This window comes from Gymnoscopelus braueri (assembly GCF_963280865.1).
Source record: "Gymnoscopelus braueri genome assembly, chromosome: 10".
In the NCBI taxonomy this organism is placed as follows: domain Eukaryota; kingdom Metazoa; phylum Chordata; class Actinopteri; order Myctophiformes; family Myctophidae; genus Gymnoscopelus; species Gymnoscopelus braueri.
The window spans coordinates 29,476,572-29,548,660 of record NC_137611.1 but is presented as its reverse complement, the minus strand read 5'-3'; the positions used below and the strand labels follow the sequence as shown (position 1 = coordinate 29,548,660).

At 41.7% G+C, this 72,089-nt stretch overlaps 4 protein-coding genes across 7 annotated transcripts in view; 2 read left to right on the top strand and 2 right to left on the bottom strand.

Annotated features, from left to right (window-relative positions):
- Nucleotides 1–10,271: 10,271 nt before the first annotated feature.
- On the top strand, nucleotides 10,272–11,279 carry LOC308094063 (dehydrodolichyl diphosphate synthase complex subunit Dhdds-like; the record flags this gene model as incomplete). Its single annotated transcript, XM_080440513.1, has 1 exon — nucleotides 10,272–11,279. The coding sequence occupies one exon, from the start codon at nucleotides 10,272–10,274 to the stop codon at nucleotides 11,277–11,279; it is 1,008 nt and encodes a 335-aa protein (XP_080296639.1).
- A 2,197-nt stretch (nucleotides 11,280–13,476) lies between these two features.
- Nucleotides 13,477–14,190, bottom strand: LOC308094261 (proteasome subunit beta type-1-like; the record flags this gene model as incomplete). Its single annotated transcript, XM_080440802.1, has 1 exon — nucleotides 13,477–14,190. The coding sequence occupies one exon, from the start codon at nucleotides 14,188–14,190 to the stop codon at nucleotides 13,477–13,479; it is 714 nt and encodes a 237-aa protein (XP_080296928.1).
- A 625-nt stretch (nucleotides 14,191–14,815) lies between these two features.
- Nucleotides 14,816–36,387, bottom strand: rnf31 (ring finger protein 31). Of its 3 annotated transcripts, none has more exons than XM_080441184.1 (24): nucleotides 36,197–36,387; nucleotides 34,072–34,270; nucleotides 33,461–33,607; nucleotides 32,768–32,923; nucleotides 31,787–31,843; nucleotides 30,843–31,116; nucleotides 30,299–30,467; nucleotides 29,999–30,135; nucleotides 28,959–29,131; nucleotides 28,428–28,661; nucleotides 27,034–27,222; nucleotides 24,561–24,716; nucleotides 24,069–24,254; nucleotides 23,521–23,727; nucleotides 22,866–23,039; nucleotides 22,026–22,124; nucleotides 21,731–21,820; nucleotides 21,121–21,235; nucleotides 20,685–20,797; nucleotides 20,104–20,214; nucleotides 19,668–19,716; nucleotides 19,259–19,355; nucleotides 17,298–17,463; nucleotides 14,816–16,631 (listed from the first exon to the last, which is right to left on the bottom strand). In XM_080441184.1, exons 2-24 carry the CDS (start codon nucleotides 34,267–34,269, stop codon nucleotides 16,581–16,583), a joined length of 3,348 nt encoding a protein of 1,115 aa, XP_080297310.1. In that variant the 5' UTR covers nucleotide 34,270; nucleotides 36,197–36,387; the 3' UTR covers nucleotides 14,816–16,580. The 3 variants fall into 3 exon arrangements, with proteins under 3 accessions (XP_080297310.1, XP_080297311.1, XP_080297312.1); XM_080441185.1 differs by having other exon boundaries at nucleotides 29,999–30,132; XM_080441186.1 differs by lacking the exons at nucleotides 14,816–16,631; nucleotides 17,298–17,463 and having other exon boundaries at nucleotides 19,258–19,355; nucleotides 20,104–20,204.
- Nucleotides 36,388–70,751: 34,364 nt separating this feature from the next.
- The window catches only part of LOC308094101 (uncharacterized protein), a 5,515-nt gene continuing 4,177 nt past the window's right edge, over nucleotides 70,752–72,089 (top strand). The window contains exon 1 of one of the 2 annotated variants that reach the window (XM_080440560.1): nucleotides 70,752–70,853. The gene's annotated coding sequence lies outside the window, so the exon portion shown is untranslated. Of the gene's footprint in view, nucleotides 70,854–70,944; nucleotides 71,039–72,089 lie in introns of those variants that run through there. The other variant, XM_080440561.1, reaches the window with a different exon arrangement.

The window sequence follows — 72,089 nt, the reverse complement described above, 5'->3', positions numbered from 1 at the left end:
CACACATGTACGTCAAGTTGACGCTATAGGGTCGCAAGCCCTTGTTCCGGTTCCGGCCAATTTTGGCCGTTACTCAATTAAAACCGGAACCCGGATATGCTTTTCAGACGGACGTCGGGACGAAACTTCCGGTTTAAACTTAACATGGGAGTGGATGGGACTTCCGACTTCCATACGACAACTTAAGTTGACGTACATGTGTGGATGCACCCTTAGTGCCTGTGTTTCAGCTCCATGGTTACTTCCTGTGCTTCAGTTCCATGGTTACTTCCTGTGCTTCAGCTCCATGGTTAGTTCCTGTGTTTCAGCTCTATGGTTAGTTCCTGTGTTTCAGCTCCATGGTTAGTTCCTGTGTTTCAGCTCCATGGTTAGTTCCTGTGTTTCAGCTCCATGGTTAGTTCCTGTGTTTCAGCACCATGGCCAGTACCGAAAGCATCGAAAGTCAAGTGGATGGTAGGCTATATATTGTGTCGTACGACGGTGTCACTGATCTACAAGCCACTGTAACAACGTGTCACCAGGCAATAGGATGGAAAGAGACACTGTGTGTGTCAAGTTGTGTATGAGGATGTAGCTACTTGTGTCGCACGTGAGCAGTGACCTTTTCTGACGTTGCGGTCCTTTGCAATCAAACCCCCAGGACCAGATATAATAAAGCTCAATGTTTGAAATATCAAGCATGTGTTTAGAGGAAGAGTATAGACCCCATAGCCTGGAGGGACGGTCGGATGTGTTCTAATTGATTGATTGCACACAGTTTTAACACCCTTTGATTAAGCTAGAGTTAACCCCTCATTTGAAAGATCTCCCAGGGAAATACTGTCTTGTCTAGACAGACTAGTTTGTTACATCTGTCATTAGGTGTTTCTGTCAGCCTTATAGGCTAGCCTATATGATTAGCCCACACATTTGGACAGCTTTGTCTTCTGGAAATGTTTGATCTATGCATCAGCGTCATTTATATTAATATCAAATTGTTCTGTCATATTTTACTTTAGGTTGCCAACCCATTAAGGAATCACAGCGAGACCATCCCCCGGGCCCTAGGATCAGGATACAGCCTACCATTTGACAGGCAGGCCTTTACAAAGCCACTCTCCTCTGGACACGCCCTCCTCTCCTACTGCCTACACACACACAGACATGCATTTGCACACATTGTGTATTTGTGCATGTGTATTTACGGCATGCACAAATGCGTGCGTGGCAATGTGTCTGTAAGGTATAACTATTGATGAAGGTATAGATTGACAGACAGACAGACAGACAGACAGACAGACAGACAATGGTGTTGATGTACTTTTTATGTTTAATTTAATTGTTGATGATTATCATATAGTCTATGAAACAACACTATTTCTGATACAATAGCTATTGACAGAGAATTTCCCCTTCTGTCTATTTCTGCTGTTCACTGAAATCCTACAATTAAGATAAGAATCAGCGTGGTCCTGTATACACAGTATATGGCCACCATTACATCAACCTGATTGATATTTTCTGAAGTCGAGATCTCTGTTTTGCTGTAAGCAAGGACAATGTCACAACAACCCTTGGCAGCAGCTAAAGACCAACAAAAAATGTGTTTTTGAATAGAAATCTATTTTGACCCATCTGTATGGTATATTTTAATGCAATATAGCTAAAAGGATTGCAGTGGTTGTGGTTGGTCCAGCTGCTCTTCTATTGAGAAAAGTATATATTGTGGTCATGTAGGAGATCGACCATTACCAGTGGTGGAAAGTAATTAAGTGCATTCAATCAAGTACTGCACTTAAGTACAATTTCTAGGTATTTCTTTACTTTCCTGGAGTATTTCCAATTTTCAATAACTGTACTTCTCCACTTCATCTCAAAGGTAAATATTGTACTTTTACTCAACTATAATTATTTGAAAACTTTAGTTACTAGATTATTATTACAAAACCACTTCAGACCTATGCAGTATATATATAATATGGAAATTTGAAAATAGCCGATCTACAAGCTCACAACGCATCGCTTTGCAATGAGTTGTGAGCTTGTAGATCTGCTATTTTCAGATTATTATTGATTATTATTGATTATTATTATGTTATCATAGCAGTGCAGTACCCACTAGTACGACTGATCAACTAATATGGAGACACAGGGATCCCGATGACATCAGAAACTGCTCACGTTATGTTGATGACCTACATGGACATAAATGGGAGGCAAACAGACCTGCAGACAGACAGAGACCCCCCCCACCCCCCCCCCCACACACACACACACACACACACACACACACACACACACACACACACACACACACACACACACACACACACACACACACACACAAGAGATTCACATCCCCAGGTCATCGGCGACACACATGAGTTTGAAGTCTGTGTGTGTGTGTTCTTGCTGAATAAGGCTCTATATATTTCTTCTTATTTCACTATACCTCTCAACTCTCTGGCCATCTATTTACACCCCCCCCCCGCCACCCCTCTCTCTCTCCAGGCTCCAGTGCTTTCTCCATCTGTCCCTGTCTATTCAGCCCAGACGTCACAGAGCTGTGGTAAATACCTTGGCACCACACACATATGCCGCACGTGCACTCACAAAGATTAACACATACGTCCCACATACAGTACCTGCGCTCGCTCACTCGCACACACACGCACGCACGCACACACGCACGCACGCACGCACGCACGCACACACGCACACACGCACACACACACACACACACACACACACACATTGTACGCACATGCACGCGCACACACGTTTGTTTGTACATACATTCACTCATTCTTTCAAACACATTGGCATGCATTCTCCGAAAATTCACATGCATGCACAGATTCACAATAAGTAACCACATGCATGCATGAACCGACACCTATCACAGGAATAAACATATATTTAGGCATATGCACATAGATTCAAGCGCTTACTATAGACTAGTAGGTGTATGTGCACACAGGCACACACAAAAGGGGATGGTTAAATAGCTTACTGTGACAGATAGGGCTTCTCTTCAGCAGCAGAGCTGCTATGGAGTCCAGTAGTGCCATGAGATGGCTATAGTGGCCACTGTCAGATTATTTTCAGGGTGGGGAGAAAGTAAAAAAGCAACCCAAAAAACCTTGGTTATTCATTATGAAATGTGAAATATTGAAAAGTTGTATATCTCTGAAAGATGTTTTCTTTTCTATATTGTACCAGGTATTCTACAGGTAGAAGAGCAGTTAGAAATCTCCAGGCAGACATGTTTGTGTTTCAAGATGGAGAAGAAAGAGGACATGGAACAGAAAGATAGAGAGAGAGGCAGAAGACATAAGAAAAAGAGGGAGAGAAGAGAGAGAAGAATAATTATAATAATAATAATAATAACTATTTGTAAAGCATTTTTTAACAAGGATACAAAATGCTTTAAATAAAACTGAAGAAACAAAATAAGTCAGCAGCAGAATAGACACAGCCTCAGTAGAATTATGCAAAGCGCAGAAAAATAGACGCTCCATATCTGGGCAAGGCTAGTTTGTTTCTCAGTCTATATTGAGTGAAGTGAGGAGACTGACTTGGGTGGGCTTTGGAAACATCCTTAGAACAGAGGTGGAAAAACAACATGGATGTCCAACACAGTAACACTGGTCAGTAATATCCCAATGAAACCCTTAAACCCTAATGCAGCTTTAAATATGCTAGCCAGAACTTATTTCAAAGAATACAACGCTAATTGAACCAATCTGTATGGTATCTTAATACAATATAGCTAGCACATCTGCAATGGTGTTAAATAGGGCTCAAGTGGTTAATTCATAATGTATTTTTTTTTTTGTTTGGGTCCAAATTTTTCTTTTGGGTCTTGCCTCTGAGCTAAAAATGTTAGAAACACCAATAGATCTTTGAGAGATTGTGGACCCTCCACAACTTCACCCCAGGCTCAGAGCTGCTAAATCCATAACCCTGTACCCAGGTATAAAAATGCTGCTAAATGCATTTAACCACTTAAACGTAGTTGACTGTATTCCCACGGGCCCTCTTCTGTTTTCGCTCTACACTAAAATACCTTTACCAGAAAAATGCCGATCTAACAGATCTGTTACTTTTGCTGAATGTTAGCCACTGAATAGCAATGCTAGGGACTAGACTGTCACCAAGTGCAATATAAATTTCTGCTAATTGCAATTACTGTTGGTATATTATTGTTAATGTTAAGGTATGATTTCATTTTATTTGTCTGAGTATTATGATCACTTTTATATTTGTAATATATATTTGTATACACATATTTCCCTCTTTTATCATTTTGTTTATGCTTTTATGCTGCTAAGTGGAGTGGATTGCTGCTGAACTAAGTTTCGTTGTGCTTTATTATGCAATAAAACTCAACACGTCTAATGTAATCTAATCCATCTGTTAGTAGATGAGGCTGCTAAATTGTCACCAAATGAGAGAATTAATGATTCAGTAAGATCCTGTCGCTTTCTGCCAAAGCCCTTTACGCACACACGCACGCACGCACGCACGCACACACGCATGCACGCACACAGAAAATCTATGTGGGTATCAGTCATATGATTGTATACATGACCGTGTGTCATGACTCATGTCTTGTTTTTTTACGGAATGGGTTCCAAAATTGGTCTGTAACGGACCCTAATTCACAGTCAGGATTTTAGTAAACAGTCACTGTTAATGTTTCTACTGTTTGCCGTTTTGACAGATGATCCCCATCAGAGGCCTTACATGGCAGCTAAAACTCTTTAAATGCACCGAGGATCAACAGTTTGAAATGCCACGTACAGGTTTTTGTCAGATACATTCCCTCCTGACAGGAAATGTATTGCACATATCGGCTGCTTGTTGAGGAGGTGCCAATCAAATACATAACTGCTCAGCATGAAGTGAGTTCATGCGTGCGTGCGTGCGTGCGTGCGTGCGTGCGTGCGTGCGTGCGTGCGTGCGTGCGTGCGTGCTGCGTGCGTGTTTACAGGACAAGTCAGGACAAAACTTTTTCAGTTTCCCAATCACCCCTACCCATCCACCTCACCCCTCGCACACACACACGTGCACATGCACACACACACACACACACACACACACACACACACACACACACACACACACACACACACACACACACACACACACACACACACACACACACACACACACACACACACGCAAGAGAGCTTGGGCCTTAACCTAGATTACATATCCATTTCGATTGCATTTGAGAATATTGACCTGGCAGCTCCTTATGTATTTTCAACCTTCACTGTGCTGTCAATCAATATTATTTTTCAAGTTCGCTTGTTGACCTTCATGTTCTATCTGGATGCTGTTCTTCCTAATTGGTGCCAGAGCCATGGTTTATATCGTTGCTGTCTAGGCAGAAACCTTGTATCTCCATATTTCAACTTTTATGTTTTTTCATAAAATTAAAAAAAATAAAATTTGGTAAAAAAAAATACTTTTATGCAACACTATTGTATGGTGTCGAATAAAAGTTTTTTTTTTAATAATATAAAAAAGGAACGTTTTTTGGACAAGGTTTCCACCCGACAGCGACAATGATTGCAGACTGGCAAACATTCCCAACAGCTTTGCAGGAAGAAAAAAACAGACAGACAGATGGACAGGCTCAGGCGGGCAGCCAGCCCGATTATACTTCATCGTACGACGTGCGACGCCAAAAGCGCCCCACAAATCGGGACAGAAAGAGAGAGACAGACAGGTTGGCAGGGGGCCAGACATACGGGCACACAGTGAAAATGACAGACAGACAGAGAGAAATACAGGCAGATCGACTCTGAGAAATAGGCAGACAAGTAGGCAACCAGAGAGACAGACTAAAAGGAGGACATGAAAACAGACAGACAGACAGACAGACAGACAGACAGACAAAAAAGCAGGTAAAAAGTGATCTGTCACAGACAGACAGGCATTCACAGGCAGACTGGTAGACAGAGGCAAGCAGACCGCCAGAAAGAGACAGGCTGCCATGTTTGTTAGTTTTAATGGTGTTTTTTAAAAGTTGCTGGGGCTGGTTAGTCACCACACAGAATTAAAATATGGCTGGGTGTGACAGTGCAGGAACGTGGGTTTGGTCAAATAGACCAGGACTGTCACTATACCTACTTCTATAGTTTCTTTTAATGAGGGCATGCTATGTTTGAGAGAAGATGCAGCCCTTAATGACTAAAGCCCTATACGATCACAACATCATTTTGAATTCTTCTGAATTACACAACATGGTAGTAGTACTACTACAATCTTTGATAATACCTTACCCAAACTATCACAGCACTATGGCCACAATGAAGTTTCCATTCTCCCACTAATCACAGTAAATGTATCTTCCCCTCTCTCTCTCTCTCTCTCTCTCTCTCTCTCTCTCTCTCTCTCTCTCTCTCTCTCTCTCTCTCTCTCTCTCTCTCTCTCTCTCTCTCTCGTCTGTCTGTCAGTCTCTGGACACAGTCTTTGTCTCTCTCTGTGTCTCAGTGCGGTCCCATGGTTCCTCTCAACATGGCAGGGCCCATTTGGACGGGTCTCTGGAGGTCAGCTGTCATCATCCATTAGCCAAGTTGCTGCCAGCAAAGCCACTATCTCTGTCCATGGAGGAAGAGAGAGAGAAGGGGGGATTGTTGGGAAGCACATTTAAAGAGAGAAAGACATTAGAGACAGAGGGAAAAAATGATAGAAGGAATGACGTGGAGGGTCTGAGTGAGGGAGAGATGTACAGTAACAAGAGGAGAAATAATGAAGAGAAGTGTACTGTCCTCTAATATGATTCCTCTGATAAACTTTATTTTACCACAACTTAGACTGAAGACAGTTGCTCGTTTGTCCAATACTGTAGGTCCAAAGGGTGAAAGTGAAGGCAGCAAAACAACAATCAACTGCCTTGACGTTCACAAAATGAATGTTAAAATGGACCATTAATGTACACGCATGGCATATGTTAAATACATACAGACAATGCCTATTCCAAAGGAGTAAAATATGCAGATCTACACAGATGGCAAACAACTTGAGTCAGCCGTCTCACAGGGCACACCGGTGGCTCACCTGCTAGAGTGTATACCATTAAGGTTCAGTCCTCCTTGCACAGCTGGCCTCGGGTTGGAATCCAATTTGAGGCCCTTTGCTAGATGACCTTCCCAATCTCTGTCTCTCCAGCCATTTTCTGCCTATCTTGCTATCAAATAAAGCCTTGAAAATGCCCACCCCAAGAAAAGGGGGAAAAAGGGAAAAGAATGAAGTCTCTCAAAGGACACTGTCTCCATGGTGAACACTCTCCCAGTATCCATAACCACACAAAACCCATGCCTAAATGTAACCTTATCAACCGATACAAATTTGGCAAAGTCAGGGAATTACCAGATTTCAGCTTTAATTATAGTACGAAGAACAAGAAGAGAGCAAGGGGAACAGGGGAGCTTTGAATTGCTTCATTATAGTCAGTCATATTGAACTGAATGGGGAGGGCAGGGTGGCTACAGACAGAGATGGGTGAAAATATGGTCCTGAAAAAAAAGTATTTTGGTACAAATTACAAATAAAGGTTTGAGAAATGTATTTGAGGTACAAATAAGTATTTTGAAAATACATAAAAAATGATTAAAAAATGATTAGTCAATTCATATCAGATTGATTGCCAAATGTTAAATTAGCCTAATTGCTTATGTCAGAATGTCTAAGAACAAATGTATCATACAAGCATATGAGTGTTTTTCATGGTGTTTCTGGCAGATTCTGTTCTTCAACTAATAGGTGTTCTTTCTCAAGAAATTTTGTTAAGCAAAGTCGAGTATAGGTTATTATAAACCATACTCAATAGACTCTGTAGGGTAGGCTACTATGGGCTAGTGTGTGTGTGTGTGTGTGTGTGTGTGTGTGTGTGTGTGTGTGTGTGTGTGTGTGTGCGTGTGCGTGTGCGTGTGTGTGTGTGTGTGTGCATGCGCGTGCGCGTGCGTGCGTGGGGTGCTAGAGGTGAGGGGGAGTGACAGAGGGGAGAGTAGAAGTACACAGCTGTCTAAGGAGAGACAGACAAGGAAGAAGGGAAAAGAGGGGATAAGCAGATAAACAGTAAGGCTGACAGGTCTGCTCAGGAGAGGAGTGCGAGAGAGAAAAAGAGGAGAAAGAAAGAGAGGAGAGCAAGCAGAAGAAAGCAACAGTTTAAGGTGGTTGAAGTACTGATACTGTAGCTCCTGCATTGTAAGAAAAATTGAAATCAAATACCTTGGCATTGTTATACTATGGACCCGACTGATATAGAGTAATAGAGAACATTTACATTTAGGCAATTAGGTTAGATAAGAAAACAAAAAATCATTGGCATTACAAAGATTTGCATATTTGGGGTTGTATTCTATTCCAAAACAGGATTAATGAGAGTCACTTTCTTTCTACTTATGTACACTATGAAGATACATTTAACAAATCACACTAGCCTACTAGAGAGGTCTGCAAATTATTTAAGATTACAAAGAATTTGATTCACCAATACACTCAAGGGTGTTTATATTCAAATGGTTGAAATAATGTGTATTGCATCTAGATTGATTATGGTATGACATAAACATTTTTATTCAGGTTGGATACTTTTTTGTTACATGTGAATGGCAAGATATTTATACACAATTAATGCCACCTTGTGGAATAAAATAGATATTACATCACTGCTTAATTTATGTTGGATCTTAATTGATGTTGGAATGCAAAAGTATTTTTGAAAATAGCCGATCTACAAGCTCACGCTTGTGAGCTTGTAGATCGGCTATTTTCAAATAGCCAAAGTTTAAATAGGGCTGAAGTGGTAAATGTATGTTTTGTAATAATAATCAAAATCTACAAATTAACTAGTAACTAAAGTACAATATTTGCCTCTGAGATGTAGTGGGGTAAAAGTATTGAAAAATGGAAATACTCCAGTATAGTAAAAAAAAATCCTAAAATTTGTACTTAAGTACAGTACTTGAATAAATGTACTTGGTTACTTTCCACCACTGCTTAGGCCTACTGTAGATTTGGACCACCTTATTATCTGGAGGATTTGACAAAAGTTCATGTTGCTCTGTGGGGCGCAAATCCATTTTTTTTCTCTCTTCACTTTCACTCAATTTAGACAGATACTGTTAGACCCTCATAGTCTAAGTATATGTTTACATGTCCTGAAATTCTTCTCTTTCATAACTAAATCATGCAACCCTTTTCAATTAGCATAAAATGCAAAAAATGACGCGAGGCCGATTTACCTGTCATCCTTCAATTCCACCACTGGTCAGCCAGCTTGTGCTGCAAAACCTTTCCTGCACTGTGGCACATCTTCACTCTTCCGCAAGCTGTGGCAGAAGGAGGTCGACTGGTGCCAGTCATAATATGGGCTCCCCCAGCCCCAGCCACCATTACACGTCATCAAATGTGGCATGCATTTCACACTGTTCTTGTAGGTGTCAGAATTTCAACTCCTGAGATGTGCCTCAGTGCCTGTTGGAGCAGATGAAGAGGTGTGTGGAAACGTCAGCCAGGGGGACATCTGGTGGGCATTGATGATGACGAGGAAGATGGAGATCCTTGGTTACGAAACTACTGTATGTCATGGATAATGCTGGGATTTTGGTGCCATAAGACTAGTTTCATTAGTGTTTATTTTGTTTGTATGTTGATAGTGTTGGGCCTTGCACAAAGTGGGAGAAGTTAGAACACACAATGTGTCTGTATTTTAACATGACCATATATGCTTGTTAATTGTTAGTTAATTGTCTGTTTAGCCTCCTCAATGCCATCATTGATTCTGTCTTGATTTTGTTATCTACACCAGGCTATTTTTTGTGTGGATATTTTTCACCTTTTGTGAATTCATATATTGATATTCATATATTGATATGATATTTTGATGTCAATATGACATCTTAAATCACTGATGATGACACAAAATTCCCTGATTGAGACTCTGAGTGCACCTTTCTAGTTAGTAGGCTCGATATCCATATTTGGAGAGAGCCCAGTCATATTCTTCTCACGGTTATTTATTTGTTCTCAAAAACCTTTGCTCAGTTCTAGCTCCGTCATACCTTTTCATTTAAACTTTTAAATATTGTATACTTCACGTTTTAAAACTTACATTTTATGGAGGACAACATTGGAGAGCCGTATAACTCCATATTTGGAGGTCATTATGATGTCACAGTGAGCCCACACAGTTTCTTCTGGAACGCTACATCATCACTTAAATCAGGATTTGGATGTCATCATAAAAGCTGTGAGTAGCTGGAAGGTTGAAGATGTCCTGGATTAGGGAAGGTGAGCTGAACCTTATTGAGAAACTTGCAACCAACATCCTTAAGGCTGGTCCAATACCTAAGCATGTGGCCTTTATCATGGATGGCAACCGACGCTTTGCCCGTAAGAAACACGTGGAACGCCAGGAGGGGCACATGCAGGGCTTCAATAAACTAGCAGAGACACTACGTTGGTGTTTGCATCTGAGCATTCGAGAGGTCACAGTTTATGCCTTCAGCATTGAGAACTTCAAGAGGGCCCAAGATGAGGTGGATGGGTTGATGGAGCTCGCCAAGCAGAAGTTTGTCAGGCTGTTAGAAGAGCAAGAGAATCTGGAGAAGCACGGTGTTTGCATCCGGGTATTAGGAGACTTGACACTGCTGCCGCTGGACCTTCAGCGACATATCGCCAAAGCTGTGGTCACAACCAGAGCCCATACCAAATGCTTCCTGAATTTATGCTTTGCCTACACCTCAAGACATGAAATCACCAATGCAGTCAGGGAAATGGCTTGGGGAGTGGAGCAGGGGCTTATCAAGTCAAGTGACGTGTCCGAGGCCCTGCTGAGTGAGTGTCTATACAGCAACAACTCTCCCAACCCAGACCTTCTCATCCGGACCTCAGGAGAAGTGCGTCTCAGTGACTTCCTCCTTTGGCAGACCTCTCACTCATGCATAGTGTTCCAGTCAGTTTTATGGCCAGAGTACTCATTCTGGAATTTGTGTGGAGCTATCCTTCAATATCAGTTCAATTACAGATCGATTCAGAAAGCCAGGGAGCTCCACAGAGAGGAGCAGGCACGACTGCAGCTAGAGGCAGATTGTGCCTGTATAGCGGAGTTCCTGCAGCATCATGGGAATGGGAAGCTGGCTGATGCCCATAGGAGACAGGAAGTACTGTTAAACTACACTACCCATCGGGTGGAACGGACTCAGGACTTCCTAGGAGCACTGGCGCATAAGAGGGACACTTTCTTCATTGATTTATCCAGCCAAACTGCCATGGCATAGATAAGCTACAAAGAAAGACTCCGTTGGGCGGACGGACGTCTCTCTGAATGCAGCTACGCCCCAAATATGGAGTGTATTGTCTAACCTCAATGTGTCGTCATGGCATCAGCCGCAAACAAATCAGTCAGATAGGCAGACGAAAGACAGACAGAAACAGACAGCGCCACATACAGTATGGGCACAAAAGGGACTCAGACATATTGGTCGGATCGGCAGTGCGATGTAGGTGTGAGGGCCGCGTAGCGGCCTGAACTCTAGATGTGAGGGCCGCATAGCATAGCCAAACAAGTGTTGAAATAGGGCCTTCCTCATCACCACGGTGCATTCGGATTTTTCGAGTGTCTTTACGAACACAACTGGCCCATGATTGGGAGAGGAAAGCCGGGCGGGGAGGGTGATGTCACTGCACATACTGCTGGGGCGGCACCTGACAGCAGGGAGTGTTGGGTGAGTGGGGGCTCCTCACTGGCAGGTGAGCAAGTAGGGTACAACAGCAGTGACAAGACACAGTAGTGTGCGGGGAGGAATTAATTGGCATGACTAAACTGAAGAAAAAAGGGGAAGGAATAATTGCCATGCGTAACAATGAATGGAAAAAGCAGCAATGAATTTGCTTGCACTTGCTGCAATTAATTAATACGCAAATTAATACGTAACATGACTTCCGTCAAATGGACCCTCACGGGTCCATTTGGTTCCATTTTTAAACTGTCAGTTATGGGGGTCCGTATCCCTAATGCATACCAATCTGGGGGTCTTGAAATTAAAATGTTTGAGAACCACAGGCTGGCAGTGTGCACAAGATCCTTGGTGCTGATTACAGACCCTCTGAGCCTCAGACAGCTACAGTATGAGTATTCAGAGGTACTCTAAAAATTGTATTGTGTAATAAAAAAACTAAACATTCAAGCAATATTCACAGTTAAAACTGGCACACACAAAATTGGAAGATACATTTTAAATCCAACCAAAATAGGCTAGTTGTATACAGTATATGAAATAAATTGACAAAGACGAAAATTAAAGACAATATTATTTTCTCTATGACACACAATACTAGTTTCAGTTAACTTTTTAGTTTAGTTTTTGTAAATACCTCAGTTTTTCTTTCTCAGTTAACTAAAATGTTTTTTTTCACATGTAGGTTTTGTCAATTAGTTTTGGTTAAGTAATATCTGTACTGTCATCTTGCTCTTTTTGTAAGAAAGGGACATTAAAGCGGCACTATGTATATGTTACTACATAACTTTAGATCGTGTCAAAGGTCATGTCTCACCTAGACACAGGATCGGAAATTTTGACCTGATGGTCAAGATAAAATGTCTCCCCTGAGTAGGCAGGCAGGCTCTATTAGCTCAATGGTAAAAATGTCAGCTCTGGAAACCGAGTACAAATCCGGGGTAGAACCTGTTACTATTTACTAGTATATATTCTAGTTATATTCTGACAAAACACACAAAATTATGTGGATCCCGAGAGCCACGCGTGGCTTCATGTTGATCTCGGATAACGTCCATGACGTATCTATGACGTATGACTCCAACTTTAAGCATTTCAGTCAATTACATTTAAATATTTCCAAAAAAATATAAAGCATGTAGGGTAAAAAAAAATGCACGAGGTACTTATTTGATCCACTGTCAGTGTACACATGAAATGTGGTGCTGATTGGTCCAGCAGGTTGCCCGATTAGCTCTGCACAAACACACCCTCTTATGTATGCCTAGCCTACAGAGCTATGGCATAAATACAAGACTGGTATCTGATGACAGCATGGCTCCCATGTGGATCTCTGAGTTCATGTGGCCAGTCTGTAACGTCAGTCATGCATGATGTACCTGTATGTAAGTAAGGCATATTACTCCAAAGTTGGTCAAGGTTTCAGCCCGATCCGAGGCCCATTGACCATTATAAAATGATAAAAGTAAAACATATGTAAAAAGAAAATGTGTGGCAGTACTACTACTGGCATGTGCACAATACACACTCGTCAGTCCAGCAGTAAAAAAAAAAAAATCACAATATGTGGAAAATATTCAGGGATTTACTTCCTTGGTCTAAGGGCAGGGTCCACAGGACATTTGGTGCTGATCAGCCCAGTTGGTTTGTGGGATTAGCGATGGACAGACACGAATGGACGGACAGATGGACGCAAGAATGCACATTAAGCACCACAGAAAGAACAAATAGTCTTTCCTCAATCCTTCCTCAGTGGGACAGTGTCCTCCTTGATGCCCTCCTTGGTGACGATAGAGATCCTAAGAGCATCTCCAGTGTAGACGTCTCTCTCTGCGGCTGAAATGAATACATCCTTGACTAACTGGATTGCCTTGTCCAGGGTCAGAGGAACATGCTGCACACCCTCCATATTCTTAAAGCCAATCTGGTTGTCCAGTAGTGGCTGTAGCATAGCACTGGCTGACCCTGCAGCCTTGTAGGTGTCTCGCTGGTAGGAGCCCACTGGGTCAAAGCTATAGATTGCTCCCTTGCCCTCCTCGTCCAGGCCTCCGATGATGTTGTACACATAGTAGGGGAAGAACCTCCTGCCATACAGGATGGTGGACAGCATGGCTGCTATGGCCCCACTGGTCATCGTCTTGTTGTTCGAGTGCTTGTACAACTGTAACCGGGCTTCGATGATCTTAGTCAGAGTCAGGCAGTCACCGTGGAACCCGGTGCAGGCAATGACAGTAGAGGGTGTTAACTTGTAGCTTTTTGGAGAGTCACGACTATGAATTGAATAGCCTTCGCTAAGTCGGGTGTCTGAAGCAACGATGGAGAAGTCTTCTCCGGCAAGAGCAAGCACAGTACCTCCATTGAAAGTATATGGAGAAAAGTGATGTTGTACTGGACCTGTGTAATGATAATCTTTCATTTTTCCACTATCTCCAAACCCTTGTGTGAAATTCATAGCTGCTATCAACACTAAGCACTACAACACCTGTCTACTCCTTTAATAACCCCAGCACTAGAATTATTTCGCATCATACTGACGTGTCGGTCAAATTGCCTAAATATGGAGATGACCGATGTCATAGCACTGACATCACATTAAGCCACACCCTTATTAGACCCCATCTTGTATTGGAAATAAATAAATTAATTAAGTGGTTATGCATGCCTTGTATAAGCCCTTTGGGCCTCTTCCCTCCTCCTGGCACTTTTCTTTTTTATATTTGTGTACAGTTTTTTGTAAAGCTTTTTTATATTTGGTGCTAAATAAATCAAATTAATCAGAAGCCACAGCGTTACCCAGTTATAACTGCCCTGAAAAAATACTTTAAACTAGTTAAATTAATGAAATTATTATTATAAGTTGACATAATTTCTTTTTAACTAACTTAAATGTTACATTTTACCTATAATCAAATTGTGTGGAACCAGTTGACATAGTAAATCTGTTTTTGCTTTTGCCCAAAGCCATCCCAGGGGTGTCTGTTTTACACTTATGAGGGAGTAATGAAGATAATCCACCGACAGTAAATGCATCTCGTACATCATCAACAAAATAATCTTTAATCATGTGATTTGTCTGACTGAAATCAAATAAAGAGCATAAAACATGGACAAGTTTCATGAAAGTCCACCCATCAGTTCCTGATTCTGACCATAACCTTGGATATTTTCAACCAAAAAGTTAATCATCTCTTTGAGAAACCTTTTGCTTCAAATAGTTCGGAGCGGAAAATGCAGAGAACAAATGTCACGTATGTGCAAATGTACAATGACACAAAATACCCCAAAGGAGTGATAATTTCCCACTAAGTTTCACTTAAGTCCCCCCATCTGTTCTCAAGTTATTTTGTTCACAGACAGACACAAACACACACATACAATACCCTGCCTCGCATGCATGTGGGCAGGGTAACAATAAAGTGATTTTCAGGGTGAATACTGCAATACTCACTTTGCATTTCTTGCTAAAGCCTTGTATGCCTTAATACATTATAATTGCCCTCTGTAACTCAAATAAAAAATGCAAAACACCTTAAATATTTTATTTATTTTAGAAATAGTTGATCTTTCACTCAAAATAGATAAAATATTTAAGCTGTTTTTAGTTATAGGGGGCAATTATAACGTATTAAGGCATATAAGGCTCATTAGCCAGGGATCCTTTGGGCTAATGTATACCTTGTTGCATGACCATGTAACTCAACTTAAAGCAGCACTATGTAGTTTGGGGTATCAGTGGCCACTTTGGACACAAATAACATGGCAGCCAACGTCTTTGACTTCATTACACAAGAGTCTCTGCAAGCATGTCCGGCGAGGACACGCTGTGAATCTTCGCTTTGACTGGCAGTTCTGCCTTGGCAAATTGTTATTTGCTTAAACATGCAATTTTATAATTTTGTGGTACATAATATGCTATATACCGTAGTTGTTAAAATTTACATAGTGATGCGTTAAGTAACTGATTGTCAGTTAGCGACATGGCCATACACTGAAGTACAGTATGATTTAGGCTTCAAGGAAGTGTTTTTCATTGATGGGCCAATCTGCAAATCCATTATAATGTCATTGATTTGAAAAAGGCATTTTCTTTCCACTCTAATTTATTGTCTGAGCTTTTTATCCAAGATTCCAGAGACTGACATTGGTTGAGAGATCAAAGGTTTTACATTTGCAAGGTCTGTGTAAACACTACAGTGTGACAGGTCTGTATTTTCAATTATGATGGACAAGGAAGTTTTCAAAAGCATATTTTAAATCTCCAAGTCAACACCTGAAACATATGCAACCATTAAGTCCCGTCTTTCCACAGTAAAGTTAATGGCACCTGCACCAACATGCACTCACACGCACGCGTCACGCACGCACGCACGCACGCACGCACACACACACACACACACACACACACACACACACACACACACACACACACACACACACACACACACACACACACACACACAAATTGCACATATTATGCCACCATCACATGAATAAAGACAATGGTAGCCATACGTAGAATAGAAGAAAGTTATGATGAGGTGGAACAGTGCTTCTTCCTGAAAGCAATAACCACTGACTGTTTCATATCATCACTTTGAAGATGTGGGATCCTTGAGCAGAACTTTGCAAAAGTTTGTACCAACGTGAATACAGAATGCAAGATGCCAGGATCATGAGTGTAATTCAACCACCCATCAGTCTGAAGTAAGTTTCTGAGCTCACAGTAATCAGCTAGATTGACATATATTGGTAGATGGCAATTTTTCTCGAAAGATGCTGGCTGTTTAAAATAAAAACATCAAGAGAAGATGTGTGTGTGGGGGGGGGGGGGGGGTGTTGTCTTTATTTCTTGCGTGGGACCTTGTCGCCTAGCGGAACCTCGTTCATCAATTTCTGAGAAAAGAGAGACAGTAACACACAGTCTTAGTGCTGAATACTATGATATTACATAATAATATTAATATGTATGCAATATACAGTGTGTGTGTGTGTGTGTGTGTGTGTGTGTGTGTGTGTGTGTGTGTGTGTGTGTGTGTGTGCGTGTGTGTATACATATTCAGTTTCTGTATGCTTGGGCTTATTGGGCTGATTGCCTGGCCATCTTTACAAGACAGCCAATAGACAATTTGTACGCCGTTTGCCCCCCCCCCTCTTTCTCGCACGTGCGTGCACATGCACATGCACATGCACATGCACATGCGCACACACACACACACACACACACACACACACACACACACACACACACACACACACACACACACACACACACACACACACACACACACACACACACACACACACACACACACACACACACGATGTTAACCACTTAAAACCTACATATACTTATAGCGTAGCGGTGCAACGCATAGTGAGCTTGTCAATCAAGAACGCACACACCATTGAAAGTAACAGGGCGACGGAAAAGAACATGGCGGCCGCGTCCATTGAAGTGGCGTCATGTTATATTCGGTTCCTCAAGCTCAATATGCTATTTCTGCCAAATGTTCACCCCAGAATAGAGATGCTAGGGTTCACTTCATGGGGTTAATGTACCTCTAGCATTCTGCTGTAGAAGGTGAAGTCATCCTCTGTGTTAACTCTTGCGTCATCCACTTGGTATCTCCTGCAGGCCAGTACCAACTCGTTGGCATTGAAGAGGGGTGCTGGGTCAATGGAGTGTCCGTTGATCAGACTCACCAGGTACTCCCGGTAGTGCTTCCTAGATTACCAACATATTTACAAATTACATGATTACAATATCAAATGCTAGTCTGACAATCTAATGTTATGCTTATACAAATAAGAAATATGATAAATAATAAACTAAAATATTGAACCAATGAAAAGTATTAAAAAGCACTTCTGACAAAACCAGGTAACTCCATAGGATCCTCAAACTGTCTGCTAAACCAGCTAACTCCACCAAAGGGGGGTGGAGAGTTAGCTTGTTTTGCTCCAGGCTCCACGCCCTTTTGACCTCTAACCTCATTGTGAGCTTGGAGGTCCATTCAGCTGTTCTTATCAATGATGGACAAAACCTCTTAACTCCACTTTTTGTTTTGTTTTTTCATTTCCTGAAAAATTTAGTTAGCTGGTTTCTGCCCGACAGCAGAGATATATTCTTTCAAGGAACTGGTGACCCCTTGGTCAGTAGAAAACTGTATTCTTTCTATATTGAAGAAAAACCGTTTCCACCTTAGGGCAGTGTCCACTGAAGACCTGTAAAAGAAAGCGCTGGAACTGTTTCATCATTACTTTCCTATGGAGGTAGTGCTTTCAGCAGTCAAGACCCAGGTACCTGACCTCTTTTCAGTGCCTTGTGCCAGACTGAAACAATTCACATTTCTTTCAAGTGCAGGACGGCACAGTGAAGCAGAGGCAGGACCAGAGAGCAGCAGAGTAGTAACTGCTAGTCTAGCAAGCAATCTGGAACAACGTAATGCTAGGGCTGTCACAATCACGAAATTGTAGTTGACGATTAATTCTCATACAAATAATTGCGACTAACGATTTAAATGTGTTTTTGGCATTGAATATTGGAACGTATAAATAAAAATGACATTTCTGTTTGACCTTTAGGCTTTTTAAAGGATCTACACCATGAATTTAAAAAAAATATATATATTTAATATCATATTGTTAATGTCCCTCAAACGTTTTTCAAAAGGATTGAGCCTAAATCAAGCCTCAGACATACTCATTCCAACTAACTTCTCTCTGGCTTATAAAGCACTTTCACCTGCAATACCACATTGTCCTGTTTGGCACGGGGCGCTATTGAGCCAGTTTGTATGCATGTTATCTCCTAGTTCTGTGTGGAAAGTAAAAAGTAAAGTTTTTATTTTTTTGCTGTGAAAGCCTGAGTGTTCAAACTGGGGTGTTTTTTGGGATAGAAGAGAGGTAGCCCCTACCTCTATTAGACCAAAAACACACAAAAAAGAAGAAAAAGTAAAAAATCATGGTGTAGTCCCTTTAAACAAAATTGGCACAGGGCAGATATGAAAATTGGCACAGGGCAGATATGGAAATTGGCACAGGGCAGATATGGCAAATAAGTTAAATATACATAGGACTTACTGAGAATGACTGGTACCAATATAATAATCAAAATAACTATGATGTACTATGATCAGATAGGCCATATTTAATCATTTTATACTTAAAAAAAAAGTGGTGAGCTTGTAGATCTGCTATTTCCGCTATTTAAAAAAAATATTTCAACATTTATGAAACATTTTCAACAGATTGATTTATAGAGATAAATGGAAACGATTCTGACGATGCAAAATAATTGTGATTATCTCAAATAATTGCGATCAGACAATTATGTGATAATTGTGACAGGCCTAGGTTGATGCGTCTTCACTTGACAACAACAACAATCAAAAGAGGTTTGACACACAGTTTAAAGTGATGTTTTCTTTCTCAAATGAAAATCATAACGTAAAAACCCCTGCTTGCATGGAAACATAATTTTTCAGATGTAACTAAACAAGTTGTGGATGAAGGCATACTCGCAGAGCCCAGCGTGTCCAGGCTGAGTGTGAGCCCCACAGGCTGAATCTGACTGTTGTCCTCCCTCATCCTTCTGTTCCAGAACTCCACAAAGACCTGCCGGTGGAGGGATGGATGAGAGGGAGGGAGAGAGAGAGAGAGAGAGAGAGAGAGAGAGAGAGAGAGAGAGAGAGAGAGAGAGAGAGAGAGAGAGAGAGGACAGAGAATTGGAGATAATAAGAGGGAGTATTTTTTTTCAATCTCCTTAAATTAATTAACTAACTTTAATCCCTATTTGATTTATCTTTTATCTGTGTTGGTCTTATCTGTCTGTTCTAATCTTTTAGTTTTATGGTGTGTGTGGTGCGTGCGTGCGTGCGTGCGTGCGTGCGTGCGTGCGTGCGTGCGTGCGTGCGTGCGCAGCCCTACCTGTCTGTGTTCCAGGTGGAGGGTCCGTATTGAAGGTCACTGCGTTATTCTATACAAACACACAAAATAAACACGGCTTTGGTCAGGCTTTGGTTTATAGTCGTCTACCATTTTTCAGCCACTTTAGCTGCTTTGGTCCAATAAAGAATTGGTATTTTAAACATGGAGCAGTAGCCATGCCTACTAATTCAATATAGATTTGTGCAATCGACTGCGCTTCATTTGTCACAGTCGGCAATTAGTTGAGGTTCGATTATTTATTTCACAGCCATAGAAGGAACTCGCCACAAACACGGACAAAACAAATGTTGCTCTTGTTGTGTGGAAATAAGTAAGAAATAAGAAATGAATAATAAAACGATGCATTAGAATTAGAAATGCAATCTAATCAAATAAAACAGCCATAATGTTTGTGCATGTGAGCGCACGTGTGTACCTGCAGTAAAGCCTGCAGTCTTCCAGGCTCCCAGTCTCTGAGATAGAAGAGGCAGTCCCTGGGGTGATGGGCATGCAACCCTGACACACTGCACTGGTCCACTGCACATGTCTGCACAGGAGAGGAGAGGAGAGGAGAGGAGAGGAGAGGAGAGGAGAGGAGAGGAGAGGAGAGGAGAGGAGAGGAGAGGAGAGGAGAGGAGAGGAGAGGAGAGGAGAGGAGAGGAGCATGAGAGAGGAAGGACAGCAGAAAAGGAGAAGATGCAGAGACAAAACAGGAAGGGACAGATTGACAAAGTAGTCAAGTAGAAAAAGTAGAGGGAGAGGTAAGGTTGTAGAAGAGGAGAGAAGGAGGGAGGGAAAAAACAGGAGATGGAAGGAAAATATACAACTTCAAATTCACCATTGAATTTTAGAGTCTTTGCACTGCCTCTATTGACTGGTAATCAAAATAGGGCCCAGTTCATCGAGTATAATCAATTACCCCCATACCCACAAAAATAACTAATGTCTCAGTACAATTATTCAGACAATATGACCAGGTATGCAGACCAGTACACAGAGTAACAGAGTCACCCTCACCGTGTGGAAGGGGTTGTTACAGCCACTGCAGAACTGGTAGCGACACTGGGAGCAGCAGAAATGCATACAGCCTCCTTTAGACAAGGCATACTGGAAACGACAATTAGGACACGCTATGAGGGAGAGAGAGAGAGAGAGAGAGAGAGAGAGAGAGATGAGAGAGAGAAGAGAGAGATGATGTTAGCATCATCATAAGGGAGGGAAGTGACAGACACAGAGGAACAGAAAGAAGAAAGGGAAGAAGGAAGGTGATATGAGGGAGCAAGGAAGAGCAGAGGGGAAGAAAGTAAGACATATGTCATTGAAACCTTCGTTCAGTCAGCAATGCAATAGTACAATGTTTAATGTTAGTGGGTTGTAAAGGAAGGTAGTTGATGGATAGTGTGTGTGTGCGCGCACACGTGCACAAGTGTGCGTGTGTTTGTGTGCGACTGACTGATTCCATTGTCGCGCAGGTAGCCGGCCAGGCCTTGTCGTTGGTATTCTGGATCGTTTTCTCTCTTCCATGACTGATACTGTTCACAAGAAAGACCTGCATGCTGAGACTCCCACTAACACACACACACACACACACACACACACACACACACACACACACACACACACACACACACACACACACACACACACACACACACACACACACACACACACACACACACACACACACACACACACACACACACACACACACACGTTGAGATTGAGAGGGGTGTGGTGGTGGTGGCTTGTCATGAAAAGGCCTATAAGTTCAGAAACTTTGTACAACAGCTGGTCATGGAGCAAGGAAGAACGTGTTCACTTTGCACATCCATTGCCAAATAGCGGGTGTGGCGGTGGCCGGTGGATCTACAAGCTCACAACGCGTCGCAGCACAACTTGTTGTGAGCTTGTACATCTGCTATTTACCGGCACTATATAGTTATAGTGCTTGATGCGGACAGCGTATTACAGTTGAATAAACTCAGTTTGTTTCTCTGCGCATCACTGAGGCATAATTTCCTCTTTCCAGTTACAGTACCTCAGAGTCCTAACAGTGTACTTACAGGTTTTTTGCACTGAGCACAGAAACTGTTGCGACACTGAAAGCATGTGACCTTGAGCTGGTCTCCATCGTAGATGAACCCATATGAACACTGGAGGAGAGGAGAGGACATTTATTTATTTAGTTAGTTAGTTATTTAGTCTTGACATAATTGAAATGCTACATCATTTTAACCTAGCGACTAGGGTTAGAGTTAGAGTTAGAGGTTTGAAGCTCATTGTCTACTTTTCATGTAAATACTAAACATTTCATCTTAATTATGCCCGTCAAAATAAATGCTGAGCAGATGTACTTACATGACTACACCAAAGGAACTTGGGGTCCTTGATGAGAGCTTGTTCAGTAAGCTTCTTATGAAAAAGTTCATAGACTTCTGGCTCCAGGCACTCTCGCAACTGTAAGTGAAATTCAATTCAATTCAAGTTAGTACCCGAGCCTTCAAGAGCGATTACAGACCACAGTCTCAATTGCGTGGGCCTCACAATGCATGTGTGTTCACGATTTTTCCCAAAATAGCAGATCTTCAAACTCATAGCGCGGCACGAAGCGCTATGAGCTTGTATATCTGCTATTTTTGAATAGCCAAAGTCTAAAATAATAGTTAAAGTGGTTAAAATCTAAAATCTAAAATGACACTTTCCTGGTTTTAATGGGTTAAGGTGTCTATGTGTGAATGTATCCCGTTGACAATATAATTGTGCGAAGTGTCATCAAAAGATAAGATTTCTCTGTTCACTCCTCTGTTGCCCTCCTTCCCTGGATTGCAAAAAGGTATTTATGCCACTTAGAATAGAGACGCACGATGCATTGTGAGAACAGCCAGAGACAAGAGGAGCCAACCTACTGTAAGTTCGAGAGTAATGTATTGTATAAGAGCAATGGTTGTGTTTAGGCATTATGTTACAGATGGTTACCCATAAGGGTTCATTTGGTTCCATTTGTACGCTCTCACAGTTACTGACCTGTAAGGGTCCATTTGGTTACTAACGATCAATAATTTAGCTGTGGACCTCCTGGAAACTAGGGTTCCCTGCCTGGACCCCATGTTGAGTTTTTCATGAACTTCACAGAACTTGCGTTGCTCATTCAAGAGTACACATGGAACAACGTTAAGGACGGAGGCCCTTAGGCTTTACCTGAATGTCTAATGTGGAGAAGTAACTGTTGAGGTGCTCGGGGTCATTTATGTCCGGCTCCCAGCACACGGGACACACCATGTCCCTGATGTGTTTGTCCCTCACGGCAATGGTGAAGTGCTGCTGGAAACAGCCACAGCACACTGAACACTGGCATGATGTCAGAGACTGCATCTGAGGAGAGACCGTGAGACATGGGGAAGAACGAGAAGGAGGGAGTAAAGAAGAGGAGAAAGAAAGAGGGAGGGAGACAAGAAGACGGGATACAAAGATGGAGGGAGAAAGAAGAGGAGAAAGAAAGAGGAAGGGAGAGAGGCAGAGGTTTTACTATGCATAAGGGTATAAGGGTATAGCCCTAGAACTAAACCCTACAATGTACGAGATATATCTTTTATCAACACAAACAATTGTCCCTTCCTTGTAAGAGGGCCAGCAACATGTTTTTACCACGTGGGCAGGTTTACCTAATGTTTCTATTTCTATGAGATTTGGTCCTCACAAGGTGCAAATAAAGAATATTGAACAAAAGAGAGGTGAAACAACATACAGTATGGGGTTAATGAAATGAATGCATATTTTAGCACACACACGCACGCACGCACACGCACACACACACACACACACACACACACACACACACACACAGAGAGAGTACCTTATTATGTGGGAAGACAGAAAGGCAGATTGGACATTCTTTGGCCAGCACCCTCTTGATGAACTCCCGGTCGTGAGATTCACGCACAGCCTGCACTACATCCTCCAGGGAGTAGGTGGCACTGCGTTCCAGGAGCAGGGACAGCGCCAGCTCACAGCGGCCCCAGCTCGGCAGGTCGTACACAGCAAGTAATCTCCTACATATACGCTGAAGGATGACATAGGGAGAAGGCAAAATACACTATTGAAGGCAAAAATAGAGAATACATAGAAGGCAAAATACACTATGCAGTGCAGTATTTTCTGTTTACTTATGTGCTGGAGAGATGAGGACACCCCTGTTACTGAACAAACACTCTATAGTGTGTATATATACATTACAACATGTATGTATTGTATTGTTCGTTAATATGCACTGTCCCGTCCAAATAAACAAATAAAGTAAAGTATAGCAATTGCTACCAACATATAGAGCTATAGAACACTTATTTTAACAAAAGAAAATCACTTACGGCACCTTTAATAAAGACCAAACATCTTTCTTCGCACCTGTTTGTCAGGATGATAGATGTCAATAGGCGGTTCAGGTTCTTCGCTCCACATGCGCTGGTGGAAGGGCTCCAGCAGGGATCTCTGCAGTAAGGCCAAGGCACCGCGCACCTCACCTCCACTCTGCCTCAACACCTCATGACAGCGAGGAATATCATCAAAGCCTAAAGAACACAACTCCTTGACCTGAGGGGAAGGGACAGAGAGATACAATAGCCTTGCTTCTATAGTTTTATAACAGTGGTTCTTTAATTTCGAGGACCCCCCAGTTTGTTATGTATTAAGCCATGGACCCACATAACTCTGAGAGTGGTCAAATGTAACCAAACTGACCTGTAAGGGCCCATTTGGACTAACTATGAATCACTTCGCTGGGGACCCCCTGGAACCCCTTCGAGGACCCCTGGGGGTCCCCGGACCCCCCTTTTAGAACCACTGTTTTATCAAAATTCAACAGGACTTGATGTGTTTACAGAGAGGGATATGCCATACCTTGGCGTCTCTGTCACGGAGAGCCTGTCTGGCAGCTCTCTCAGTGTCACCCCCTGCTGTAAGCCAGGCCTGTTTGGCCTCTGCTCTGGACAACTGGACCACACCTGGCTCCCCCTGCTTCCCATCATCCTCGGCACTGGGGTTAAACACGCCATTCTATGGTAGGATGCAATGAGTTAAAGTCCGGACTAAAATAACATATACTGTGGGAGTTTTTTCCTACTTATATTGATCCCAAACGCCTGGCCATGGGGTCCATTTGCAGAATTGCCCCTGTCGTCCAGTTTCCCCATCAGTCCCCAGCAGCCCTCATAGCATAGAGCAGATCCCATAAGCATATCGCTACTTACGCTATTTGTTGCGGTCAAAAGTATTTTTTTTTCATGAATATGTTATTAGTTGTCATTACACACGCATCCATGCCTTGGTTGTCCCGCGCTGTAGTCTGCTAAACAGGTGTTATGCTGTTATGTGTTTTGTCCCGGAAAAGACACGCCGTGATTGGCCAGTACAGTCAATTTGATTGGCAGTTGTGCCGAACACTCACCCCAAAACATGATTTACGAGACTGTGGCGGCTCGTGTGGGACAACCAACGCATGGATGCATGTGTAATGACGTGTAATGTCACTAATAACTCTTCTCATTCAGGAAGAAAAAAAATGTAGCGCAACAAATAGTTTTGATTTGTTTTGTAAAGCGACTTTGGGTACTAAGAAAAGCGCTATGTAAGTCTGATGTATTATTATTATTATTATTATTGACTGCATAATTGCCAATACTGATGTAATAAAAAAATATTTATAATGACTGATGTATGTCGGTCTGGCCGATGTATCGGTCAGGCTCTAACTCCATTACCATTGTGCCATAGCTCCTACAATCCAGCCTCTCCCAGCAGACTGTGCCTCCTGAACCCCTGTGCCCTGCATCACAAACTTCCTGATGGGCAGGAAGCAGCATGCGAGGCTGGGAAAGCACATCCCAAGCCCACTGACCCTGAGCACAGGGGCACTGCCAGGCTGCGTGCTCTCCCCTCTATTCTACTTCTCTTTACACCGAAGACTGCACCTCTGCGCACACCTCTGTCACGCTTCTCAAGCTTGCCGATGACACAAACCTGATCGGACTGATCCCGAATCTCCGTACAGACAGGAGGTGGCACCGCTGGCATTCTGGTGCAGTCGCAACAACCTGGAGCGCAATACTCTCAAGAGACAAAGTAGATTGTAGATGCGGGAGAGTGCCCCATCCCCATCCCCGCTCCCCCCCACTCACCATTAACAGCACACACGACAGTCATAGCTGAGACATTCAACAGCTGAAAGGAACAAAATAAAAGCTCTTCCTGTCTATACTAACCTTACCTGGCAAACGCAATATACAACACAGACTCACACAAGTTAAGAACTAAACATACACAAAACGAACAAAGTCAACCCTAACCACATGAACCCTAGCGTCCTTATTCTGAGACTAATCTGAGACTAATCTGAGACTATCTGAAAAGATATTAATGTAGAGGGGGAAAATGGAGGGGGCCTAGTATAGATCCCTACGGGACTCCAGGCAACTGAGTATGTCTGGTTCAAGTGGTTTGTTTACAAACACACAGTTAACAGGGAGAGGCACAGAGACGCCTTAATTTGCTTTTATTGTCAGAATGACGGATAGGATCAGATGGGACCAGAGATGGTGGAAGACTGGGACGCTGGTACAGGTGGGTGGTCCGAAGGGGTTGACCTGAAGGAGTTCCCTCTGACACGGCAGGTGATGTTTTCACCGTAATTAATAGACATTGGACCGGACTGCACCCTATGACAAAGAGCTATTATTCATGGCACTGTGTGTGCCCATGTGCCTCTGAAACCTTGCACAGCAGTTGGACTCACAAGATCAATTCCGTTCTTCTCCGCTATATGGCTGTGTCAGGTTAGGGTTGCTGCACTCACATGACACACAATGTTATGATCGATTCCCAGAAGAATCTTTGCCAGAGCAGTAGATTTGCTATTTGTCATGCATACCTTTAATCTATATGTGTCTGGCATTTTGTTTTATAATGCAATTTTGGGTCATGGGTGGGATCGCCGTCTTGGAAGGATTGCTTTTATATGTGCACACATTCTAAAATATTAAAAAGTACACAAGTAGGGACTAGGCATTCGCCTAATAAAATGTAATTGTTGAACAGTACATAGTACTGTACAATACAAGACAACCACTCGCCTATGATTGGGCATGGAACCTACTATATATTTTACTGTGTACTATTTAGCTTTACATTTTACTGCAGCCGCCATGTTTGTTTATGGCATACAGTATATACTGCACCTCCCTCGTAGCATAATGAATATTAGAAAAAATACACAACCTAAAAATAAAAACTAATAAATTAATAAAGAATAGAAGATAATGAACAATGGCAATGCAATAGTTCCAATAATGTAATAAATGTAAGTAATGGAACTTACTGTGTACTCATTTATATTGTCACTGTTAGTTCCAGAGAAGGCTGGGGATGATGCTACCAGAGCGCAGATCTGCTCCAATAACAGAGGCAGCTCGGCTTTCAGCCAATCACAAGGTAAGATACTGGCATCGCCGGCTACACGCATGCCTGTGTACACCTCTTCAGGACTCACTCCTCTCTTCTCTCCATCCTGAAGGAGAAATGAGAGGTGGAGAACGACAAAGACTGTAAACATACAATTATAACCGTCTGTCTCTCCTACAACGTGCCCATCTCGGCTTCCCTACCGTCTGTCTCTCCTGCAGTCTTCTTCTGATCTTCGCTATTGTCTGTCTCTCCTACACTGTCTTCCTCTCAGCTTTTCTACCATCTGTCTCTCCTACACTGTCTTCCTCTCAGCTTCCCTACCGTCTGTCTCTCCTACACTGTCTTCCTCTCAGCTTCCCTACCGTCTGTCTCTCCTACACTAATCTCTCAAGAACAGATTCTGCTCTGCGTTGGAATCTGTCGTGAAGGTTTGTCATAACGTGTACACACTGGGCTACAAGTGGGCGTGCCTTCAGATCAGGAAGCAGGCCGCGCTTTACCCAATCAAATGTAGTGGGCGGGATTTACGTGTCCGCCGATCCTTCCCCACTCGAAACCAACCAAAACTAATTTAACAATAGCGTCCGCGGAGCAGACAAAACCACGAAAAGATATTCACATTTTAACTTGCTCTTTCATCATAGAAACAAGTGGGCTTATAACCAAAACGATCCATGTTCTCTGGGAGAAGTGGTGTTAGTGTTCCGTGTAGAAATATTGTTAGTGGGAATGAAAACATAGTCGCACCACCGGAAGTGAAAGGCTGAAGGCAGACCAAAACCCTGGTTTCCTTGCGCACGGGTGCTACGTCGTCATTGTCCCAGAGCCAAGTGAGATAGTACAAACAGCAGAGGGCGCTGTTTTTCCTTCTCATTTGGTTCTGGGTTCCCAGATTGCTCCTACACTGTCTCCCTCTCAGCTTTCTTACAGTCTGGCAATCTTTCTTCTTTTGTCTTTAGTACAATTGATGAGGATGAGGATATAAGGGCATTAAATATACATTTGTGGCTAGTTGGTGTTGATAGGGATTACTAGTGTACATGTACATTTATGCCGGTTTTACAGTACTCAATATTTCTGGAGTCCAATGTTTTTCATCATTTGACTGTCTGCTGACTTTTAGTACCATGGACAGGGATAGGTGTTTATAAGGTGTAAATGGGGCTTTGGCTGACGCTCTTATGCAAAGCGAATTACAAAAAATGTAATACATCTGTAATGTTGGCATACAGTTCCAACTACACCAATAGTGCATGCACCCAATAGTAAGGAGTAAAATCATAATGAGCGGTTAATCTATAAGGTTACCCTAATCAGCTGAATCAACTTCAACCCCTCCTCCTCCATTAGCCTTTGTCTCCGCAAATCAGGATCTTCAGAGGGCGGGTCTTTGGGCTTGACTGGCAGTGCTGGGACACGTCTGACGGGGGATGGGGGTCGGAGCTTGACTGGCATGGGGGCGGGCTCAGGACGGGCCAGGTCACACATCTCACACAGAGTGGCTGGAGAGTAGTTCAAGTAGGTACAGAACTGACACACCCACTGGAGAGAGAGAGAGAGGGAGAGGAGAGAGAGAGAGAGAGAGAGAGAGAGAGAGAGAGAGAGAGAGAGAGAGAGAGAGAGAGAGAGAGAGAGAGAGAGAGAGAGAGAGAGAGAGAGAGAGGGAATGAGACAGAGGAAGAAAAAGAAAAAAGGGCAGGGGTTAGGGGAGAAAAACAGAGACAAAAAAGTAGAACAAAGGAAGTCAGAGAATGGTAGAGATGGAGGGAGACAGAGAGAGAGAGATAGATACTGTAGATAGAGAGAGTACTCACACACACGCAATAGTTCAGAACCTACTTGGCTGTCAGGGTCACCAGGCATGCCCAGTACAGGTGCAGGGGGTCTGGGTGGTGTGACCCCAGGGTGTGTTGGGGTGACCGGAGGTCTGGTGGCCAGACGAGGACGTTCACACACCTCACACAAGATGCTGCTGGCCGCATTCACCACAGTGCAGCTCTTACACTGCCACTCTGGAGCAGAAAAAAATTACACAACACACACACACACACACACACACACACACACACACACACACACACACACACACACACACACACACACACACACACACACACACACACACACACACACACACACATTACATTGTGAGGATATCACAATTTTGGGACAGCAATATTATAAATGCCAATTTTTTTAAACTGACCTTGTTTCGAAAAGTAATTATGTTGCTTTATCACTGCATAATATTCCGTGTGGATGTAATCATGACATACTGCATACATACAGCAGTTCAAATTAATGCAAACTAATCACACAGAATAAACGTTCCCGGTGTGTACTTCATCCCTAAAGCCTGAGTTATACTTAGTTGTGCTTGGGTGTCATGCACCAAAATAGTAAATACTGATAGAACAAGTAAAGTATACAAATTATGTGTTGAGTTCTCCTGGGTTATGTCCAGATTAAAATTAGGAACCACAGGGCGACCCGATAGCCGAGTGGTACCACATGGGCTCTAATGCCTGACAGCGAGTCGCCAGTTCAATTCCCAGCAGGCCTGACCATTTGCTGCATATCCCTCCCCTTCTCTCTATGCATGTTCACGGTCTCTCTCCACTGTGACTATCACTTAAAAATAAAGATTTTGGAACTACAGCAGAACCGGCACACTAGGGTTTCTTCAATAAACATCCACCAGGGATTGAAAAGCTGTGATCTGATCAATAAATAAAGTCTAAATTAGGCTATACCTCAGTGAGCAGGCTCTACTCGGTAAACAATATGATACGATAGTATGCACACACACACACACACACACACACACACACACACACACACACACACACACACACACACACACCCACCCACCCACCCACCAGTGGTGGTGACAGGCTGAGAGTCGTCTGCTGTAGATCCAGCTGAGGCCAAGCGGGGGCGCTCACATGTCTCACACAGCACATCTTGGATGGAGTTGACTTTACTGCAGTGAATACAACGCCATGATGATGAACTACTGACAGAGACAGAGAGAGAGGATGGGGCAGTGAGAGGGAAAGGGAAAAGGCAAGAGGAGGAAGAGAAATGGTGGGAGAGAAAAACAGAGCGTGAAACAAGAGGCCACAATAATGTTGCCGTTCCTTTTCTGTGACTTCAACCACTTATTCTACCCTGCACACCTGTGGCTCTTCCTGCTTCTAGATGACGACGATGACGTCACTGTCGTTCGATGATGATTGGCTCGTTCAGGGTAGGAGTGGTACAGTCTGTCGCATTCAATGCACAGACACTGGACACATGTGGGGCAGTGAGTGGCGACAGCAAATATTCCGCAGATAGTGCAGTTTTCTGGAGAAATTAAAGAGAAGTCATTATAATGATAAACACCATAATCAACTGTGCTGTCTCTGGCGACTCAATTTCCCCCATAGGATCAATAAAGGTCTGTGTCTGTCTGTCGGTCTGTATGTGCTAAGTATGTTTATGTTTACAATAGTATGTCATTTAGACAGATACATGGTTTTATGTCTACCTGCTAACCTAGTTACTTGTAGCACTTAATTGTTTTCCTGGCACTCTATTTACTTGATCACTAACCCTGTTGTTTAGTTGACTAGAGCTCATGCCACTCATGTCTGATCTTTGATGAATGCCAAAGGTGTTGTAGATTAATTAATTAATATATGTGAAGTAATGCAAAAGCAATTCAGATTTGTGTCTGACCTGGGTGCTTGTTGGAAGATGAGTTGTTGGTATTGGTGGAGGTGGATGCATTGGCTGTAGTGGTGCGCCATGGCCCAAAGCTCTGGATAGACCTGGGACTGTTGTGGGCTAGGGACAGTGAACGCCCCTGACTGCTCTCCCGAGAGGAGTGCTGGTGATGGGAGGAGGCCAGAGATTTTGGATGGCCCTCCCGATGGCCCGAGGAGGAGGAGGAGGAGGAAGATGATGAGGAGGAAGAGGGATAGACCACAGCATCCGTGTTGAGGCCGACATCCTAAATGAGATATGAGTCAATCAGACACGGCAGGAAGTGTCGGTGAGTGAATTAGAAACCTTAGAATTCGAAAAAAAACATAACATTATACTGAATACGATTCTGGAAATGACAAGGAATCATGGCTCTGTATTTATTACTTTGAACGTCAGTATGCTTGGCTCAAACTTGATGAATATAACGTCAATTTTGTCCAAAGAGATGCCTGCAAACAGCTTGAAATGGAAAGCATCCATTCACCAATCCACATTTCATGAGTTAAAGCACAATTAAACTTTGGTAGAATAAACTGGATGCTGCTAATGTACAGTATAAAAGTTTTATTTAAATTTTAATGTCTGTTCACAATGATTAATAAAGGTACTATCGTTGTTTCCTACAGTATTGTGATACTTTAACATTTGATTTCTCATCTTCAGGTTAACATGGCAGGAATGTAATGACATTTATATCTACAGTAATTGCAGTTCTGAAGGCAAAGCATGTTTTGTGCATGGGACAAGTTAGTTATCTAAATACAACATAATTATTGCAGTCAGTGTCCACATTACTGAATTGTAAATGGATCGCACAAAAGTGTATTATTAGTTCAATGAAATTAGTATATTGGTTCAAATGAAGCTTGAATTGAAGTGATCTTGGATAAAATGGAAGTTTATCAATTTCCTACCTTGTGTCTTAGTGCTGGAATGATTCTTTCATAGAACTCAGGATGGGGATGAGCCTCCTGAAACACATTAAGATGATGCTATGCTTATCAACTCACTCTGCATAAGAGCTAGCAACATTCCTACTATAAGTATAAGTTCAGGCATGGGATCAATTGGATCAATTGGATCAACAAATATGTCAGACAATCGTGCAAAAATGTTGCTCTACAAAAATACCTTAAAAATAACTTATCTTTGTCACCAAAGCATAAATCAGGCCTGTGACAACAAGCTGTGCTGGTGGTTTGGCTGATCTTGCACACAACAAGGGGGATCTAAATCCCACCCTGCTACATCAGCACAATGCTTCAGAGTTTGATTTGGTTCACTTCACTCCACCAGCAGTTTATCAACATTACACACACAGACACAAACACACTAAAGACACACATGCGCGCGCGCACGCACACACACACACACACGCACACACATGCAGTTTGTTTAAAATATTAGGGGTTGAACGATTGTCAATCCAGACGATTATTTTTGAAAAAAGTTATGCATGCGCTCCTCTGACACAGCGAACACTCTCTGAAAGGTACAGTTTAGTAATCTGTCTCAATGTCCCGCCCACAACATTATTGGATTGGTTGAAATGTGGACAATGATGAGCACAAGACAGGCTTTAACTAAACACAAAGTATTTTGTGCCTAGTGCAGTTGACCTGTTCATCAAAACCAGAAGATAAGCACTAGAAGTTCTAGAACTGTATCAAATGCAATCTGCGAATGTCATGTATTGTACAGTTGCAGATGGATGCTACTGTATTGTCTTGTGCAAAATGTTTAATCATATTGCTGTTTTAAATAGTCTCATTGTGCCTTGGGTAAGGCCAACGATACTCCTTCTGCTTGAGATTCAATACGTTTATGTCTTGCGACTCAATGACCTGGCATGAGCCGATCTGCAAAGCCGCACACTCACTCACGCACACACACACCTTAACAAGCATGTCCAGTTCCATCCTCAAGCTCATCACTTCCAGTGTTACCGTGGCAACCTGGCACACATCAGGCTCCATGACCTCATCAGGGAAGCTGAGGCCATCTGGCTGCTGATTGGAGTAACCATAGAGACACAGTACCGCCCTCCCTCCCTGAGAAAAGGAAGATGAAGAAATTAAAGAGGGAAAGAGTTTGCATTTGACACAAAACCCTGAAAAGCTGAAATAGAAGAAATCTGACAAAAGCAACTGACTCCAAAATGTTCAATAGGATGTTGCTGAAGTTTATTTGTAAAATAAATAAATAGATAAAGATCTTACTTAAATGTGAAAATAATCTCAAACAAGTAAAAGAAGAAACACACTTACAAACTGTACCATGTCAACGTATGACTTATGTTAACAAACTAATTAACTTACCATAAACTATTATTTGGTAGTTGAACATCATAGATTATCACTAACAATTTTTAAAACGATATTACTCATTCAGACTGAGCAACGAACTACATATATACATACAGTATACTGAAGAAAACTCCATAATTGGCAAAAATCGAAAAGCCCATAGGGTATCCGTGTTGTAAACCTTTCCTTTAATTGAGTGCACACACAGTTTCTTCTTAAGATGTTAACCAAACAGGAGGTGTGGTCATTGGTCAGATTTCTTACAGTGTGAATATGTGGTACCTGTATAGCATCAACTGTTGCCCTGAACACTGGGTTGTTGTGTTTGACTGTCCTCCAGTACTTTGGCCTGTTGGGGTTGGTGAGGTTACAGCCATACTTTTCAAGGATGTTCAATGCTGTAGACAATCTCTGAAGAGAAGCCAAGGTCTGGGGGAGAGGAGTGGGGAGGAGAGGGTAAGAGAAGAGAGAAGAGGAGTATATTTATTTGCCAGATATAGAAGAATGGAGTGTTTCACGCCCAACGCCCATTATATTGAATGTAAGCTTTTATACCGGCTGTGATTAGATCTAGTAGTAGCTGTACAGCCTCCTTCTCTTTCTGGTCTTATGATGCGTTACAAATGGCTCAGTTTGTAACAAAAAGAGGAAGCTTACGCAAACAAAGAATGTTTAAATAATTGTATTATTTAACTTAACTAATCAAATGCAACCATAGTATGATTATTTAAAGCATCTCCAGGATCTTTGACAGGTGGCGTCAACTTAGCTCATGTCCTTGTGTTGCAGTGCATCTGTCCTCTTTCGTGACACTCAACACTGTATTATCTCACAAAGCAGTAAATGTCCCTTCTTATATTCTCACCTAAAACACAAAGCGTCTCATTTCTTACCTCTTTCCTGTTGCTGCCAAAGCTGTTTTCGATCACCATGGTCTCAGCAGCCATGTGACAATACTTGGAGCAAGGCGGCAGGGGCAGGTTGGCCATGGCTGTCACACCTACCCTCACCTCCACCACCGTACCACCCGAGTACAGACAGGCCTCCGCACGACTACGCACCTCCTGCAGCTGCTCTGTTAGAGACGCCATCCTGAGGAGAAACACAAACACACTTCACACACACACAAACCACTTTGGACCTTCCATTGACTTGCATTCAATATCCAAGCCCAGACATCCCACTACAGGCATGACCCGTAGCCTAAAACTGTCCCTGGAATAGATCCGTGAAGCTACAATCCATGAGTTTTATGTCCATTGACTCACTCACCCGACAGAGAGGTAATTGCAAAGACATCCGAACTATAATAACTGTAATAATAATCCAAGTAATAATCTGCTACATATAATGTTATTTTTCATTTTTAACCAGCAGGTGCCTGACACCAATTTCTGGAAAAGTAGGCAGGCCACCTCCAACCACTCCAGATATGCTAGTTATATTGAATTAACATATTCTACTCCATACACATTGATTAAATTACATTACAAAGATTATAGTTTTATGAAATTACAAGCAGGAAAATATCTTTAATTGCCCACAGACACACAGTACATCCATCTAGGGCTGAACAATATTCAACATTCAAGAGACTTTATTTGTCACATGCTCATACATGTAGGCCTACCTACAGTACAGCAGTACGTGCATGTGCAGTGTGATGTTGGTGCGTCAGACTCCGCCAATAATAGATGATAGTGTAACATTGCAGTGACATTTTTTATTTGTATGCTCTCTCTAGTAAATGTTTAGGCAAGTGAGTGGCAAGTGAATATTCATCATGTATTCATCATGGAATCATCATGATAGAAAATAATGTTAACAGAAGAAAGGTAATCTAATATGTTGTATCCTACAGTAACGTCATTGTCAACAGTGCAATTCAGTGCAAATGACTTGAGATGCAATGTTAATGTTTTAAGCCACATCAGTGGAGATTATACAGTAAAATGACCGAAGTTACACTCAAAATGTTATTAGTTTATTGGTTACTGTACATAGTGCAAGGCATTTGCAATATCTGTCAAAATGACAGAAAGTGCAGGGTTACACTCCTCATACAGTCCAAACTCACATTGGATGGAATGTAGAGTATGTATGTATAGTGTTAGTGAGTGAGTGAAATTTAAAGTGAGAGAGACATAATAAAGTAAACAGTTAGGTTTCTGTTCAGGAGGATCTCATCCAGTGGCTCAACTGTCCCATTAGTCTGATGTGGTTGAAACAAATGACTGATTATGTCATATTGGGTGAGATACAGCAGTGGTTCTCAACCAGTGATGATGGGGGGGGGGAGATGACAGTGAAGTGACAATTTAAGGACTTTTAAGACCTTTTTAATACCTAAACAAAATGTGAGGCGTTGTGAGCTTGTAGATTGTATTTTCACAATATGTATCTGGGGGGTTCCCAGTTAAAATATGATTATTTTGGGGGGTCACAGCCTGAAAAGGTTGAGAACCACTGAGATACAGTATGGATGGAGGAAGGGCTAACATAGAGCACATATAGTGTAGTGCTTTTCATCCGGTACTGTAGGTTTGATACGTGCTGAAAGAGGAAGGCATGGATGCCAGGGGATGGTTCTGGGTAATGTGGGACATCATAATTCACTACTGAGTGGAGGTGTCATGAGCAGAGCTATTAAATTCATGGTAACATCTCATCTGTGACAAGATGACACATAATAACCCAAAGCATCCAACTCATCAACCCTCCCTTTTGTTCAATATTTATATAAGTAACATTAACTCCCAAAGAGCACAAACAGGTACTTTCGATACCCTGGATTTGTAAATCATTAATAAATAAATAAAAATGTATTATACATCAAATCAAAATAGGCACATTTCCAAATATTTTTGTAGCTCACTGCAGTCATATTATTAACTGGTAGAACTCTGAAAAAAATCCTAGATATTTAAGGCATAAAATGTACCTAATCTTCAAACATAATCATAACGTTAGTGATTCACAGTTACAATGAATGCCATGCCATACAGATCAGCTGCCTACCGACACAAACAGCCGCAGTGAAATCACCACCAGTCGTCAATTCCTTCTCTAACTCTCACATTCATCCTCCAACAACGCCTCCCTTTGTAAAATTCAATCCAAACGCACTACTGTGTTTTCTACACATGCCTGACAAGACCAGATTCACCGACAAATGAATAAAAGAATAAAAGATTGCAGTCCAGGGGCGATCAGCTGAGCACAGGCATGTTGTTGTAAACAAGGGGGTATAGTCTACATCCCATAGACCCGAGGGATGGTCGCACCGTGATTGGCTAGCGCGGGTCCAGAGCGTTAGCGAGTTCTCTATTCTCAGGGCCCTACCTTCTCTTTTTGGGCAGAAAATAAAATATGTCCAATAGGCGGAAATGCGCCCTCTACAGATCTGGTCAATGGTAATTTATATTGACCAGATCTGTAGAGGGCGCAGTGGAGTAAATACAATCATTTCCATCTTCCATTTTCTGCCCAAAAAGTGTATTATACAGAGAAGATGGGGTCCTGAGAGGCTTCCCACCCTGGAGAATAGACTTCAAACAAAATAAAACTGCCTTTGTTTCGGTGAATAGCGAAATAGTTTTGTTTATTTTTTACTAAAGTTGGAGACCTCGCACAGTAGTAGAATGTTCGGTCTATGGGCAGCAGCGCGCCTGGTAGAGCGTTAGAGATAACTCGCTAACACTCTGGACCAGAGTTACGTGATTGGCTAGCTTGTTGTCGGAGGAAACAAACAATGTATAATACATATATTGTTTACACAATAACTACAACAACGACAGAGATAGCATGTTAGTTAGTGTACATACGATTCTCACCATTTGTGAAAAAGAATAAATACTATTATTTTACACATTGTTAGTTGGTGTCTGTAAACTCGCAGATATTCTACATCACTATGTAATATAATTTAACAAACTAGCATTGAGAACTTAAACAACTCTGAAAAATACCGTATCTGCAAGTCAAGAGAAGGCTATTTTGTGTTTAAAAAAAAAAACAATTGCGAGCTGTGGCATCTCTTAGCCAATCACAGCGCGATCGTTCCTCCGGCCTGTGGGATCTAGACTCCAGAGAGCAATGCCGTATGACAACCGTGAGACGTCGTAAAAGCTGTTCATTCAAACTCCACTGACACCTACTGGTGATCAATCATGAGTGTTGCTAAAGAAGGCAATCAATCACCGTGTAGGGGGTAAATAAGGAGATACAATTGCCTAAAATAAAAGGACATTTTGTGCGCCTCAAAACAGGCACTTAGTTCCCATTCCCAATTTGACTTAGACCATACACAGGATACAGGTGTTATTGATTGTGAGTGGTGGAAAAAGTACTCACATTTTTTCAATACTGCAATGTAGAAATACTTTGTTACAAGTAAAACAAAGTTCGGAATTCTAAATTTACCTGAGTAAAAGTACACAAATATTGATATCAAAATATACGTAAGTACCAAAAGTAGAAAATACTCATTATGCAATATGCAGAATGTCCCATTTCACAAAAATAGTAGATCTACAAGCTCACAATGCGTCGCATTGCAAGGCATTGTGAGCTTGTTATTTTCAAATGGCTTTTCAAAAGTAACTAAAGTTTTCAAATAACTGTAGTGGATTAAAAGTACAATATTTGCCTCTGCGATGTATAGTAGTAGAGGTAAAGGTACTGAAATTTGGAAACACTCCAGAAAAGTAAAAAAAATCAAAAACTCAAAATTGTAATTAAGTACAGTACTTGAGTAAATGTATTTAGTTACTTTACACCACTGCTTAATTCTGTCCATTCCCAATTTGACGTTGACCATGCACAGGATACAAGTACAGTACTTGAGTAAATGTACTTAGTTACTTTACACCACTGACTTTTACTCAAGTACATTTTGATTACCGGACTTTTACTTTTACCGGACTTTTACTGCAGTTTAATACCTGCATGGAACTTACATAACTAAGCTAACGTTAGCTAGCTACGTTAGCTAAGCTAACGTTACGTTAGCTAAGCTAAGCTAAGCTAAGCTAAGCTAAGCTAACGTAACGGCATCATTTAAACTGTACCTGATATAAAACGCTGACGTCACAAGTGTTGATGTTTGAAAGTTAGGTCGCAGGTCACAGGTTAAGTTCATGTCTCGTGATCGCGCCCTGACCACGCCCACCGTGCGTCCGTCCAACCAGCTGGCCGCTGGTTGGACGGACGCACGGTGGGCGTGGTCAGGGCGCGATCACGAGACATGAACTTAACCTGTGACCTGCGCTCCGCCAATCACAGGCGCGTTACCGTGGTTATTCTTTTATGAATCTTTTGAATTTGATGCTGCGTCACAGATTCTAGGCTATAAAATACCGCTCGCAGCCACAGGTTGTCAGTTGATGATGATAGTGATGATGGAAGACACACAGATTCAGATGATGCTCGCTGGAGACGTTGAGGAGTTTTTCAACCAGGAGTCTTTCTTCAAGTTAGACCTGGATGAGTTACACTACTTAACGGTCGGCGGAGAGAATAATGTCTTCAGATTGAACACTGCGAGCTTCCAGGAACCAGAAGACGACGCCGTTGCTGTTGTTGAACTTCATCCCGGCCACCAGCCTCTGACAGACGACCAGAAGTCTGTCCGGAAGATGCGGTTCGTCATGGATGAACTGTTGAAGACAGAGATAGCCTACACCAAAGATCTGCGTGAATGCCTGGATATCTACCTGTGGGAGATGACCAGTGGAGTGGAGGAGAAACCTGCCAGCATCCTCAATAATGAAGCCATCGTCTTTGGTAACATGCAGGACATCTATGACTTCCATAGAAATGTTTTCCAAAAGCAGTTGGTCGAGTGTGAGCTTCCAGCGGATGTGGGACGTTGCTTTGTGGCATGGGCTGAGAAATTTGTCATGTATGTGAACTACTGCATGAACATGCCTGGCTCCAGTCAATTTGTAGTGGAGGAACACAACTACTTTGACCATATCCGGCGGAAATATGGTCTGGACGCGGCCAGTTCTCTCGGCTCCTTCCTCATCAAGCCATTCCAGAGAATAACCAAGTACCAACTCCTGCTTAAGGATTTGTTGTCTTGCTGCGGGGAGGGAGGAGGAGAAGAGATTAAGGACGCTTTGGAGGCGATACTAGGAGTTTTAAAGAAAGCTAACGGCAGCACACTCACTCGCCAGATGACAGCCAACCGACGACAGCCTCAGACCTCTCTCAGGTTGAAGCGGTACACTGCAGGTCTGACACGTTCTGGAAGCATGCTGTGGACATGGGTGATCAAGCGCATCATGCAAAGATCCAGCCGGAGATTTGGATGAGGCTTGGGACAAGTCTAGCCCTGGTCTACAACTGGTGAGTTTGATTTATTTTCATAATGCTCAGGCCGGGGGGTTAGGGGGAAACTGTCATTTTAATGCTATTTTATTGATTGTGTTTGATTGTAGCATGATCTGTCAAAAGTTTAGAGGCTACAATTGTTAGTGGATGACTTTTCGGTTACTGCCGGTAACCGAAATAGTTAACATGACAACAACGGCTGTTAAAATAGCAGTTAACTAACGCGACGCATCGTGATGCGTTATGAGCTTGTAGATCTTCTTACTGTTTACCGTTAACGATCGTGCTGTCGTTGAAATGGCAGATCTACAAGCTCACAACGCGTCGCCAACGGCTGTTGCATGTTAACTTACACGACGCCAGATGCATCGCGATGCATTGTGAGCTTGTAGATCTGCTATTTCAACGGCCGATGCCGTCACGTCAACTAACGCGACGCCAGATGCATTGTGATGCGTTATGAGCTTGTAGATCTGCTTACTGTTTACCGTTAACGGTCGTGCTGTCGTCGTTGCACGATCGTTTTCGAAATAACAGCTAGCTTGTAACGTCAGCTAGCTTGTAACACACTTAGCTGTGTAACGTCTGTCTCTTATGTATGTTGTGTTGTTGATTTTCAAAAAACGTTTCAAAACGCTCTTGTGATTAAGGTGGAAATGTCATTTTAATTGGTTGTACTGGGTTGAAATGAGTTTCATACATTCATAGCTTGTTTACATTTGAAATAAAACAAGGGATTGGCGCTGTCGTTCAAAAGACGTTAAGCTAACAACCTGAATGGATTTGTGGGGCCGTAGCTCTGGTCCTGGTCCATAGCGCTAGAGAAGGTTAAGGAGCACTCCTTCTAATGCTATGGACCAGAACTAGGGCCGTTGTTAGCTTGTAGATCTGTTCTACTTTGGCAAACGATACTGTCATACTGTGTAGTCAATGTAAGAAGCCTGCATGGGATTGATTGATTGAATACTTTATTAACGGTTTGCAAAAAAAGGTACAGATTCATACAAAAGGATGCTAAAAGGATAAACCCAAGAAAGCTTGTTTCCATTGGGGTCCTGTGTACAGTGGTGTAAAGTACTCTTACTCAAGTACTGTACTTAAGTACAGTTTTGAGGTATTTTTTACTTTACTGGAGTATTTCCAATGTTCTGTACTTCTATTTCTACTCCACTGCACCTCAGAGGCAAATATTGTATTTTTTACTCCACTACAGTTATTTGAAAACTGTAGTTACTTTGTAGATGTATTATTACAAAACGTACATACAGTAACCACCTCAGCCCTATTGAAAATAGCCGATCTACAAGCTCACAATGCGGTATTTTTTTTTAAAAACATTCTTCATAACGAGTACTTTTACTTTTGGTACTTTAAGTACAATTTGATGCCAATACTTTTGTACTTTTACTCTAGTACATTTTGAATTCCGGACTTTTAATTGTAACAGATTATTTCTAGATTGCAGTATTGATACTTTTACTTAAGTAATTCACAGGAGGAGAGCAGTTATAGGCTCCCTTCACACAATGATATTTAATTCAATGAAGCCTACTTGGATTATTTTATTTACTCAAGTAAAAGTAGTAATCTCACAATGTAGAAGTATTCTGTTTTAAGTAAAATTACTTGAAGTAGCATACCAAAGTAGCAGTACTCATTATGAATGGCATTTCACAATTGTTGGGGATTTGGGCCCAATATGTCAAAAATAGCAGATCTACAAGCTCACAATGTGTCGCATTGCAAGCTTGTAGATTTGTATTTTTTAATAGATGCAGTAACAAATAGGGCTTAATTGGTTAATGTATGTTTTGTAATGATCTACATCTACACTGTAACTTCTAACTAATGTTTGTAATGAGATGTATACAATAGAAAAATGGGAATACTCTATGTACAGTATTTCCATTTTTACTTTCATATTACTATAGTAGCCAACCTCAAATTTGTACTTAATTAGGATACAGTCAGTTAGTATCTGTGTAAATGTTTAGTTACTTTCCACCACTAACATAACAAACTGACATATCTTTCTGTTTCTCTCTCCCTTTCACAGCTGTCTCAGCTCTCTCTTTCTCAGCTCTCAACTCTCTCTCTTTCTCAGCTCTCAACTCTCTCTCCCTCTCAGTGCTCAGCCTCTCTCTTGCTCGCTCGCTCCCTCTCTCTATTTCTCTCTCTCCCCCCCTCTCTCTCTCCACAGAGCACGATGGAGCTGTATCGCATCCAGTTGATCAACAAGTCGGTTGCAGAGCGTGGCAGAAGGGCGAACAGGTTGATCAACGTTCACGTGGACAACCTTAGGAACCGCCCCCTGTCCGATGACGACATGGAGGTCATCACTGCGTGGCGTGCATCCCTGAGCTGTACACTCGCATCGACCAGACGAGGGCCCTCTCCTCACTCACACTGGTCGACAAGGAGCTGCTCAGGCCTCCAAAGGACTTCACAGTGGCGGTGCCGCTTCGTAAGCCAGAGCCCCTGTGGCATGGTAAGGTAAGTACATGGTATTACTGTCGTTTCAGCCACACCTGGAAGCAGCCCACCGTGAAGCCACCGGGGGTGATGCCCACTGCAGATACGGCTCTCTACCAGGTCTTCTCCGGGTCCCTGGTGACTCCGCCCCACCCCAACACCCTAACATCACCCTTCAACGGGTGGAGGCACGCCCGCAACCAGTACGACCTCGTGGAGGTCTCTGGTCAGCAGCTGCCCAGAGTCATCTCCTGTGTGGAGACGATATGGGAGAAGGGGGGACGGGTGCTCCATCGCCAGTTTAGGGTGACCGTGTATAGGACAGACGGACAGATGATGCTGTCTGTGTTCTGTAGCTTCCCCGGCGATAAGGTACGGAGGCGTTTTGTCTTCAGCAACGGGGCGCCTTCCCCTTCTACGCAGGGGAAGAGGGAGGCTGATGTCGATGAGACCATCGTCAGAAGCCCCCCTCGAAGCAAGCCACGTCTAAGACTGTAACGCAGACAGACGTGGGATTGTTGAAACACCCAATCAAAGCTGGAGGGAAAACCACTTAGAAGTGGAGGCGCATGGGGCACCTGGAATCCCTGAAAGGGGCTGCTGGCACCACCTGAAGGAGCGGAGGGACAGGAGGCGCCGGGACTGGAGTAGATGCTGGTAGAGAACAGTATCCTCAGTGGACATCACCGCGCCGGGACTGGAGTAGATGCTGGTGGAAACCCTGTCGGGGAGGCACCACTTGAAGGAAAGGCGCAGTTTGTGAGTATGCCTGTCACAATTATTACATAATCGCCTAATCGCAACTATTTGAGATAATCGCAGTTGTTTTTTGCATAATCATCATAATCGTAATAATCATTTCCATGTTAAAAATGTTCATATGTTTTAAAAAAAATGACAAATAGTGGAAATGGCAGATCTACAAGCTCAAAACGCATCGCATCGTGACGCGTTTTGAGCTTGTACACCAGCTATTTCCACTATTAATGTTTTATTTTATGTGTTATGTTTGTCATATCTGCCCTCGTTTGTCGTCGTTTAATGTTAAGTTGAGGTTAAATTAAGGGGTGGTTGACGACTTGATAGGGTTCTGACTTTTAATATCGGGTAGTAATAGTCGTATTAGAAATTCTGTTGGCTGACGACTTGATAAGGTTCTAACTTTTAATATCAAGTGGTAATAGTCGTATTAGAAATGCGTGTTGTTGTTCAGGAAATCCACCCCCCCCACCCCCCAAAAAAAACAAAAAACAAAAAAAAACATTTGTCTGTCTATCCATGTGATGTTCTCTAGCCCTGGCGTCTTGTGGGGTCAGGCTTTAGGTAGCGTCTTGCACCTGAGCTTTTCTGTTGACTAACAACTTTCTAGGGTTTTGACTTTTAACATCAAGTAGTAATTGTCGTATTAGAAATACGTGTTGTTGTTAAGGAAATGCACCCCCCCCCCAAAAAAAATTGTCTGTCTATGTGATCTATGTAGCCTTGGCGTCTTGCGGGGTCAGGCTTTAGGTAGCGTCTTGCACCTGAGCCTTTAGCGTCTGTCTGTCTGTGTGTCTGTCTGTCTATCTATGGGGCGCCTGGGTGTGGTAGAGGTAAACGCACTCTCCCACCACCGCAGCAGAAAGCTGGGTTCAACACCCAGCAGTAACGGCGGTGCCTCCACCTTGGCCGGGCGCTCCATCAAACACAATTGGCCGTGTTTACGGGTGGGAACTTAATCTGGCTATGGATCAAGTGACCGTCCTTTTTGCTGCACGGCAGAAGTTACTGGCAAGTGTGTATGGGAGGATGCACACAGTAGCTTATACCTCTCTCCAGCTGTGGAGGTGGTTGTGGCGCCAGCAACAGGGACTTAAGGACACTTGGGGACAATTGGGAATTGACGATGACTAAATTGGGATCTCCTCTCATGGATTGACACCTTGACGTTGGTGGAGGAGCTTGCGTTATCCCAGTGACCCAGAGAGCTAAGCTCCTGGCAGGTGCCACCATGCCGGGCAGCTCAAAGGGTAAGGGATCAGACTAAGGACAATCCATAGCTAAAACAAACATGTTACAGAAACCAAAGCATTCCAGGCAGGAGATACCAGCCACGACAACACCTGTGCAAGGTAGACGCCCCTCCTGGGAAGGTTTGGGCATGAAATGGAATCTCTTGGACCCAAAAGAAACCATCAGAGATGGAGCCTGGTATGTAAGAACTATTATATAAACTGTTGCATGACTCATTATGCCAATATTCCTTAGTATTGTTTAGGATGTGTTCAGAACAGAGCTCTGCTGTGAAGGAAACTGGGGTAACACTTTACTTAAAGGCTGGGTCTATAATGCATTCTTAATGCACTTCTAAGGCTTCATAACACACGTTATAAATATTTATAACTATGCATAAAAACTTATAACATTCATTTCAAGGACCCCCAAATTGATATATTTGGCAACAGACCCCCATCTGAAAATCTATTGTGCCAAGGACCCCCATACAATATTTATGTTTAAAAAATCTGATCGGGCAGAGAGCTTGTAGATCGGTTATTTTCAAATGGCCAATGTTTGTGATGCTATATTAACTCATTTAGCTGGGGACCCCCCCGGAACTCCTTCAAGGATCCCTGGGGGTCCCCGGACCACAATTTGAGAACCACTGGCTTAGGGAACCCCAGACAGAGTCTTTGCTTGAATTGTCATGGTTTAGTTTCTGCACACCTTAACAGGAAGTAGATAAAATAATTAAATCAGAGGGGTGGTGTAAAGTAACTAAGTACATTTACTCAAGTACTGTACTACAATTTTGAAGTATTTTACTTTACTGGAATATTTCCAATTTTCAGTACTTTTACTTCTACTCCACTACATCTCAGAGGCAAATATTGTACTTTTTACTCCACTATTATTTGAAACCTTTGGTTACTTTGTAGATTTAGATTATTATTACAAAACATACATTAACCACACTTAATAAAACGCTTAATACAAGCTCACATGATCGGCTATTTTCTAAAGATTTTTATACCTTTTTGAAAACTTAAACATAATTGCATTCTGAGTACTTTTAATACTTTAAGTACATTTTTATGCCAATACTTTTGTACTTTTACTCAAGTAACTTATGAGTACTTTTTCCACCACTGGTGGTGGGAGGGACATTAGGACTTGCATTGTAAACTGAGTGAGTAAATGTCCTGGTTTTCTGTTCACACTGCAGGCTAAAGGAGACAAAAAAGAAAGCAGTGTCTGCTCTGAGCTGACCTCCACCCAGGAGAAGCTGTAGCCTACAGCACCGCTGACCAGGTGAGGAGTGGTGCAGCCGCCCCGTCGCTTTTAATACCGTAGATTTAACTGACGGGGTCGCAGAGGAGACAGGGGCAATTCTCTCTCTGTCCTCTGGGCCTAAAACGCTTGGTCTTGGAATGGAACAGCAGGCCTTTTACAGCTCATTACTTTCTACAAACATGGAGTTGTCCCTTGATGACGACCATCGATTATAGCAGTGGTTCCTAAACTGTGCATTTGCATTTCTAAAGTGATAAATTAGGGACTTTTAAGACCTTTTTTTAATACCAAATTGTCAAATATTATGTAAGAAAGAGGCAAACATTGTGAAAATAGCCGATTTGCTATTTTCACTATTTATCTGCGGAACAGAGTCAAACTAACTGCCTACAATTCCTAGTGCTTCAAGGTGGGGGTCCCCTGTTCAAATATGATTATTTTGGGGTGTCGCGGCCTGGAAAGTTTGGGAACCCTTGGATTATAGAATGGTTAATTTCACCTTTTTACTTGGTTTATAGTTAGACAGACAATGGTTTAACCAATTTAGACCTGTCCTGGGGCCTTCTAAAACGCCTTCTAACTAACATTTTCTGATTTGAAAAAATAGTGATTATGTTGCTATATACTGTGTGTATATATAACGAATGTGACACAGATGCTGTTCCGGATTGAAAGGTATAAATGTATAGGTTTAACAGGTCTATTGCTTGGCTCAGTCTAAAAACTACAAGGAGCTGGCCATTAAACCATCTCATGGTTTTGTGATCTCATTACATTTTGTATGTAGAAAAGGCATGCTGGAAAACGTACCATCCTCCATGTGATGGTTTGTTCACGTATAGCCTGCCCTACACACATTTATTTTTGTGTACGGCAATTTTCTTTACTACTGCGACATGTTGTGTTGCTATAAGCATTGAGACAAAAAAGTTAAAGCGTGCAGTTATGTTTCTGACTATGCGCCCGACACAGCAGCAACGAGAAAGATAATCCCAGTCTGACTTTACCAGGAGCAACACTTTTCTCTCATCAGACCGTACAGGAGCGGGTGTGCAATCAATCACTTTAAAAGTAGATTTATTAGAAATCACTCACTGTAGTAATTATTCTGCTGTAAATGATGCATCCTGCCCTGTGAGGATGCTGAACTAAATTAGTCACATCACCCCAGTCCTCCACTCCACCACCTTAATGTGATGTTGTGTGTTTGTCCCCTCCAGCTGCTGAATACAGCCCATGTCAGTACCAGTGATGTGTCAGGACTCTACGCTAAGCTGGACAGGAAGAAAGGGGTGATACTCAATTTCTTTTTTTTCCAGATGGATTTCTTCATATTTTTGTTACTGTGGATTGAACAGAGAGTGCATTCTAGCTGATTTTATTTAGGTTGCAGTAAGACAATCCAGTAATCCATTTTCATTTTTTTTTTAAACTCCCAGGTGGATCACCAGAATAGTCGGGTCCATCAGTGTCCATTCCTCAGTCATCTCAAAACTTGACTACTGCAACTCCCTCCTTACTGACCTCCCGGCATGCATCACATAAGCCCCTCCAAATGATCCAGAATGCAGCAGCACGTCCGGTCTTCAACCAGCCAGTCTTCAACCAACCTGCTCCCAGCTGCTGCCCACACAGATGACAAAACACTGATGTTGGCCTACAAGGACATATGGCACCCTCTCTACCTTCAAAGCCTGATCCAACCCTACAACCCCTCCTGCTCACTCAGATCAGCCAAGGCATGAAAGGTGAACATTCCCTAGCACACCTCGGGACAACGCTCCACACGCCGACCTCACCCCCTAGCACTTCACTCTCCCTGTACCCCTTCCTGCCACCTTCTGCCTCCAAGATTTTGGTCATTCGTTCTCATGTTTTTGTTAGTTGTATTAGGCTTGTTTTTCTAGACCACAATATTAAGAATGTAATTTAGATTAGCAGTTTATTTAAACGGATGCTAGGTTCGTTTTTTTTTACCTGGTATCCTATAGTTTCAGTATACAGATTAATATTTTTGATATTGTTTAAGCTGATGCTAGGTTCTTGATTAACGTTTCATCCTAGTTTCTTGAGGCACTACTACACTGTCTCTCTACTACAATGCCTAAATTGTAATATTGAAGTGATTTATTATCTGCTCATGCACTTTTAAAGAGAAATCATTCCAATCCGTATACAACTCAGACCACCAGAAGTGGGCTTGAGTCCTGTGGGGTGTACCTGAGTGAGGTATGTTGAAAAAACAAGACAGGTGCTTGGACCCCTAATAATTCACTACCAACCCGATCTCGTACAGAACAGACTCTGCAACAGGCCCATACACCTTTGCACTTATACTGGCATGTCTCATCATGGAACAGGTTGGTGGACCACTGTAGAGACATGCAGAATTGGCAATGGCTGTGAACAATGACACTGAATTAATTATTATTACTGTATATATTATATTTCATTGTATCATATATTGTTGTTATTACCTGTGCTTATTAATAGTTTTATTGTATTATATATTATTATTATATTGTGTATTATTATTACCTGTAGTGAATAAACTGAATACATGGTAAAAACCTGAATGTTCATTTAACTCAAGCCGGAGGGAAGGGTACTTTTGCACATACGTATATAGTATATAATCCAGTGGGTCCTGTTACATGTACAGTAGCTAAACCAATCAAATGGGGTTTGGGGTTTTTATCAGTTCTGTAGTGTAGCGTTATTAGTGTTACCAAAATACACTGCCACAGTGTGTCTGCTTTGTCCTCAAGAGGTTTCCAGCTACTGTGAAAAGGTTATTGTAAGTGACATTTGGATGAACTTATTCTCCACATGTATTCCCAATCTTAAAACAGTTGTCCAGCAGCAGTTTATGGAAAGACTCTCATAAGGAGAGCTCACAACTCCACTCACCATGAAAAACCTGCTGACCATAAAATGAACACTTTTATACATGGTAGCACATTACCTCAATGACCAGTTTCCAGGGTATAGTATCTGCCATTTAGGCTGAGGACATGGTGATGGCAAAGTAAGAGTTAAAAGTAAACAACAACTGGGAGCATTTTCTCCTTTTGTGGGTTCTTGATAATTGTTTACTGTATGATAAACATAGCAATGATTGATGTAATATCCATTGGCCCAAAGTTGATCCACCACTTCTTTTTGATGCTGTGAGCTATAAAAAGGTCATTGAATGAACCAACTGAATAAGTCTGCAGTAGGCAGAAGATAAAATAGCCGATCTACAAGAAAATGAAATGGGACATGCTATTTTTAAAAAAAATATTTAGAAAAATTGAAAATATTTTTGAAACATTTTAACAACATAAATATTGTATGGGGTCCCTGGCACGACATATTTTAAGATGGGGGTCTGCGACTCTGCGGACATACATTTTAATCTGGGGGTCCTTGACTTGAAAAAATATGGGAACCACTGGTTTAAAAAACATTAGAAAGCAAGCCCAATTAAGCAACTACACAGCACTGCAGACTGCAGACCTCTTCCTCTATCTCTATCCTCCTCGCGTCTCACAAAACTCTGAGTTGATTCTGTTTCTGATTCTGGGATGGATCATGTTTGACATAACACTCTCTCATGATCTACTGCTTATTCTGAAAACTGCTTTTTTTATCATGGCTTTTAGATGAAGGCTGTACTTTCCGTCTATGTCCAATAGATGGCAACATTGTGCTCTGATATGGCGTGACTCGTTCAACAAATGAGAAAGGACATCTTTTAATTGAAACATTTAAAATGTTGTGCCCACAATGTCAACAAAGACCTGATCACATACATTTGTGGTGCTCTTGGGTATAATTTAAAAGTCATCAGGAGGTCAAAACATTCTTATGGTAGAATAATTCATGGTTAATGTATGTTTTGTAATAATCCAAATGTTCAAAGTATAAATTAGTTAGTTTAGTTTAGAGTAACTAAAGTTTTCAAATAATTGTATTGGAGTGAAAGTACAATATTTGCCTGTGAGATGTAATGGAGTAGAAGTAAAAGTATTGACAATTGGAAATACTCCAGTAAAGTAAAATACCTCAGTCAAAACTGTACTTAAGTACAGTACTTGAGTAAATGTACTTAGTTACTTTACACCACTGGCGTGATTGCTGTGATCTCTCAGCTGAACGTAATGCAGGTGATTGGCTGCAGCACTCTGAGCTGAAGTGATAAGAGTGAGTGGGGGATGAGGAGTTGGGGCTTAATTTGTGTGATCACTCATCAACTACAGTCCCCTTTCATCACCATTTTCACCTGTAAGTTGAAATATGTCAGATAAGTCTAGATTTGATAATGGTCAGAAGGGACTGATGGGCAGACGATCTTTGTCATCACTGCGCATTTGGCAAAAAAAAAATATATATATATATATATATCACCACAGACTGCAATATAGGCTTGACATTTTTATAGACTAATCAAATTAACTTTTTATTTTTACAGTTTTGCGGTGTATTACATAAACGTGTCTCTCTGCCCCTGACAAAACAATGGCAGGTAAGTATGGGTTATGAATGCACCATGTGCCTCTGTAAACCAGATTTGTACTTAAATGATCTAATGGGAACTGACATTCCAGTGTAATCTATCATATTTTCTTTTTACTTAATTGTTTCATAGGGGAAATTGATTCGAATTAAAAAATTGAACATTTTGTAATTTTCAAATCAGAAACTGTGCAGCATCAGATAGGCAATGGGTTTAAACTTTAAACCCATTGCCTCTCTTTTTGTGATGCGTTTTTAACTAACCTTACTGTATGCCTGTATGAGCTATGGGATATCTGTATTTTCCTTCAGGGATTAATAACATAATTAAATAATCTGAACAATCACAAAATATGGAGTCTTTATAGCTTATTGGTCCATTTGATGAACAATGAAGATGACTGTATGTACTGTAGGAGATGGTCATGTCTGCATTTCTCTGTTCCAGACATGAACAATTTGCGCACTCCGGGATCAGGGCACCACCACCACCACCATCACCCCACCAGACCCTATTCATATGTACAACCAGCCAACCAATCTCCCTACACATACCAATGGAACATGAACATGAATCCATACAGCCAGTATGGCCTTTCCGTATCAGGTAAAATCATTCTGTATTTGATGCTGTTGAGAAAGGTCTCTGACATTTACTAAATCATTTTGAGGTTAAGAGGGTAGAGGACTCTGAATAGAACATACAATACAGTACATAGACAAAATCAAAGTGAAAAAAACATTGTGTGCCACTACTAGAGAATTTGAACGGCCTACTTCAGGTAGGTGTATACTGAAATATCTCGACATGTGTGTGTGTATATGTATCGAGCAAACATCTCCTTCGACAACTGATTGAACCATGTTGACGTACTTTTGTACTTTTTGTCTCTAAATCCAGCTTTGCCATATGTTCGTCAGTATATGGCACCATACCCATACATGTCTGGGTGTTCAGGATATGTGATGCCCCAGGCCGCTATGTATCCTGTAGACTACAGATGCATGTTGAATCCTCATCATTATGCAGCTCCTTCTGCCAGTGATATCCACTTGAACCATCATGTGCGTATGAAACTTGTTCAGACTTTGCATTTACATCAGCATTATTTATCTTATCTTTGTCATTTACCAATTGTTCTATTGAATCAAATATACTTGTAGTAATTTTTTTAATTCAATATACTGGAATCAGTAGCTCCCGCATTGTTTATGGAATTTGTTCTTTTCCTACCTATAGAGTATTGTTAAGAGGGAGACTGCAAGTTCAGAGGTCCAAACAGAGCAGGACGGTCCACTCAACAAGCTCATTGGAAGTCTGGATGGCCTCAGTACCAACGAGACCCCAGAGACGGATGAGGTCCTAACCGCATCTGCTGTGAAGGATCTCTTCCATGAGACGAAGATGGAGTTTCCTTCTGACAAAGGAGAAGTGAACAGGACAGGTGAGACATGCAAATTTACTTGAAATTAATTAGATTTTAATGAATTCACTGATTGTATGATGTCTTTATCTGTGACCGTTTGTAAACGGTCAATAAGTGCTATATCAATGGTGTTTTCTGTATTGTTCCAGACATGAAACCTCTCCCACAGAGACAGCCACGTGTAATTGGACAGACAGAAGCCTCGTCTAATGACCGCATACCCCAGCCACACCCTCATGAAACTCTTGTCAGCATAGCCAAGGCAAGGTCCTACACGCCAATCCAATCCCAGCTGTTAACATGTCCCCATATTCCACGGCAGCCCACAGCCAGCAACTGCACCACTCCAGATGTGAACGGTCCAAACTCAAGTGGACAGAGTCTGGGTGACACATCTTGGGCATCTGGAGCTCACACTGGGGATTCAGCCTCACATGAAACCTGGTCCATGGCGTCAGGAATCGATGTGCTTCCCCTCGACAGTTCCTCAATCAACGGAGAAGATGAGAATTTGGAAGACTACTGTCTTGAGACGGAAAATGTCAAAGAAACAACCGTCAGTCAATAAGTTAATATATTTGTATGACGACGGCTATTTTGTTTTGGCACAGAGAGGCATGTATGCTAAATGTGTCTTTCTTTCCTAGGATCAAATGCTCCACCTTGCTGGTTCACAAGACAACGTGATTGGTGAGGGACACTTGGGGGCAGAGCCTGAAAAGGAGCTGCCCTATCGCATCCTTCGATTACCCTGTGACAAGGTGAGATGATTAAACTATTGATCCCTGAAAGATTAGGGCTTTCCAGCAGCCAGGAATAGGAAGTAGAATACAAAGAAAAGTCGTTAAAATGGGTGCATTGTGGGACTTATAATGTGTCCCCACACAGCAAATGTACAGAATATATGAACAGAATGTAATGTACAACAAAATGCTCAGTGTGCATAACTGCATGCATAAATGTATACATTTAGATGTAACAAGGATATCCTTTTAAACCTAATGAACTCAAATGACACGATTATTGTAGATATACAATATACCACTTAAATCCTCAAAACACAGTTTGCCAAGGGGTGAAACATTACACATGATGGGTTGAAACATGCCAATGATATCGGAACAGCTTTCTGCTCTGTTGCCACACAGGAGTGCGATCTGCAAAATAACCTCCATACCATCATAATTTATAAGTCCATTTGAGACCTTCCAATTATGTCCATCCAAGTTCTGCAATTTGAAACGGGAATACCTCTGTAGCCGTTTTGTGAATGCTCCCTTAATGAAATATTATTCAAATAGTTGGGTTCATTCCAGGTGACCACAGGCATGTTGGAGCAAGAGCAGTCACTGTGGTTCATTGACCCTTCAACCTCCAGCTCTCTGCTCACTCAGAGCTATGGCTACTACTGCCATTCCACCATACAGGTCAGTGTCATGTCATTTTGATATGTGATGTGCTCAAGCAATTTTTACGTTACATTCAATTCATATAACAATTTGTTGAATGTTGCAATCGTTCATAAAATATTTATCATTGTTGGCTGTCGTATTGAAAACAAATAAGCGATTTTAGAAATACTTTGGCAAAATTCGATGAGGAATGCAGTTTGGCGGTTGTAGTTGTAAGCAGGTCATAGTTTAGAAAGTTCACACAGGAGTCATAGGCTACACTTGCTTGGCATTTCTTATGGTCAGGACTTGATGTGTTTATGAGCTAGCTTTAGGATAATCAAATGATTCCCATGGGCTAAGAAAGTTCATTAAATGGTCCTACATCATCACGCACAAGCTGCTTCCAATTAGTAATGGGTCCATATGTAAGTACTGTCTTGACATAAATGCTGCATACTTTGAGGAAGCTTTTCCCAGAGTACTGTACATTACCTTTTTTAACATTTGGTGTTCAAACATTAGCTCGATACACCTTTTACATGGGTTCATGACTGCTCGTCAACATCTGGCAGATCTGTATCAACGCCAAAGTTTGTTTGTTTTTTCATCCAAAAAGTAAAATTCTTGGTACGTACTGTTTTTGTTTGGTTAACAGGGAGCTAATGAGCACCAGAGCATTTTGAGTCTGTCCATCGATGAGCTGTCCTCCAAGGACGAGTTCTTCTCCGCAGACTTCGGCAATGACCTCACAGGTGGTGGTCATGACCTTTTGTCCGGCAAGCCTGTATACACAGGTGGTGGGAAAATGACAGCCGAAACAGACTACTGCAGTCAAGACGCACGGTTGGACTCTGGGAAAGGGAATCGCTTTCGGTCAATGCCTCCATCCTTCAAACGGTCAGAGACATTGCTTCATATCTGTGTTTGCTGTGGAACCAGTCTGCAGAAAAAGGACGAGAGAATGGCTTCCAGGGGAGAAATGGGAGGGAGTCTGCCGAATCTAGAAAGGCCAAATGAGGAGGTACAGCAAGGAGGAGAGGGGTACCGAGAGGATGAAGAATTGGGCGAGAGAGAAGAGATGTATCATACGCTCCGTGATGACCACTATCCTGGAGTCGGACGTCATGTTTATCCTCCTTACCATCAGCCCTCTTCCCCTTACCTATATCCAAGGTGATGGTGCTTTTACATTTTTGTCACTTCCCGTTGTCTTGTCTCCGCCAGGCCGAAAGGCATGGCGAGAGAGTATGTTTTGCCCCCTGTCCGTCCGTGTGTCCGTCCGTCCGTGTGTCCGTCCGTCATTCTGTCATTTTGTGTACAGCTAATCTCAGGCACCGTTGGCTTGATCGCAGAGAAACTGTGCACACTCACTCCCTGGATGCCAGAGCAGAACCTCTGCTCCAAATTTTTCACATGGGCCTTTTATAGCGCCACCAGGAGGCCGATTTGTGCAAAACACATTTTTGGACAGTACTCCTACAGATTTTGGCCAAAAATCCCCCAAACCGGTACACAGCATCTCTATAGTCATTAAAAGAAACGGCTAATTTCAGATTTTTCATATTCCATCCTGATTGGCAAAATTGGCTTTCAAAGTTTGCAGGAGTACTCCGTTTCGAACAAAATGCCTCAAATCATGAACACAGCATGCACTTTCCGTGAAATTTTGCTCACACATTCCCATTAGGCCGAGGAAGAAATGCCATTTGAAAATGTTCAAATCAGCCTCATGGTGGCGCTGTAACAGGCTGATTCGTGTTTTTACCTATAACTGCACCGATCAGTGTAAAACTTTGTATGCACACTCTCTAGAGGCCAAGGAAAAAACGTTGCCCTGCATTTTTCACATTTGCCTTTTATAGCGCCACCAGGAGGCAGAGTTAAGTAAAACACATTTTTTGATATAAAGCCTTCAGATTTGATCCAAATTTCACGCAAATAGGTACACATGATCTCTATAGTCATGTGATCAAGACGGATCTGTTTGATTTTTCATATTCCATCCTGATTGGCTAACATTGACATGTAATGTTTGCAGGAGTGGCCCGTTTTGAACAAAATGCCGCAAATCATGAACGCAGCGTCCGATTGTGGTGAAACTTTGAATGCACATTTGCACTACGTTGAGGAACAAATGCCACCCTTTTAACATTTGCCTGTTATAGCGCCACCAGCAGGTCAAATTTAGCAAAACACATTTTTAGAACAAAATGCCTCAAATCATGCATGCAGTGTCCGATTGCCGTGCACAGCCTAGGAATAAATGGCACCCTTTTCACATTGGCATATTATAGCGCCACCAGGAGGCCATAATAACCTACCTGACCTGGCGGAGACTTGTGCTCCGAGGAGCACTTTTTCTAGTTCTAGATCTTTTTCTTGATCTGTTGCCCATTGTCATTTTGGCCAGTACATGTATTGTCCCTGAATGCAATGTGAATGCAACATGTAATCAAAACGGAAAAGTTGTAAATAAATTAACAAAGACTAAAAATGTTCTAAGGTCCAGGAAGATGTATGATTATGAGGAGCACGGAGAAGGACAAGAGATGGGTGTCCACGATGAGCAGCAGGTCCATGGTTACGGCAGGCACCCAGAATACTGCGCCCCGGCCCCAAGGTCAAGCAACGCTGAAAAGTTTAAAGGGAAAAGGCAAAGAAATGGCCCTCCCAAGACTTATAATGGTAGGATTATTACGGCTGACTATTTTAAAGATAAAAAAAAAAGACAAATATCAGGGGGCCAGAGTTCCCAGGTTCTCCCTTGGGCTGTGGTTTGCCTTTACTTTAAAGGGCAACGTTGCTAATTTTTATCTGAATCCTATTCTACTGTAGGGACGACATGTGAAATGCTGAAATGACTCATACCATTGTTTTCCACCTTGCATCTTGACCCATTTTACATTGGAGTTTCTCCAGCACCTAGAGAGCAAGCTCTCAAAACACAGAATGCATTGAGAAGTGTTGTTAGAAATGTACGTCCTCCCCACAACACAAGAATGCAGGTTCAAAGTCGTCAATCATTACGCTAATATCCTTAACCCTCTTAACTTTGTGATTTTACTGTGAATAAAGCCTGGAGAGAACGCCCAGCTGCGTCAGACCCAGACAGCTGGGGAAGCTGTGGAGACAAATATAAACCCAGGTCGTCGAGGTCAAATAATGGGATGCACGAACCAGGTGAGACTTTCCAAAAAATATTCAGAAGTTTTTGTTTTGCTTCCATTCAGCTCATTTTATCGATGCCTTGAAAGTGCAAATAATTGTACTTGTAGGTTGAAATGTATATTTTAATTGAAAAGTTTAAGTCATAGTTTTATTAGTTATTGCATGTTTGCGAGCATGAATGAATGATCATAATACAATTGAATATACAATCGCAGTATTAAAAAAGTGATCATAATACAATTGAATATACAATCGCAGTATTAAAAAAAGTCACAATTAAGATTTATTTCTGTGGTAATCAGATAAAAAGCTAAAAGGGGAGCATCTGTGAACAAAACATCAAAAGACTCTTGTGGGATAATGCATTAATCTGTCCACCTCAGATGTAACATTCCTTCTCTAACCCAAAATGAATCCATAAACCAGGTTATTGCTTTTAACGGTGTTTAGAACCATATACTGTATATGCTTTAATCAAACTTCAAACTGCTATCTTAATTCAATGATTCACATTGCTACTACCTTAATTTAATGATTCACAGTAACAAAGTGCATGTAAACATATAGTCACTGTTGAGCCTGATATCTGCAAATTTGTTCTAGTAACAATCTATTGTACCTTTCTTTTTTCACGTGATATTGTACAAATACAATGTGGACCGTATGAACTCAAGAAGACAGTATTTTAAGATGAAACAAACTTACCTTAACCAAAATAAATTAAAGATGAAGGAAAACTGACAGAAAAAGACAGGCTCTACAAAACCTTTAAAGTTGTACAATGCAGAATCACAAATAACGATTTTTAGCAACCTCTGCTGGTCACTACCGTCACTGCATACAATTTCCGTAGTCCTCGATTACCCAGAATTCCATTCGTTTTCACCGGAAGCCGGAAGCGTTTCAAAAAGCGATCTTTTAATTGTTTTATACTATCTACGGATCGTTTCTCTTAGCCAGTGGAGCATTAGTTACCATGAGCTGTGCTTTCTTTTTCTGTTCTTTTTCGATCTTCCAATCCTACATTCTCTTAAAATCAGCGTGAGGTTCCTTTTTGTTATTAGCGCGATAGTTCCTGGCCAAACAGGAAACGTCGGCCAGGAACGTCATTTTCCCGGGAAAGTCCCCCCAGTCCACATTCAATAGAAAATATATAAATAAAAGGCTTCCGGGGGTGAAATTCATGGAGTGGGTGTTGTGAAACTTTTGCCACTCACAAAAGATATACAATTTAACTTTAGTTGTGTTGAAAACGTTACCTAGTATGCCTTTAAGGAAGACTCCTTAGATGGGGATTAGAAAATATTTTTTTATTTTATCAATATATATTTTTATTTATCATGCTCATGAAGTGCTGCTACATCTTTTCATCCTTGGTGTTGTCTTATGACCATCTGAACTTGTCCCATCTCTTGTCTCTTCAGTGCACGTCCAGCACAATAGGCCCTCCCGTAAGACGTGGCCTGAACACGAGTACAAGGAGAGTGGGGAATCTCGCTCTCACAGGGGCAGAGGTAAATGAACTACATTTAACTTTGTAAATTGCTTCCACGCATGAGTACCAAATTACAGCATGTTTCACACAGGCTAGAAAAAGGTTAATACTGCGTCATGGTACAGCCACTTGGTCTAAACTCACTCCATAGTTGGTTTGTTTACCAGATGAACCCTAGCGTCCATATTCTGGGGGCAAACATTCAGCCAAAATAGATCTACAAGCATTGGCCTTTTTAGTGGGGGGGGGGGGGGGGGGGAGGGGCTAAAAGAACAGCTTCAATATGTAGCATGCAAATACAACTACACAACTATTTGCACATTACTCATAGCAAAACATAACCTGTCACTTCTCACCCACAGGATCCACAAAGAAGAGAAGCACAAGATGTTAACTTAAATATTTGCACCGCAACAATATATTTATTCTAAATGTATATCTTAATGTCTCACTATGAAAAGCGCACAAAGCACTTGACTGTATTAACTTGACACTAATAATATTGTTGATGGAGATTGTACAGATGTAAGCAGTATGTGGCTTGTTGTAATAGAATAGATGCTGCGCTGCATTTTCACAGTTTTTTATGTTGACCATTTTAACCCATATAAGCGAGATTTATCTTAATAGGCTAAATCAGATGTTTCCACTAGGACTGTATTTTTGGTTGGGGTAATCAGGTTTCTGCTAATTGTGCTGCATACTGATTTACCCTATCCTGCATCTGTCACATAAATAAGGTTTGAAGCCCACATAGGTGGAATACTCTCCCAGCATTGATCCAGTATGGATAGTCAAATTTCTAACTAGTGTTAATTTAACGATCTGTGAGATTCCTGGATAGCACTGTTAATGGGTGGCCAGTACTACCGTATAAGACGTCTTTGGTATCGCCATCTGAAGTTGAGAAATTAAACTACACCATGAAATCCAGAGCGCTAATTCAACTATCAGGGTGTAAAATGGACCCACAAGTGTCAGAGTTGAATGAAAGCATCCGATTTTACTGGGTACAGTACGAACTTCGTATTTTATATATGAATACATTAACAGTGATTACATTTAATGAATGGGGAGCTTGCTTCCATTAGGTCAGTGTCCTGCCTGCCTCCTCTCCCAGTGTCTATGTGTTACAGAGACTTGGTCTGGAAGGTGTAGACCCAGCCTCTCTTGCACATAACACTCCTAGTTTAAGCTGGCAGTACAGAAGGACCTGGCCTGATGGAAGAAAATTAGCCTCAGGCTGTAAAATCCCCTTTTCTGGGGTGTACATTCTGTAGACCATAACCAATCTCAATTTCTGATTTCAAGCCAAAACAAAATATGGTGGAGAGAACTGAACTTGTTTTTTGTTTTTATTTTTTTGAATTTTCCAGTTGATTGTACTTGTTCAGGCTCCACAGGTCTCATTATCTGAACTGTGAAAATGCAGTTTGATGTATATTTAAAAAAGTGGATTAAGTACAATGTAAAGTAACTTGAGGTGCGCTTGATTTTAGTAGTCCCAGACTTTTTAATAGCTCCAAGTGGAGACGCTGTGGGCTATGACCACAAATTAAATCGCATCTCATGTTCCCCTCAGCCCTTAAAAAATAAAAAACATTGTGAAAAGTGATGTGACATGACACACAACCTTAATTTGTCAAAGCATAAATTAGGCCTCAGTTCATGTCATATTTCCTTGTCTCTAAAAAGTGTTTGGCTTTAATCTGTCTCTCTAGTATTAAAATGAGTCATGTCAGGCTTTTATACAGTAGGAGTGCCGACTTTCAACCATCAGTGCAATGTTAACATGGGTGACAAGAACTTGTCAGATGTTTGCAGTTGTATTGTGTGCCATTAAAAACCTTGCACTTTAACACTACCAACCTGGCTGTCCTTTAATATACATTGTTGCGTTGATGTCGTGCTGCTATTTACATTTCTAGATGCCAACCAATTTGTACTCTGCTCTAATGGATTTTAGGCTGGGTGTGTGCTTTTCATGTGGCACATCAATACTTGTACTCAGATATTTTGTCTGACCTACATCAATACAAATGTTTATATGGCAAGTAGATTACCATCATTTAACACAGAGCGGCTGAAACTATCTATTCTTCTTTCTCCCCTATTGACCTTCCTTCCCATTCCTCTGTTTCCCATTGTCTGCCCTTCCTTTTTTTTGTCTCCCATTTCTCTCAATGTTCTCTCTCCCTCATTTTCTTGCTGTCCTCCTTTTCTTTCCAATTCACTCAACATCGTCTCAACACCTCTGTCTATCGCAGACCTACCTTGATGTGCTGTCGCAGCACAAGTAAAAATTCCGCTGCAGGCTTTGTTGTGACACATCTCCATACTGGTGAAGAAATGTTTGGGCAAAGCAGATGACATGAGATAATCTCTTTAGCTGACAGCTGACACTTCACTATCTATGAGATGACTAAAGAAGGATTGATTTAAAGCTGCACTCTGTAACTTTCCTGTTCTACCCCGGATTTGAACCCGGGTCTCGCGCAAGAGCTGCACAGAGAGGGGAGAAATGTATCAAACGGGATCGTGTCAAAGGTCGTATCCAACCTAAACATGGGCTTTAGATGTCTCAATAGAAGAGCAGGGAGATCAAATACAACTACCTCAATTGTATAAGTAATTGTATTAACATACTCTACCATACAGATTGTAAAAAATAAATCTCACAAACGGTTACATGTGTACATAATACGTTTAGTAACTTCTAGCTTGTATATTATGCATAACTTGTATATCACAATGCTAAACTAATAATAAATCTAACTTGTTTATGCATAAACTGTTTATTGTTCCTCTTGTCAATTTGTGGCAGCCAGTGTTTTTGTTCATGTTACCTGGCAGTGATGATGACCTTTCCTCTGTTTGACCATATGATGCCGTGGCGTTGTGTCAGGCTGGCACAGCCATTCTCTCCATTGGTGCCTTGTCAGGAAGAACCACCATGTCTCTTTAGTTTGATAACCAAGCCACACAGAGGGACTCCTAGAGTTACAGGGGCGTTAATTGTGAAGCCATTCAGAGGGACAACAGCCTTTTACCAGTAGAAATTGCAATTTTAGATGTGTACATCACCCACACTTGCGTATAAAATAAACACTGTTGGCTTTGATTCGTTTCACATGCATGTTAGATTTGAGTTCAAATTCATTTTACTGTAGTGACAGACAACTTCCTTTTACGGCGATTAACCCACCAAAAGCAGAAGTGCGCATTTTGAGTTACACCTCAGTGAGACCATGCCTTGACACGATGTTTGCAAATGAGTGTCTGGCAGATACAAATGGGTGTTCAGCTATGTTTAATTAAACTTTAATGATTTTTTTTATACAGTGAACTTCATATACCTGTATAAACCACAACACCTACGGTAGTTTGTTATGCAATTGGTCGTTTTATTTTGAGGGGGATACACTAATCAAAAGGGAAATCTGAGATGGTGTGCTCTTTTCAACATATACTAATATCTCCATTATCAATCATTTATTCAACTGAGAATTATTTCTTGTCACCTTATTCCTGGCCACGCCCACCGTGTAGGGGGGGTGAGGAGCCCAATATCAAGGGGTTTCCTGTTTACCAGTGTTGTCATGTCTGCTATTATAAGCGACTTTGGGCTTGATTTTCTGTAAAGTCGCTTGTAAATATTGGGAGTTGGTTGCAGTTTTTTGGGCTAGTTTCATTTGGGCATCCTTCCTGATGTTTCGTCAAGGACCCCCACATTATTATGTACTTTTTGAAATAGTCGATGTAAAGTGGTAAAACTTAGCCGCTTCTTTTGGGCTTGTTTTAATAGACCTGGCCGATTGTTTGCCTTGCGAAATCTGGCCACACTGCTGATTACCTGCATCACACCAAGGAAGGTTAATTAAGGAAAAGACACCAACGTCATTTTCTCTGTACAGCAATTCCAGCTGGAAGATTCGTCACACTGGGTGGCAAACTGCAGCCGGGAGTTTGATGGCATGCATTGCAGTCAATGAGGGCCAGGTGGACCATTATAAAATATCACTATTTCTGAACAACTGAGACCTTTGTAAAATACTCAGTCCAGGAAAATAAATTAAGAAATATCACATTTTTTTCTGCTGTTTTTTTTAATGTGTACACTGTTTAATTTATAGAGGTACAAAAGAGCATTAAGTAAGTTTATGAACGTGCCAAAGTACTGCGAAACTGTCCATCATTGTCAGTCTGACAACCAAATCTCACGATACTACCAAGTCTGAAACGATACCTGCCACTGTTTTGATGCCTCAATAACATTACGTATTGTGCACATCGAAAAAACTGTGATCACAAAACCACCAGTGATATGTCTTCTTTTATATTCCTGAACCGACTATATGACACAGGTCGCAATGGTTCAGAAATAGTTTGTTCATAAGCTGGTCCAGCCAGCTCTCATTCACTGCAATGTATTTCATCAAACTTCCGATGCGATATTGCCACCCATGGGCGTCATGGCGCATGCCCGGCGTCCAGTGCGGATCTCTTCTCTTCAATTAATAAATGCTTACCTTGATCAAACAAAAGCTATTGAAGCACTTGGTCCTGTAATAGATTTTGGTTCTGAAAATGTATTGATGCACCTTTAGGGTTTAGATCAGGTCCTGCTTACTGCTAATGCTCACACTCTTCAGACTTGACTTGATGGTGGGATTTATTGTTTTAATCTATTACTGGTACGGTTATTACTGGTAAGCTACTTGCATACCCAGTGCCATGCCAAGAGCATCTCATAGTGTTCATAACTGATTGGAACATTAACTAACCAATAGCAGGACAGCTCTACCCCCATATAGGCCACACCCCTCATAATTAGCTACATAAAATCAGGTGTAGCTGTTCTGCTGGTTGATCAATTTCTGCATCATCTGAACTTGAGTTAAATTCTGGCATTAAAAGGTAATTAGTTTCAGTTGCATTTGTTGTTCTACTGTACATGCATCCAAAAAAAACCAATGGGAATCATAATGGAACATGTTGAGGAAGTGATGCTCACTGCACATTTTTCTGAGGCTTATTTTTTATCTAATGGGCAGCAATTGTTTGCCCACAGTCAATTACCAACCTTATTCATTATTTGATTCTAATTGTATATCTTAAATTATATTAGTCACATCCAACATTGCTATTATTGCTTATGAGTTATAAATACCAAATCCACATTGAATGTTGGCCAGATTTCATGTAGTGGATTCTGTTGCTAAAGCTCTGAGTCCACATCCACCTTGGCCTATTGTCTTGGTTGTACTATACTTTCTGATAGAGTTAAGATAAGGGAGCTGATAATGGTCGTAAATCCTGCTCTATGTTAATTAAAACTATTTGAAAGTATATTTCCATGGAATATTATTTGTATTGTATGGTTTTACACCTTTTAGTGTGTTTCTCTCACTATACTGTACATGCTGCATACTTAGTTACAGTATTCATCAGAATGTCACTTACAATACATGCCATAGAAACAAAACACGTTTTCTTCAACTGTATTGATGTAAACTCTGCATTAATTTGGCTGTAATTATAGGTTCATGTAAATACTTGAACTCTTGCCATGCAAAGAGGATTTATGCTAGCCAGACCACATTAAGGTATTGAGGGAAAATGACTTGGTCAATTTGGCCTGGTATTAACATGTGATCTGTATCCACTATCCAGACAAACCTATTTACAGTAGGTAATGAGTCATTTGATCACTGTTTGCATAAATGTTTGCTATCTGCATTTGTGATTTGATCTCATTTTTCACACACACAATGGAAAAGCATGAGGTGGAGAGGTGGCAAGTCTGTTGACATAATAGTTAATTGTACAGCTTGTGGCCTACTTAAAGTTGCATGTACTGACGTGTGCTTTGAGGTGCTCTGTCAGTCATTCACTGTAGCTGAGGAAAGCCGTGATAACCGTTGGGAGCAGGGATCATGTTTGGGTGCTCCTTGTGGTGATATTCTTGTCAAGGTAGCAAATCATCTTGTGTGGTTAGCTACAGTATAAAGCACTAGCAGCATTGTTGGATGTTGACACCCAATAGGCAGATATTTCTAATAAATGAGTCCAGGCTGTAGATTGTGATTCTGTCAGACAGTGGTTGAGATTATGATCAATACGTGCCAGGGGTGGACTGGCACATATCCTAAGTGCATTTATAGTAAGTGCCAGGATAGTTAAGTTAAATGGCTTTGACGTCATAATGCAGCTGTGTCGGTCTTTAGCTAATCTAATTACTGGTTATGTCTAATAATACTTTTTCCACTTTTCAGTGTAGGTCTGATATGGATACGCCACGGTTTTGGAATGCACTTCCTCAATCTCATCCGGTACCAAATGGAGCAAACGCAAATCCTCAACCCCATAATACTGCTAGTGCTCCACACCTTGGACAGCATGGCCCCCGACACAGTGGTCCAGAACCTTTCACCCCCCTGGACCCCTACTCGGCAGCTCCATTACCTTCTCAAGCCCACCCTCCCCGGCCTTACTATTACATCCCCCCCATGCCTCAACCCCCTCTAGTCCAGTACCAGTGGCCCATGCCCTACCAATGTAACCCTTTCTCAGGATTCCCAGGCATGGGTGAGTCTTATCTTTTTTTCCCCCATTCCATAACATATTCAAAAGGCATAACAAATGCATGTGATAAACCTGGCATCCCTCTCTTCATTCTCAGGCTACGGTATGGTCATGCCCCCATTCCTACCCAACCCCTACATGGAGGCTCCGGGCTACATGTTTCATCCCCCTCATCTCCCACCGGTCGACTACCGGCGCTTTTTCCAACCCCAGGTTCCTGGCGGGAATGTACCATACCACAATCCGTACCAGAACCGTCGCTTCCGCCCTCCACACAATGCTTATGTCCCCAGAGAGATGGTGAACTCGGAGGTGCAAACTGAACCGACATCAGACAGAATGAGCGGAAGAATCACAGAATCAGGACGTGGAACCAACTCCACAGCTCCGTCATCCCCAGGCTCCAGCTCAGGAAGGCAGGCTTGCACTGAGGAGTTAAATAACTGCCCCTCCCCTGATCCCAACGTCAAAGCTAACTTCCAGGTTGTCGGTCAAGGCTGTGGCAGAAGCACAGGCCTCGCAGGGGAAGTTTCAAAGCCACATTTGGCCAAGACTGGTCAGTCATGTGTCAGGAAACCTTTGGAAATGCAGAAAAGGCATAAAGGGAGTGTTGGTGAGGACATCATTGCCCCAGGTGTTCGTAGGAGCATCGGCAACTATGAAGGGTGGTCAGTGGCGTCCAATGACAGCTTGGTGCCTGTCTGTAGCTCCTCTGACCGAGAGGAGGATGATGTCGTCATCAATGAAAGACGAGTCCCCTCCACCACCTTTCATGAGATCAGGGAAAGGTCTCTGGAGCAATTGGTAGACCAGTTGACGCAGAGTGAGGACCAGATTCCCACACATGACGAAACCGTGGCTGAGCAGGAAACCATGAATGAACATTTAACTGACAGGAGGAGCCATAAGTCGGTAGAAGAAAATGATGAACATGGTACAAAGGAGAGGGAGCCCCTTATCCTTCACGAGAGCCTGTACGAGAGTAGAAAAGCAAATGAGTCCCTGTCGTCAGTTAATTCTGTCGCGTCTTACATCCCATGCAGAGAGAGGCTGCTCCCAAATGGATTTCTAGATCAACTTGATGAATCTCAAAAAGTCTGTAATGCCGAACCTGAGCCTGGTTCACTTGAAGACTCCATAGATGTCTTTACCCAAATATACTTTAACTCTGCGAAGAAAAAAATGAATCAGTCTGTGTGGTCTGTGGAGTCATTAGCCCCCTACTTCCCTTCTGACGAGTGGCTGATGCGGAATGGCATGTTGCAGCCTGGTGTAGTTGCTGAAGAAGTTGCAGATGAAGGTAAACATGATCTGTTGACAAATGGCAGCAGCTTAAAAGCCAAGAAAAAGAAAAGGCTGAGCCGTCGGTTTTCGATGTCGTCAGTCGACCCTGTCTCAGTGAGTTTCCCCTCGGCTAGCTGCTTCGATCTGTACAGCCAAAATAGGTCCCCCCTGATCTCCCAGCAAAATTCCAATAAATCTTTTATTACCCCAGCTCATGAGCTAGGCCCACATAAGGCGTTCGAAATAGAGTCTGAAATTAAACGGTCCGAAACGATAGTTGACAACCCAATACGAGGCCTGAATATGGAGCCGTCAGAAAGGGAGGACGATTCTCTGGCTTCACCCGCTGTTGTCCGCAGCAAAAGGAAGGCATCCATTCCCCGTGCTGAAGAGGGAGAGAAGGATGTCTCTGAAAAAGGGTCTTCTGAAATGAAGCGGTTTGAAAAGGTTGTTGACAAGGAAAAACAAGGACTTAATATGGAGCCTTCTGAAATATGTGCACCCAGAATAGGCCACTATAGGATCCCCCTGACCTCCCAGCAAAATGTTGATGTTTTCAGTACCCCAGCTATTGAGCTAGGCTCACATAAGAGACTAGAAATGGCGTCTGAAAAAATTGTTGAGAACCCAGCACGAGGCCTGAATATTGAGCCTTCAGAAAGGGAGGAGGATTCCCTGGCTTCACCCGCTGTTGGCCCCAGCGAAATAAATACATCCATTCCCAGCGCTGAAGAGGGAGAGAAGGATGTCTCTGAAAAAGGGTCTTCTGAACCCGAGGCTAAACAAAGCCCAAACCAGGAAGCTCTGAATGTTACAGAGCGGGAGCGCTCGTGCTCTCCAGAGCGATTAGAATCCATCTTCCCCAACAATTCAGCAAAGGAGAAAAGCCCATGTGTTGTTCAGCCGAGCCCCAACAATGAAGAAGTAGGACAAGAACCGGAAAGGGGAATTTGTGCGCATAAGCAAATTAAGCTGGAGGTAATGGGCTCTCCAGAGCGATTAGAATCCATCTTCCCAAACAATCCAGCAAAGGAGAAAAGCCCATATGTTGGTCAGCCGAGCCCCAACAATGAAGAAGTAGGACAAGAGCCGTATAAGCAAATTAAGCTGGAGGTAACGGGCCAGAAAATGGACGATGTGTCTCCGTCTAAGGCGAACATGGTGGACTGTGGCGTACAGTGTTATTTAAAGTCCAAGGGCAACAAGAAGAACCTGTGCGTGAATCCTGGTAAATGTCTACTTATACTGTACTCATTATTGTTTAACTGCAGGAATGTTGTATTTAAGGCAACTAGGAACAAGTTTGCCCAACATGGCATGAGATTTATTTGAACCACACCTCACGAGATAGAGCCTTTTTAAATGTGTAATTGGACAACTGACATCCTAAACTTGCTCCATAGAGTTCAACGCTTTGAAAAAGGAACACCTATTGGCACTGAACTACAAAGCATTGCCTGTTGGAAATGCAGTTTTACAACAAACAAAAAAATCGACCTCTGAACTATATTCTTTTTAAAATCCTGGCTGTCACCCACAGACTCGAGGAGGATGTACAAGACCAAGGTTGACGAGGACACTTATGAGATTGGACATGTGCAGAGAAACCCAAAGAAGCAAGGGCAACGCAAAAACTGGTCACAGGGTATGTAGCCTACTGCATCATAACACGTTGCAAAAATGTCATCCTAACGCCAAATGTAAACGTTTGGCATGTAGAATTCTAGCTTTATTGTAATGGGCATTATATGGAAGTAAATATTCTTTATTTTTGTCTTGACAGTCTAGGATATGAAGTAAATCTGAAATAACTCAACACATTATACAAGATCAGTTAGACTATTTATGTATTTTTGTTATCATTTTAAAAGTTTATTCAAATGAGAAAAATAAATCTGTGTAGCAATAGTGGGCTACTTCACACATTTGACTAAGTCTATGAAAACCATTTACAATTGTAATCTGAACTTGAGGGTATTGGGGCTTGCAGGGGAGGTGGGGGGTGGTTATGGGGTGGTGGCTCGGGCTTCAACTCACCTGGCCTTGGTCTGTTTGGGTTGAATTTTAATTTTCAGGCCTGTTGGGAAAAAAATATATAGTGTGTGTGTGTGTGTGTGTGTGCGTGCGTGTGTAATTTAAATCCTATAATTATACAACTAGAATTGAAGGAAACGTGAGAACCAATTATTTTTGTGCAATCGTGGCAGAATTCAGATGTGCCTAAGACTAGTCTTAAGTGTGCATAGATTCTGTTCTTACCCAAGAACAAATCCCAATTAAGAAAATATAATAGAAACTGCATAAGTGGGTCTGAAGAAGAAATTTCTTAACGGTTGAATGAGGCCCAATGTTCAGACTAATTTAAGTCTGAGGATTTTACTGTGCACAGTATGTACCAAAATGTAAGGCTTTGTTTTAGTTATTTATTTCCCTCTTCTTAGATGACAGCAGACAGAGGAACTGGCAGGAGGAGCAGCCATACAATGACCCCTGGAACAGACCTGGGAAACCACCAAGAGGTCAGTATTGCAGACCCCTCCCCCCCACCGTTTTTTTTTCTTCCCCCCTACACAGATCATATTGTCAAATAGACAAAACTGTACAAATGTTTGTCAGCATAATTATGTTCATTTGTAGCTGACAAAATTAAAGGAGCGTTTCACCCATTTTGAACCTTATCTTCATATAATTGGTCCTCACTAATGTGCATCATACAATGGTTACATTTCTGTCTACTTAAAAGTCAAATCTACATCTCAGAAATACAGTAGATTGTGGACAGTTCGGAAACCTGCCTACCAAGGATCTCATCAGTGGGCTTGGTTTGGTCATTTCAAACTTTCCAGGAACAGAAAGGCTGTAGTTTCTATTAGTTGGAATCCCCATTGATGACGTCACTGGTAGGCAGATTTTCTGAACTGTCGATAGCTCACCAATGAGACGACACAGAATGGGAAATTGTGCATGCTTATTATGAGCATTAGTGAGGACCAATAACATGAAGATGGGTTGAATATGGGTCAAGTGCTCCTTAATAACTGCCAAAGACGTTTATAAACGTCTTTGAGACATTAGCTGTTGCCTGCCAAAGACGTTTAAAAACGTCCTGAAAAAAAAAAAAAAATTATTCAGTATTGACACCTTTTCGATATTCCAAACGAATAAGGAGATAACAATTTCCAAAGATTTGCTGCTCCATCCACTTCGATGTTAAAATTGAAACGGACAAACAATTCACAATGTTTTTTGGTTTGAAACCACTGGTTTTGAGCTATTTTCAAACATCAAACAACACATGACAACAAGGTCAAATTGACCTCGTTGACATTTGTGAAACCACACCTGAATCTCATCTGTGATTAGAAATTTTCTGGGGATCAATCATACTTGAGAAAAATATTTTGTGGCTATGCGAAAAGGTACCAAAATCGGTCAAAACCCTGGCAGAGGCTACAGACTTTTCTGAAAAACTCTGGCAGGGTAAGAGTTAAAGGGGGATTTCGCCCCACGTTATTCTTACCTTTATTATGATATGATATCCTAGAACGAGTGGTACAGTACAGAAATTCCATAACTTAGCTTTCATGACACTTTCGCTCGGGCGCCAGAAGTGTCGTGAAAGCGCGGCTTACGGTCGAGCGCATTCAAGAACAACAAGTTGCATAGTGTTCTCTCACTGTAAACATCAGATCTCTGCAGAAATAGAAAAAGCTATTAAAATACGTGATTTAAAGCAAGAACCATGGGCGCAGGTTTTTAACTGTGGTGGATCCGTTATGGACTTATGGAATTTCTGTACTGTACCACTCGTCCTAGAATATAACGTCATAATAAAGGTAAGAATAACGTGGGGTGAAATTCCCCTTTAAGTAACAAGTACTGTGTTGAGGCCCAATGGGTGAGAAGTGGAATATAAATTGCATTACAGTATATCCTACTACCCTCTGTGTACACTTTCAACAAGTGCAATTATTTTGTGTGTGTGTGTGTGTGTGTGTGTGTGGTATTCTGCACAAGCATTTGAAGTTCTGTCACCAAAGATCTTAAGTGATTGTTGGCTTACTCTGAGTATTACTGAAACTGAATTAAATCGGGTTGTAAATGTTGCATAATTGTTATACAGATCAATTGTAACTAGATTCTAATGTTTTATGTCATGCGCTGGAGATGATGCAACATTCTTGGACTGCAGTAGAGCTCAGATGTAATGACATAACAACATGAACCACATGGCTGTAATTGTAGTGGGTAGGAGAGCAATAGGTTACAGTGTTGCGAAACCGTCAGCAGGTTCCAACTTATCATAAATCCACTTGCATGTACTTTGAAACAAGGGCTGTTGCTGACTATGTCATGACTCATGAGTAGAGACTACGATGTAGCCTAACTTTTTAGTGACCATTACTTTTATGGAGGTCAAATAGTTGGACTGTGTGGACATGCTATTTTCAAGTCTGTTTTGGCAAATTCTAATCAATTGTTTCTTATTACAGGTGGAGGTGGCAATAATGGACTGAAACAAAGATAACTGACCACTGACTTGACATCATGGCAACTTTTTTAATGTATGAATTTTAACCCTAAAACGTCATTTCTAATTTGTTTTCAATACATTGTGTAATAAACTATTTTCAATATTTTAAGTTTTTTTTTTTTTTGGAGTCACACTGTAGCTTTTACTATTTTATTTGTATTTATCTACAGTTTATTCATGTGCAGGCTCTTAAGCTTATACAAAATATATGCATACCTGCCAACCTCAGACTGTAAGATTCAAGGAGTGGGGGGTCACGCCCCCCCCCCCCCCCAAAAAAAAAAACAGAGTTCAAGAGTTGAGTAGATGAATATAATTTCCAGCATTCTGATGCATTTTGGGAGTTTGATACTTTTATAGGCTTTACTAACATAGAGGATCCATTAAAAAGCTATAAGTAGGCCTACAGAAATTAATTGATTTGATAACTGAAGCAATAAAAGAGCCATCTTTGATAATAACCAACACTAATTACTTAAAAGTGACAATCTCTTTATAATTGCATTCAATTACAATGTATCACTTAGATAGCCTACATGGAGTGTGTACACTGTATGTGGGACTGGAGTTTATCCAGACATAATATACATAAAGCGACAGTAAAAGTAAAAATAACATTCCCACTCTCTCGTTGATGAAAGCTTTTTTTTGGGGGGGGACGGTGCCAGAATCAAAGTGCCATGCATAGAGAGAGACAGACTATTCACACGGTCACACCTTCCAACAAACAAAATGATATTTGCATATCAAAAAGCCAAGGAACTAGTTGCCTCTGAAACGGATTGTCATGCAAAACGGCTGAAATCCCCCAAAACAGGAGCACAAAAAGGAGAAATGGCCGTCAAGGAGGAATGAATGGTCAAATAAAAGGAGTCTCCTTGAGGATGCAGGAGAGTTGGCAGGTACAATATTATTGTTGTTAGGAATGTGTTTAAAAACAAGCATAGTGCTACTACGTAGGCTACCTTGGAAAGGAAACGCCCCCAAACACTGAAGCACACTACTGGTCTGAACAGCTTATTTGAGGTGCGCCAAACACACACACACGCGCGCGCACACGCACACACACAGTCACAGTAGTGTGTGTGTGTCAGAACACACTCACACACACACACACACAACAGTCAAACTCACACTCAAAACAACGCGATTCTTTTTGTTTTTACAAGGCTAATTTTTGTCGTTTTGCATGGTGTTGAAAGACGAGGTAAGTTTGCGAGATGGTCACAGCCTGGAACTGCTAATTTTGAAACATAATATTGTGAATACTGTGAGTCAGAGAGGTTATTATAGGCTACTGCAGGACCGGCTAATGTTGATCAGAGGTTGCATACATGCAGATTACAAAACACCATACTTTCAGCGGTGGAAAGTAACTAAGTAGGCCTACATGTAAGTACAATTTTGAGGTATTTCTTTTACTTTCTTCAGTATTTACACATTTCAGTACTTTTACTTCTACTCAACTACGACTAATAATACTAAATAAACTAATGTTGTACTTTTACCAATTAAAACTTTTGTTAAGTTACTTTGTAGATTTTGATTATTATTACCAAAGATTATTATTACAAAACCACTTAAGCCATATGTATTTCGGCCATTTGAAAATAGCAGATTTACAAAAATAAAATAGCCTTTCTATAAGCTCACAATGCGTCGCATTGTGAGCTTATAGAAAGGCTATTTTCAAAATATTTGTAGGCCTATAATACATTTTGAACTTGTGAAATGTGACATTTTGCATAATGAGTACTTTTACTTTTGATACTTTTAAGTATATTTTTATGCCGATACATTTGTACTTTACTCAAGTAGCCTACATTTTGAATACCAGGCTTTGTTTTACTTGTTATAGAGTATTTACATTGCAGACTTTTACTTAAGTAAAACATATGAGTACCGTTCCCACCACTGCACACTGTCAACTTGCGAAGTTGTACAGTTGGTATCAAAATGTAAGGACCAAAAGTAGAAAGTACTCATTGTGCAGATTGCCCCGTTGGGCCGTTTCACAAGTTTACAAATGTATAACAATCTTTTGAAAATAGCTAGCAATCTACAATTGTGAGCTTGTAGATCGGCTATTTTCCAAATGGCCTATAGCCCTATGTAGGGCTGAAGTTAGGGCTGAAGTTAGGGGCAATGCATGTTTTGTAATAATAATCAAAATCTACAAAGTAACTAGTACCTAAAGTTGTCAAATAATTATAGTGGAGTAAAAGTATAATATTTGCCTCTGAAATGTAGTGGAGTAAAAGTACTGAAAATTGGACATACTCAAGTAAAGTAAAAAATACCTCAAAATTGTACTTTAAGTACAGTACTTGAGTAAATGTAGCATACTTAGTTACTTTCCACCACTGAATAGATGCATCTGCTTCTGTTCTAAATGAGCAGCTCTCATGAAAAGATTATGAATAGAAAGCAGCTAAAGTACATT

Excerpts from the sequence above, each read along its gene's own strand:
- rnf31 (XM_080441184.1), bottom strand. The coding sequence starts at position 34,269 with ATGGCGTCTCTAACAGAGCAGCTGCAGGAGGTGCGTAGTCGTGCGGAG. Across the intron at positions 29,132-29,998 it reads TCAGCCTGTCACCACCACTG|AGTGGCAGTGTAAGAGCTGC; the intron begins GTGGGTGGGTGG and ends TTTCTGCTCCAG. Across the intron at positions 17,464-19,258 it reads GGACACGCTGGGCTCTGCGA|GAAGCACTACCGGGAGTACC; the intron begins GTATGCCTTCAT and ends TTGGTAATCTAG.